The following is a 72,089-nucleotide window of genomic DNA, read 5'->3' as shown; positions in this document are numbered from 1 at the left end:
GCTAGAAAGTTCTTCAGTGGACATCAAGTCCAACCCATCCTCTTTCTCTTTCCACAAAAATTGCTTGAGAAAACTTCTCAGATTCTCTGTTTCAAATCTAAAGCTCTATGCATCTGTAATATTTCCCTATTCTAATAGCTTAGTGTCCTGCCAAAAATTAAATAAAATTAGCAATGGCAAGACCTCTTCTTGATGAAGCTATGCTGACTTTTTGTGATTATCACTTCCTTTTCTAAATATTCACTATTTTCTTAATAATAGATTCTTAATTTTTTTTTTACCAGAAATCACACTCAAACTCATTGGCTTAAAATTTACAAAATCTGTTCTCCTTTTTTAAAGTTAGGGAAATATTTGCTGTTGCTTAATCTTTCTATTCTATTGTTATTCTCCAGTCTTTCCAAGATCTTTCAGTACCGAAGGTATGTTTCATCAGGGCTAAATGAACTGAACTCACTATAAGAAACGACCATTGTACCATTGGTATTTTTTTTATCATCTCTCTATTTATCTTGAGTATCAGTTCTCTATTTTTAATTTTTTCTTTGTTCATTCTACTCTAATGCTTATTTTCCTTGGCAGAGAAAAGGAAGCAACATATGAAAATCTCTGCCTTCTGTTATTAGTTAATATGATTCTATGTTCTCTGAGCTATGATTCTATAATTCCTTTAATACTCATTTCCTCAATTTAATTTTTAACTTTTTATTTTCTTGAGGGTTTTTTCTGTTTGTTTTTTTGCTATCCTTAGCTTTACATGCCAATCTCAATTCATTTGGAGCTTTAACATTCCTAAAATTATTCTTGCAGGCCTATGTCACACTTTTGATTTCATGTTCTATGACCTGCCCTTTCTTCTATTTTCTATACATTTTAACATCGTAGTTGATTTAGGGGATTTCTTTGCAGGCTCATACAATACTCCTTTTTTTGTCTCTTTGTATCAGAATTGTTTTTCTTTGCACCTACCGATTTTCATTCTTGAGATCATTACATTCCCCCAGGTTGACCTCTTTAATTCAGTATTCATTTATGAGATCCTACCTGTCCTTTCACTCAACTCTTCAAAATCTGCTTTCCCAAAATCCGGAGTGTAGGGTACCAAATCAGACTCAGAGATACTTAGAAGCTTAGAAACCATTAAATTCACAGCTCCTCATTTCACAAAGGAGGCAACTGAGTCAAATGGATTAAATGACATGTCTACGTTCACACAGGTAGCAAATTTCTAAGGCGCCATGATTTCATTTCAACTATCCTGATCTTCCTCTCCTATCAAATTCTAAGAACTCCCCCAGTGTTTCCATCATTTCTGTCCTAGGAAACAGTTTGTTTCTATTGGTAAGAATCAAATCCAGAATGGATTTTCTGTATGTTGGTTCTTCACATCTTGAGAGGAAAAATTCTTATTAAGGGGAAAAAAACACACATTACTAGATTTCTGTATTTTACCAAACAGTTTTTTGGTAGAGGTCCCAGATAATTGAGGCTCTCCATTACTATTTTACCTTGCCACTTGGTCAGGCATATAATCAGTTTCTGGAACTACTCAGTCATATCCTCATTCCATTTAGATTGTCTGTAATACTTACCAATGACTATAACACTTGTGTTTCTCCTTCCATTGAGCTTTATACTGATTTTTTCCACAATTTTTACACAAAGCACCTACAGTGCTGAGTCTCTGGGGGTATATAGAATCTCCTGGGGAGAATGCCTTGCTGCCATGGCTGTGTCAGGCTCAGGGCTCTGACCACAGCCAGCAGGGAAGTAGCTGGAGGAGAGGGCAGCCTAGTCACAGCCAATACTTTCCATCTTGAGCCTCCACTTCTCCAGGTTTTGGCCTCAGATCACAACCAGCTCTGTATATCAGCTGTACCTGGACTTAATCTAGTCTATCAATAGGGCAGATAAGAAGCCTTCAGAAGTCAGAGAAGCTCAATCTCTACTACCTGTCCCCCACCAACTGTGCTGAGAGCCAGGGTAAGAGTCCAGCTGATGTGTATCTCAGGGTGAAGGCTGCAACCATGACGGAATGCCTTGATAACAGGGCAGGAAATACAGCTCCCTTCAGCCTCCACACCTTTACTTTCACCTTCAGCTTTTGCTGCCAGCTGGGGAATATCTGACCTCAGGGCTCATTAATACTCCATCAGCCTAAACTAGTCAATCAGCAGAGCAGGAAAGTAGTCCCTTCAGGACAGAATATCCCAAACCCACAGATCCAGCAAATAATTAGAGGAGAAAGATTACAGCCAATGGGGGGGGGGGGAGGGGGGGGGTAAAAGAAAGACAAAATATGAGTAAACAACAGAAAAAGAAAAAAAGAAATTACAATCAACAGCTTCTATCCAGATAGTGAACAAAGAGCAAAGAGGAGAACCAAGGAACACCAAGCAAAACTCAGAGACTCCAGCAAATTGTACTCAGGCTTTGGAAGAACTCAAAACGCAATTCAAAAACAATTAAGAGAGGCTGAAGTCAATTGGGAAAATAATTTTAAAAGAGCAAAATAAGCCATCTGAAAACAGAGGCACATGAGCTAAAATAAGAAAATAATGTTTTGAAAGCCAGAATTGACCAGCTTGAAAATGAGGAAAAGAAATTGAAAGATGATCTACAAAGAAAAACGGATCAGAAGGAGAAGGATGACAAAAAATCCAGGGATGAAATTCAGTCTTTAAAAATTAGAATCCAACAACTAGAAGCAAATGACTTCACAAGGCAGTAAGGGTCTATGAAACAAAATCAAAAGAATGAAAAAATTGAGGAAAATATGAAACACCTCATTGATAAAACTATAGACCTGGAAAAATAGATCCAGGAGGCAATTTTGGAATTATTGGACTACCATAAAATCACGACAAAAGAAAAAGTTTGGACATCATTCTACAGGAAATTATCCAAGAAAATTGTCCTGACATTCTTGAACAAGAGGGAAAGGTAGAAATTAAAAGAATCCACAGATCACCTCCTGCATTTAATCCCCAATTAACAATGCTCAGAAATGTTATAGCCAAATTAAAGAACTACCCGACCAAGGAAAATATACTACAAACTGATAAGAATAAATCATTCAGATATCATGGAACCAACAGTCAGGATAACTCAGGACCTGGCTGCATCCACACTGAAGGACCAGAAGGGGCATGAAATATGATTTTCTGGAAAACAAGGGAAGTGGGTCTATAATAAAGAATCAACTACCCAGTAAAATTGACTATATGTTTGTAGGGGGACATATGGTCATTTAATAAAATAGAAGACTTCCAAGTATTCCTAAAGAAAAGACCTGACGTAAAAAGAAAATTTTATGCCTAAAAACAGAACTCAAGAGAATCACCCAAAGGTAATTAAGAAATGGGGGTGGGGGGAAGCCTTTTTATAAGGAACCTAATAAGTTCAAATGACTGGTATTTCTATAAGAAAAGATGATATTGGTAACTCTTAAAAATTGTTATTATCATCAGGATAGCTAAAAGTATACTTAGAGGGGACAGTGCCAAACTGTATAGGATGAAATGTCAAATGTGTGTGTGTGTGTGTGTGTGTGTGTGTGTGTGTGTGTGTGTGTGTGTAACTAGGAGTAAAAAAAAGATGATAATACTAAGAAAAATTGGAAAAGAAATAAAATGGGGTAATTTTATATTTCATAAAGAAGCACGTGGGGGAAATAGGAGAGATCAATACAATGGAAGGGTGGAATAGGTTAGAGAAAGTCTCCAAGAAAAATTTTTAGTCTTTACAGTGGTCAGGGTCAGAAAGTTTCAAATGGAAGGAAAACCTCCACATTCAAATATTATCATCATCAACACCACCATCAACATCATAAACATTAACATCAACATCATCATCAACATCAAAGTCATTAACATCAAGGTCATCAAAATCAACATCTAACTATACATCTTTTCCTGGCCCAGGAAAGATTTTTTCTGGGTGGCCTAACCTAATAGCATATTATACAGATTTCTCTCTAAATGAGAGAAAAAAGACCTAAACTATAGACTTGAGTGCCACTATTGTAAAAATATCCTGATAGACATGAAAATGACTCTAGATATCAGAATAATAATACATATTTCATGGCATGGTACCTATGGTAATTTCTTTTGCTTCATTATGTATTTTTGATAAAAAGTTATGTTGTTTTGTTTTCCATTTGGATGGGGAATACAAAAGGGAGAAAACATAATTTTTACTGGAAAAATTAAAGAAAGAAACTTCTACTTGGAAAAAAGATTATAAATAAAACTGATTTACTCTTCAAATAAAAATAAATAAAATAAAATGAAATAAAATTTTATTGACCATTGTATTTGAACATAGTTTTTAAATGTTTCAAAGTTATTTTTCATTATGTTATTGTTATGGTTGGTGGTGGTTTTTAAATTGTTCTCTTAGTTCTGCTCCCATAATCTTGCATGACTTTATCATTACAGAGGCTCCTAAGGAAAATCCATAGTAATTTTAAAAGAGATTGACTTAAAATCCTCAGATGAAGACTAAATTAGAGATCCTAAAAATCAAAGGAGAAATCAATAAAAATGAAAGTCAAAGAACTATTGATTTAATAAGTAAGACTAGAAGCTGATACTTTGAAAAAACAAATAAAATAGACAAAGTATTGGTCAGTCTAATTAAAAAAAGGAAAGAAGAAAATCAAATTGACAGTATCCAAGATAAAAGAGAACTCACCTCTAATGAAGAGGAAATTAAGGCAATCATTAAAAACTATTATGTCCAATTATATGGTAACAAATATAGTAATATAGGTGATATGGATGAGTACTTACAAAAATATAAACTGTCTAGACTAACAGAGGAAGAAATAAATTACCTAAACAACTCCATATCAGAAAAAGAAATTGAAAAAGCAATCAAAGACCTAACTAAGAAAAAATCCCCAGGTCCAGATGGATTCACAAATGAATTCTATCAAACATTCAAAGAACAACTAATCCCAATATTATACAAACTATTTGACAGAATAAGTAAAGAAGGAGTTCTACCAAATTCATTTTATGACACAAATATGGTACTGATCCTAAAACCAGGCAGGTCAAAAACAGAGAAAGAAAACTATAGACTAATCTCCTTAATGAATTTAGATGCAAAAATCTTAAAATAGGATACTAGCAAAAAGACTCCACCAAGGTATCACAAGGGTTATTCATTATGATCAGTTAGGATTCATACCAGGAATGCAAGGATGGTTCAATTTAGGAAAACCATCTGCATAATTGACCATATTAATAAGCAAACCAACAAAAATCACATCATTATCTCAATAGATACAGAAAAAGCCTTTGATAAAATACAACACCCATTCCTACTGAAAACACTAGAAAGTATAGGAATAGAAGGGCCTTTCCTAAAAATAATAAACAGTATATGTCTAAAACCATCAGCAAACATCATCTGCAATGGGGATAAACTAGAAGCCTTCCCAATAAGATCAGGAGTGAAACAAGGATGCCCATTATCACCTCTATTGTTTAACATTGTACTAGAAACACTAGCATTAGCAATTAGAGAAGAAAAAGAAATGAGAGGCATTAAAATTGGCAATGAGGAGACTAAGCTATCTCTCTTTGCAGATGATATGATGGTTTACTTAAAGAATCCCAGAAAATCAACCAAAAAGCTAGTTGAAACAATAAAAAATTTTAGCAAAGTTGCAGGATACAAAATAAACCCACATAAGTCATCAGCATTTCTATATATCTCAAACCCATTTCAGCAGCAAGAATTAGAAAGAGAAATTCCATTCAAAATCACCCTAGACAATATAAAATACTTAGGAATCTATTGCTGAGACAAACACGGGAACTACATGAACACAACTACAAAACACTCTCCACACAATTAAAACTAGATCTAACCAATTGGAAAAACATTGATTGATCTGGGATCAGCTAACATAATAAAAAATGACAATCCTAAAATTAATTTACCTATTTAGTGCCATATCCATTGAACTACCAATTTTTTTTTACTGAATTAGAAAAAAGGATAACAAAGTTCATTTGGAAGAACAAAAGATCAAGGATATCTAGGGAAATCAAGAACAAAAATGTAAAGGAAGGAGGACTTGCAGTCCCAGATCTCAAACTATACTATAAAGCAGTGGTTATCAAAGCAATTTGGTACTGGCTAAGAGACAGAAAGGAGGATCAGTGGAATAGGCTTGGGGTAAATGACCTCAGCAAGACAGTCTGTGATAAGCCCAATGTTCCCAGTTTTGGGGACCAAAACTCAGTATTTGATAAAAATTGCTGGGAAAATTGGAGACAGTATGGGAGAGATTAGGTTTAGATCAATATCTCACACCCTACACCAAGATAAACTCAGAATGGGTGAATGACCTGAATATAAAGAAGTAAACTATAAGCAAATTAGGTGAATATAGAATACTATACTTGTCAGATCTTTGGGAAAGGAAAGACTTTAAAATGAAGCAAAGAGCTAGAAAAAATCACAAAATGTAAAATCAATGATTTTGATTACATCTAATTAAAAAGTTTTTGTATAAACAAAACTAATGCATCCAAAATTAGAAGTCAAGCAACAAATTGGGAAACAATCTTCATAACAAAAGCCTCTGACAAAGGTCTACTTACTCAAATTTATAAAGAGCTAAATCAATTGTACAAAAAAACAAGCCATTCTATTGATAAATGGGCAAGGGAAATGAATAGGTAATTTTCAGTTTAAGAAATCAAAACTATTAAAAAGCACATGAAAAGTGTAATAACTCTTATAATCAGAGAGATACAAATCAAAACAACTCTGAGGTATCACCTCACACCTAGCAGATTGGCTAACATGTCAGCAATGGAAAGTAGTGAATGCTAGAGGGGGTGTGGCAAAGTTGAGACATTAATTCATTGCTGGTGGAGTAGTGAATTGATCCAACCATTCTGGAGGGCAATTTGGAACTATGCCCAAAGGTTGCTAAAAGACTGTCTGCCCTTTGATCCAGCTATAGAACTGCTGGGTTTATACCCCAAAGAGATAATAAGGAAAAAGACATAAACAAAATTATTTATAGCTATGCTCCTTGTGATGGCCAAAAATTGGAAAATGAGGGGATGACCTTCAATTGGGGAATGGCTGAACAAATTGTGGTATATGTAGGTGATGGAATACTATTGTGCTAAAAGGAATAATAAAGTGAAGGAATTCCACGGAGACTGGAACAACCTCCAGGAAGTGATGCAGAGCGAGAGGAGCAGAACCAGGAAAACACTGTACACAGAGACTGATACACTGTGGTACAATTGAACGTAATGGACTTCTCCATTAGTGGTAATGAGGTGATCCTGAATTACTTGGAAAAATCTATGAGAAAAACCACTATCCCCATCCAGAGGAAACACTGTGGGAGTAAAAACACCAAAGAAAAACATCTGTTTGAATACATGGGTTGAAGGATGTGGTTGAGGATGTAGACTCTAAATGAACATTCCAGTGCAGACAACATGGAAATAGGTTCTGATCAAGGACACAAGTAATACCCAATGAAATTGCGCGTTGGCTGTGGGAAGGGTACATGGAGGGGAGGGAGGGAAACAATATGATTATTGTAACCAAGGAATAATTTTCTAAATTGTCTAAATAAACTAATTCAAATGGAAAAAAGAGCTTGACTTAACTATCCATAGAAGGAAAAAAATAAGTGGGTAAAAAATGTATCTTGCCAAACAATGATATTCACCTGAACAGACCATCAAGCTGATATATCAACATGTATACTTCAGAGAGATGTTAAGATTAGAGAATTTGGGGCCCAGAAATGAACAGGAAGAGGATAATGGATTATATAAGCTTCATGATTATTATAGTCCTCTAAATCTTTTAAAAGATGTTATCAGAAATGAGTGACTGCGGAAAAATTGGTCCAAACAATTATGTGACTACAGTAAGAGATAAACGACAGCCAAAATACTTTATTGGTACCCAGGCTTTGTGAAGACATAGAATAAGGTCCCCTGAACCTTGGCTGGAAAACCCGTATTGAGGGATTTCTGGGAGGCCAGAGTCAAAAGTTTTGATACTTGACATCTTAAATACCTCTCAGCTCTATATCTATGATTTTAATATATATAATAAGTGATTAATAAATGTTTTAATAGAATAGAAAATCTATGATTTATTTGCATCCAGGTGTTTGATTAAAAATAATCTCCCCAATCATAGCCCTATTCCTACAAGAAAATATGATCTGCTTTATGTGGGGCAGAGAGTGTTTTATGATGGCAAATTGTAAATGTACAGTTTCTAGTATCAGTAGTCTCTAACTACTTTTAAACTGCAAAGAGGCTGACTTGGATTACGATGACACTTTGAGCCCACTACTCAGTCAACATCAGCTTTGCTTCAAAACAAGGTATTCTTTGTAAGTACATTTAAAAAAGATTTTAGCTTCCACTAACATATAACTTTAAAAAATATTTTAAAATACTACTACTTGTACATGAGCTAGGAATAAATTGTTTAGCAAGGGTGGGTATGAGGACATGAATTTAATGTCTGTCTTTAGAGAGTTCTACAATTTCACATTTAAAGTAAGTTTTGTTTCTTCCCTAGGGTCATATTGACTCACAGGGCAAGTAGATATTCAATCCTGTTAGAAAGAAATGGGTTGTTTTCCGTAATGTGAGGGAAACCTGTCTGTTGAGGCCAAAGACCACATTTCTTCTAGATACCTGTATTCCTTTTTATTTTGTCTGGCTGCACCTCATTCCTCCTCACAGCACTGATATATTTCAACCCATGTCTGCAAATAGGTACTATCTTTCCTCACCTTCTTTTGAATTATTTTTGATTACTCTGTTGATCTCCTACATTTAAAAAGATAGTTGAGCGCCAGAAGGGATGACTTTTTATGGTGATAATAATCATAATAACTAACATTTAAATAATTCTCTAAGTTTTATAAAGTACATATATTATATCATTTTATGCTGTCAATAATCCTTTTAGATAAGTGCTACAAGTACTCCTTTTTTATGGATGAAGAAACCGATGCAGAAAGAGGTTAAGTGGGATTCCAAATGGGCACAAACCTAGGAAATATCTGAATTCTTATCATCTTGACTTCCTATTCAAGGTTCTCACCATAAAGCCATACATAATGTTTTTTTCCCTGGCTTGGTAGAGGCAAAAATAGTTTAGGACATGGTAATCAAGGAGGGCTGACAGCAAGATAGGTCAATACACATGCCCCAGGTGTGAAAGGCTAATGTTCTTGTCTCCATTCATATTCAAGAATGGTTAGAAATCAAAGATAATAAAGTAATAAACAAGAATCTATTAATCAGTTCCTATGTGCCAGTTACTGTGTCAAATTCTGGGGATAGAAAAGAAAAAAGAAAAAACACTTCCTGCTCTCAAGAAGGTTATATTCCAATAGAGACTTCATGTAATTAGGTATATACAAGATACACTCCAGAGTAGATGGAAGAAAAGAAGTAACAATATGAGACTCTTGAAACTAGAAGTTCTAAGAGTTCATGATGAAGAAGTACAACCTTCTAGGCATAGGTGTCAGTCTGAGTAAAAGTCCAGATCCAGGAGATGGGACATGAGCTATGAGGCACAGGAAGCAGCCCATTATGACCGGTCTGCAGAGTTGAAGATGAGAACAATTTGTAAGAAGACTATGAAGATTGGGAGAAATCAGATTGTAAAGCAGCTTAAGAGACAAGCCATTAAATTCATTCTTAATCCTGAAGTCAATAGGGAGCCACTGGAATTTACTGAATAGGAGGATGACATAGTTCTGCTTTAGGAAAATTGCTTTGGCAGAACACTATGTGGAAAAATCCTGAGACACCACTTCCTTCAAACCCTCAAGAAGGTGGTCTACTGAAGGTGCTGAAGGTATTAAAATCCTGGGACACTGAAGTCATGAAATGGCTTCGTGGGTTCTGTAATTTCACCTAGAAATCCCTAGATCCTGCCTATAGGCCTCCTGTAGGTTATACTTCAGATGCACACAAGCACATACATACACTCATATATTTGCACACTTGGGCACATTTGCACATTTGTGGGCTTGGGCACACACCACAGAGTTGATTTAGAAATTGAAATATTGACTTCATCAAGATAGCCCTAACCAAGTTCAAGAAGGGCATCTCATTTACAAGGAAAGTTTTTGTCTTATGCAAATGCATGCTTACTGTTAAAGACAGTATTCTCTAGGTGAAGTCATTTTAATAGACTTGAATATTTGTACTGAGCTAGAAATTTCTTCAAACGTCCATATGCTTACTAGTTCTGTTCATATCTTTCTCTATTTCTCAAGAAAAATATCTGTTTATTTAGTGGGGTTCAGACCATCAGTCATTCTACTCTCCATTCATAACAAGATCCTAAAAGAAGAAAACTGACCAAAAAAATAGTTATGGTGCTTTGAAGGAGAGCAAGTTTATTAAAGTAGCCAGACATGGCCCTAGAAATAGAGCAACTCCTGCCTTTGATTAATATTGGCTGTGTGACCCTGGACAAGTGACCTCAACTTTCAGTGTTCCAGGCAACTGGCTAATAGTATTAGTTGCTGAAAAGATGCCAGATTGATCATAAAGTGGCTGATCTTGCACTTAGTGAATACCACACATTTTTGAGAGACCTAATGTTTTATAAACAGGATAATATGTCTACAGGGCAAGAAGCAGGCCGGTTCATCCCTGCAGGCATTTAGTAAGAAGCACACAGATAATGGGGGAAGTCAATTTGGTTAACCACATGTGGTTAGCCACTGGAAATGTGACTTCCAGGATAACTTCTACCTCTACCCAGAAAACTTCTGGGACACTTTTTCCCCCAACAACAATTGTTAAGTGTTCAGGCAATGCCAATTAATTAGCATTAGATATTAGCTTGAAACAAAAAACATACAATGAAAAAGCTAAATGTTTGGAGGGAAGTGCTGTATAGCCAAGATTATTTGGTATTTTGCAAAGCAAGAGAAGTGATTTGGAGATTTTTCCACTGTTTTGAATGAGCAAGTGTTAACTGCGTTAGTCAAATTTTTTTAAATGCTAGAAAAAGATAAAATATAGAGTATATGTATAATATGCTACAAATTTTTTAAAAAGTCTGCAATAACAAAATAATCTATTAAGGAGATGAAGTTAATCAGAATAACCTCACAAAAATTAAAAGTTCAAAAGCATGACTAGCAATTATTTGCAGATATAAGTAGTGTTAGAAGGTTGTTTCACTAACCTTTAACCCCAATTAAGGCAAGTACAAGAAAATCAATTCACTGATACCTCTATCAGGTAAGAATACCTCTTTGATTGAGTTGCAAAATGAATCAATCCATGAAAGGCATAAACTAGGTGTGAACAACATAGTTAATCACATTGGGAGGGATTGTAAAACTATGAAGCCGTGGATTAAATCACATGATGAAATTTATTGGGTTTCGTTGAAAGAATTAGGCACACCTGTGGGTTTATGTATGTGAAAGAAAGCAATGCTTGTATAGTGTCATTCCAGCAACTGCTTTGAGAGTTAAGTTTTGGGAGCACATTGAGGAGACACTTTTGCCAATAACTAGAAAAAAAGATGAAGAGGAGATACCAAAGAGAAGAGCAAGACTGGAAGAGATGTCAGACTCCACATGATGATCAGACCAGTAATAAACAATTTATTCTGACAGGAGATGAAAGAAGGCAGCTACAGAGAACATGTACTCTAGAGAAGAATGACATACATCTCCAGGATTCTATAAAGGATCTATCCATGCATCCTTTAGGCCCCATAGGGTGTTATACATATCTCAGAGGGACTTTATTGAGGAAATCCAGGAAAGAAGAAAAAGACTTCAAATGGGTTCTCTAAGCATGAGCCAAAGTTTTTCAGGACTCCATTTGTACTCCTGGGAGATTGTGTGACAGATTTTGGAGGAAATGGTTTGTGTTTGTTTTTGTTTTTTACCTTTTGTTTTCACTATACCCTCTAAGGAGATACACTTTTTAAAAATGAATTGTCTCTGATTGACTAATTGATAATAACTAGTGCTTTTGAGCAATGATACTACAAACAACTCATCCCACCCCCTCCAACTCCTGAGAGTTACACCGAAAATCCTCAGGGACAAATAGTCATCTGTTGTCTGATGACCTGGTCTGAAAGTTCAGGTTGGAGTGGAGAGGTAGCCCTTGAGGATATATTATACAGGTAAAAACTTAATTTATTCATGATAAGTTTACAGTACTGAGAGTCTACCTTTTTTTTTAAATTCCAGAAATAGCCAAACTTGAAGAGAGTTTTAATCGTGCTTTCCCAAATGCAATATTTTGCTTTTGTTAATTACTGGACTACACACTTTTTATCCCTTCTTGAAAGGACTTCTGTAGATTCTAAATAATCATCTGGTACATTTATTTGAGATAATATTCATGAATGGTGGAGAGAGATGGTTAAAAAAGTGAGATGGATTCTAATTATACTGACACCAGATTGTACCAGCTCATAAGAACTGATAAATTTTTAATGTGAGCATTTACATTTTGGAAATTGGTAAATGCTATGAATCAAGGCTGACTTTGTTTATTTGTTTATTGTCTATACTTAAGGAAACGATGGAGAAAATTTTAATAAAACTTAAAAGTTATCATGCTTTTGTCACTTGTTAAATACTTACCAACAGACTACCATTAAAAACATATCATTTTAAGTGTCTCTTTAAAAATAAAATGTAGTCAGTAAACATTTGCCTTCGTGGAGCTTACAGTCTAATGAGGGAGAAGAAACAAATATGTAACAACAAGGATACATAGGAAATAAGAGAGGGAAGGCACTAGAACTAAGAAAAGTTAAGAAAAGCATCAATTCGAAGATAAGATTTCAGCTGGGTCAGAAGGAAGTCAATAGGAAGAAATAGAAAGGAGAGTATCACATAAATAAAAACAAAAAGGATTTTCTCCAGTCTTTCTTTTAACATACTGGCTTCTATAGTGTCCAAGAACCAGGCAACAAGTCCAAACATCAAAACTCCCCTCACAGGTATGGCAGTTTTGGGTGCTGAAGGAGAAATAGAACTAGATCAAGGGAGAAGGTGATACTGAAGCTAATAAGAGCATTAGAGCTGGATGGAACCCAGGAGATCATTTAAATGTAACTCTCTTAGGTCCAGAAAAGGAGGCACACTTGGCCAAAGTGACACAGCCATAATGGACAAAACCAATATTCATTCATGCCAGGTGTTCTGATACTGCATCTGAAGTTAGGTTGGATTGTGGACCACATCCATGACTACATAATTTACCATGTCAGAACTCTCCCAAATGTATGTGGCTTCCAGTCAGGAGACAGATTAATTTCTTTATGACCAGGAAATCTCTGAGTACCTGAGTTTAGATTTAGGACTCTGGTCACAATTCTTTTTTTTTAAACCCTTACCTTCCATCTTGGAATCAATACTATGTATTGTTTCCAAGACAGAAGAGTGGTAAGGGCTAGGCAATGGGGGTTAAGTGACTTGCCCAGGGTAACACAGCTGGGAAGTGTCTGAGGCCAAATTTGAACCCAGGACCTCCCTTCTCTAGGTCTGTCTCTCAATCCACTGAGCTACCCAGCTTCCCCCATATGGTCACAATTCTAATATGAGCACATTTATCAATTAATCACTAATTCAAAAAGCATTTATTCAGTTATTACACCTTGCAAGTTTTATGATAAGAAAGGGGATACAAAGGAAGGCAAAAACAAGGCCTCTGCCCTCAAGATGCTGATATTCTAATTTAAAAGATAATATATAAATAAATTGGTATTTACAGTAGAGAGTAGATGGAAGCTAATCTCAGAGAGGAAGACACTAGTGTCTGGGCATTGGGAGGGGAACCAGGGATAGTGTCTCCTAGAGAAGATTTCATTGAATATTCTTTTTTTGAAAATTTTATTTAGTCAATTTAGAACATTATTCCTTGGTTACAAGAATCATATTTCTTTCCCTCCCTTCCCTTCCCCCACCCGTTCCCGTAGCTGACATGCAATTCCACTGGGTTTTACATATGTCCTTGATCAGAACCTATTTCCATGTTGTTGATGTTTGCACTAGGAACAACAGATTTAATGAAGCAGTTGTTTTTTTTTGTTTTTTTTTTTCGGTGTTTCTACTCTCGCAGTTTTTCCTCAGAATGTGGATAGTGTTCTTTCTCTTAGATCCCTCCGAGTTGTTCAGGATCACTGCACTGTCACTAATGGAGAAGTCCATTACATTTGCTTGTACCACAGTGTATCAGTCTCTGTACAAAGTTTTCCTGGTTCTGCTCCTTTCACTCTGCATCAATTACTGGAGGTCATTCCAGTCCCCATGGAATTCTTCCACTTTATTATTCCTTTGAGCACAATAGTATTCCATCACCTACATATACCACAATTTGTTCAGCCATTCCCCAATTGAAGGGCATCCCCTCATTTTCCAATTTTTGGCCACCACAAAGAGTGCAGCTGTGAATATTTTTGTACAAGTCTTTTTCCTTATTATCTCTTTGGGGTACAAACTCAGCAGTATATAGTACAAACTATGGCTGGATCAAAGGGCAGACAGTCTTTTATCGCCCTTTGGACATAGTTCCAAATTGTCCTATAGAATGGTTGGATCAATTCACAACTCCACCAGCAATGCATTGATGTCCCAACTTTGCCTCATTCATTCCAACATTCATCACTTTCCTTTGCTGTCATGTTAGTCAATCTGCTAGGTGTGAGGTGATACCTCAGAGTTGTTTTAATTTGTATCTCTCTGATTATAAGAGTTATTACACTTTTCATGTGCTTATTAATAGTTTTGATTTCAATGTCTGAGAATTGCCTATTCATGTCCCTTGCCCATTTATCAATTGGAGAATGGCTTTATTTTTTGTACAATTGATTTAGCTCTTTATAAATTTGAGTAATTAGACCTTTGTCGGAGGTTTTTGTTATGAAGATTTTTTCCTAATTTGTTGTTTCCCTTCTAATTTTGGTTGCATTGGTTTCGTTTGTACACAACCTTTTAATTTAGTGTAATCAAAATTATTGATTTTATATTTAATGATTTTTTTTTGTAACTCTTGCTTGGTCTTAAAATCTTTCCTTTCCCAAAGATCTGACATGAATACTATTCTGGGTTAATCTAATTCACTTACAGTTTCCTTCTTTATATTCAAGTCATTCACCCATTCTGAGTTTATCTTGGTGTAGGGTGTGAGATGTTGATCCAAACATAATCTCTCCCATACTGTCTTTCAATTTTCCCAGCAGTTTTTTTTAATCAAATACTGGATTTTTATTCCAAAAGCTGGGATTTGGGGGCTCATCAAAGGCAGTCTTGTTGAGGTCACTTACCCCAAGTCTATTCCACTGATTCTCCCTTCTGTCTCTTAGCCAGTACCATATTATTTTGATGACCACTGCTTTAAAGTATAGTTTGAGATCTGGGACTGCAAGGCTACCTTCCTTTGCTTTTTTTTTTCATTATTTCCCTGGATATCCTTGATCTTTTGTCTTTCCAAATTAACTTTCTAATGTTTCTTTTTTAATTCAATAAAAATATTTTTTGGTAATTCAATGGGTATGGCACTAAATAAGTAAATTAATTTTGATAGGATTGTCATTTTTATTATGTTAGCTCATCCTACCCATGAGCAGTCAATGTTTTTCCAATTGTTTAGATCTAGTTTTAATTGTGTGGAGAGTGTTTTGTAGTTGTGTTCATATAGTTCCTGTGTTTGTCTCGGCAGATAGATTCCTAAGTATTTTATATTGTCTGGGGTGATTTTAAATGGAATTTCTCTTTCTAATTCTTGCTGCTGAGATGTGTTGGAAATATGTAGAAATGCTGATGACTTAAGTGGGTTTATTTTGTATCCTGCAACTTTGCTAGTTGTTGATTATTTCTACTAGCTTTTTAGTTGAATCTCTAGGATTCTTTAAGTAGACCATCATATCATCCGCAAAGAGTGATAGCTTGGTCTCCTCATTGCCAATTTTAATACCTTCAATTTCTTTTCCTTCTCTAATTGCTACTGCTAGTGTTTCTAGTACAATGTTAAATAATAGAGGTGATAATGGGCATCCTTGTTTCACTTCTGATCTTATTGGTTAGGCTTCTAGTTTATCCCCATTGCAGATGATGTTGGCTGATGGTTTTAGATATATACTATTTATAATTTTTAGGAAAGACCCTTCTATTCCTATGCTTTCTAGTGTTTTAATAGGAATGGGTTTTATATTTTGTCAAAAGCTTTTTCTGTGTCTATTGAGATCATCATGTGTTTTTTGCTGGTTTGCTTATTTATATAGTCAATTATATGGATGATTTTCCTAATATTGAACCATCCTTGGATTCTTGGTCTAAATCCCACCTGATCATAATGAATAACCCTCGAGATCACTTGCTAGAGTCTTCTTGCTATAATAGTTTTTGATGATTACCTTAATTTCCTCTTCATTAGAGATGAGGTCTCCCTTTTCATCTTGGATCCTGGACTTCGATTCCAGTGGGAGGGTTCCTTAGCTCTTTCCTGTTGTTAAATATGGTTTTCAATTCCCTAGAAGCATTTGGTTTTTAATTGGTGAGGAAGGGTTTTCAGAGGTCTGAACTTTTGCTGCCTCTATGCCGCCATCTTGACTCTGCCTCTCAATTTCATTGAATATTGAAAGAATCCAGGGAAACTAAAAAACAAAAGTGAGGAATACGAGCATTCAAGCATGGAGAACATAACCATGCAAAGGCAAAAATGATAGGAAGGGGAATTTGTATCAAGATACAGTAAATCATATCATAGAATCTGAAATTAAGAGCTGGAAGGAATCTTAGAGGCCACTCAATCCAACCCTTTTTGAAATGGAGAAACTGAGATGCAGAGAAGTCACAGAATTTACCCAGGGTCTTACAGGTAGTACATCTAAAGTGAGAATTAATTTTGAGTCCTTTCAACTCTAATTAGGTCCAATGCTCTACTCCTTGTGTCCCTTCAATTTAGATTCATGCCTCAGAATCTTTTACCTACTTGGAAGAATATTACTGAAATGTCCCCTTAGCCTTTTCTTCCGCAAGTCAAATAATTTACCTTATGTTAACTATCTCTCATGAGTCCTTTAAAAAAAAAGCCTACCATCATTCCTTCCTTGTTCCAGGATGTTATCTGACCTTAGCTACTCCTACCTGGCACAATGAAATCTTTAAGGAACTATGCCTCTGTTGTATCCATAGTTAACCACATCTGCAATTCCCATTGCATACCCACCAAACATCTAAAATTACCAACTGACTAGAGAGTTTGAATCCTAGTTTTAAAACCCTGGCCAGCTGCAGGAAATACAGAGGGAAAAAGTTATGCCTTGGCTACTGAGTACAATCTGCACACAGTGTTAACGATACCATGTCAGTCCATAAATTATCATGGCTAAATGCTGAAACATTAACACCACCCAAAACACACTCGTAAGCAAGCCAGCTTGGCAAAATGAGGTCATGGAGAAGCGTAAAGTTATTTCAGGATGGGTCTTGAATACCACTACAGCTCCTTTGACACCACCTGCTCTTGTTCTGAGAACTGTATATTTAAGTCCCCCAACAGCAACTGGGCTTAAGCCCAGTGCTGACTTTACAGTCCAGTCCAAAGTAAATGCTGTCCTGTTGGTAGGTGTTGACCTTTAGATGAGGCATTAAAATCCCCCTGCCAACATTCCCACCTTCTGCTTAATTGGCACAGTGTAAAAGATGTTGCTGAGAAAGCATTCAATGCCCACCATAGCTTGCCGGCATATTATCATAGTAATAGAGGCATGTAATGTATTCCTCTAAAAAATGGTTGGATAATCTAACTCAACATCATAAATCACTCTGGTGATGAGGGTCATAGAGGCAGTAAGTAGACCTCTGAATTCCTGCTCACAATGTTTCTATTCTTTCTCTGGAACTTTTCTTGTCCCATATTAAGTCAAGAACACCTCACTTACCCTATTAACCTGCCTATAGATCTGTCAAGATCATGCCTGTCAGAGGTGGCTAAGACTCCTGCCAGAGTCCTCTGTGAATAGGAAGTTGGAACACACATTTCTTTCAAAACCACATTTATTTCTCATGCTCACTATGCCTAATGCTGCATGTTTTCCCATCCCAACCCGGTGTTATCTAAGCCTACAGTAATAATTCACTCAAGATTTCATAACCACTTAAAATAATATGAAGTCATTTAGACTAATAAAGTTAAAAAAAATTTCTGAACCTCCTTCCCCACTCAGTAAACTTTTGACTTCTAATTATTTCCAGGATCAAATATAAAGTTATTTGTTTGGCATTTAAAATTCTTAACAATTTTGGCACCTTCCTCTCTTCCTTCCATGCACTCTAGAATCCCATCATATTGGACTTCTCACACACAACACTTCTCCTCATGTGTGTCTTTACCCTGTCTGTTGCCCATACCTGACTGCTTTCTTCTTCCCAAACTTTACCTCATATAATCCTTGGTTTCTTTTATTTGTCAGCTGAAGTGCCACTTCCTTCAGGAAGTCTTTCCTGGTTGCTCAAGCTATTAGTGACATCATAAAGTTAACTATTATCTACTCTTTTAAAAAATAAATTTTTATATATTTTTTCTTTACATCCCCTAGATTTCTTCCTGTGTCACTATTCATGACTCCCTCAGAAAATTGGTCCTTATGACAAACATTAAAAGAAAAAAAAGAAAAAATCCTGCAATTTCAATATATCAAAAAAAAAATCTGATATTATAATCAACATTTCAAACACATGAAACTTTCTATAACTTCAAAAGTGAAGGAAAAGTGGTTTCTCATAACTCTTTTGGGGGGCTAAGCTTGTTCTTTATAATTTTCCAACATTCACATTCAATTGTTTTGTGGTCTTTCCTTCCATTTCCACTATTGTAATCATTCTATGTCTGTGTGTGTGTGTATATATATATATATATATATATATATATATATATATATACGTATATAAATATACAAATACACATATGTGTATATATTCCATAACTATGTATTGTACATTAGATATACATGTGTGTAAACATATGTTACATATGTAAATACCTATATTTCTTGTTCTGTATGCTTTATTCCATACCAATTCATATGTTTTTTCATACTTCTCTGCATTTGTATTCATCATGTTTGCCATTTCTTACATCATAGTAATCATCTATTATATTATGTAATATAAGTTATTAAACCATTTTCCAATTGATGGGCATTTACATTATTTCTAGTTCTTTGTTATCTTGAAAAGTACAGGCTGCAGGTACTTTGGTTTATATTTTCTATCTATTATTTATTAATCTTATATGTTTTGATTTATATAAGTTATATCCCCCATTAGACCATAAGGTCCTTGAGAGCAGGAACTGTTTTTGGTTAATTTTTAACTACCCGGCTTTTTAAAGTCCAGTCTGGCACATATTTATGTGCCCAGCAAGTATTGTTAATTGGTTGGTTGGTTGGTTGGTTGGTGATGAATGTCAGACAATTACATTAACTCTCTTTGTTCCTTCATCTTACCTTCTCAGAAACATTTTCTGCTCATTTATATGTTACTTTAAGTTCTTCAAGTCAAAAAAGCATTTGTTGAATACCTAGTATGTATAATACTATTTTCTCAACATTCAGTGCTTTCTGGGATAGATTGAAGGATCTACTAACTACATTAAAGAATCAATGCAGCAAGACACTGTGGCATCTCATGGAGTTAAGGTGATGAAACATGGAAGTCTTGAAATAGTTTGTTGACTTGCATTTACTAAACACTTATCACATGCTTTTAATCATTCTATGAGCCTTTATTGCTTAATATTCCCTTGCTATGTGATACTAAAACTGCCTCTTCCTTATCTGAGTCAAATGTGTACTTGGATATCTTTTTAACTTCCTCTCCCAAGAGAGGTGGTTTTTACTTTCTTTAAAGCCCAATGCTAAGCAAGGTGTCAGGTACTGAATAAATGTTTATTGATTGACTGATTGGTTATATCACAGTAAGTTTTGACAGTTGTGTGGCTTTAGTAGTAGAATACCTTTTATAAAAACCTAGTAGGATCATAAATAAAAAGTTGAAAGGTATCCTTCAAAAATATCTATTCAGTCCATCCCTCTCATTTTAGAAGAGAGCGCTGAGGCTCAAGGATGTTAAGTGACTTCCCCAGGTGGTATAGAAAAAAGTATACTGGCTCTGGAGTCAAAGGACCTGGGTTCAAACCTTGCCTCTGACACTTGCTAGCTATGTAGCCTTAACCAGTTAAGTTTCCTCACCTGTAAAATGAGGCTATTGGATTAGATCTGAAGTTCCTGCCAGATGTACATCTAATGGTCTCGGAGATAACTTCTGAGGTTGATTTTAGCTCTAAATCTATGATCCTAGAAAGTCAAACAGATATACCTAGGTCCTCGATTCCAGATCCAGCATTCATTCCCCTGGCCCAAGATGGTCTCTTCAGGACCCTCTCAGTCTTATTTAGTTCACTCTAGATGTTAGATCTTTTAAGCTATAATCTATAAAACTGCCACTGAGGGCACAATTTGGAGTTTTATACAGTCTTTTCTTGAAAAAAAAAATCGCCATTCACTTAGAGAAGAATTTTTAACAGGGAGGGAAGAGTGCTGAAATTGGAGTCATGGGAGCTGAGTTCAAATCTTCGCTCTGCCTCTTGCTCTCTATGTGACTTTAGGCAAATCACCTAAACTCTTCGAGGTTCAGTTTCCTCATCTGTACAATGGTAACTTGAACCAGATGAATTCTAAATCTATACTCTTAATCTCATGGAATGGTAATAGTCACTTTTTGAGACCAGGGTAACACTTAGGGTTACCAATAGAAGAGAATAAAAAAGTATGCTTTCCCTGAGGAAAAATAATGTTGAAACTGGAAAAAAAATTTCTACTTTCAAAGAACTTGTTAAAGTAGATCCTTTTTTTGGTGGGGAGAATAGTCTATTCCTTTTTGACAAAAGGCAAAATAATTTTACACAATAATAATAAAAGCCCTTGAGTATCTGACATTATAAACATAGATTAGTTTACAATGGAAATAAATGATGGAACTAGAATAGAGCATTCACCCATTTTAACATAGTCATCCCACTATCAGCTACATGTTATTCCTGTCCAAACAAAGATGGTATAACAAGCAAGCAGCCTCTGCTTTGTTCGGTATCTCATACATCAGTTCCTAATATTACTATAATATAAAAAAATAAATGGAAAAATAATTATTCAGCAGCTCTGTCATTGACAGTTGATACTATCTAAAGTACTCACTGCCAAATGGATTTTTTTTCCTTTTTTTCTCTATCCGTTGAGAGACTCCTTATCACTCCCACAAAAAAAAAATATCAGTGATTACTTATAGATTCAATCTCATTATTAATCAGTGCAGGATCTGCTCCACTTATTATCCAATCTAGGTTGTTCCTCCCATGACAATTCAGTGGCCTCCAGCTGTAGAGAGTTCACTAAATTGGTGCCATACTTAGTACAGACTCCTAATCAGCTTTCTCTTTACTGTACCTCAGAACTCCTTTTCTCAAACAATTCACCACCTAGCCTCTCAAACCTGGTTTATTTGTTTGTTTGTTTAACTTTCTAAAAGAACAACTCTCCACTTTTCAATAACCACTCTGCTCATTTTGACTCCACAAAACATACTCTCTGGTGCCCCCCATACCCATTTTTTCATCTACCTTTTACTTATTGTTTTCTCCCTAATAGGGGAAGTCTAGACTATATTGTCCTTGAGAACAGAGAGACCGATTTTGTTTTTCCTTATTTGTATCTCTAGCACTTAGTATAGTGCCTGGAAGATGGTAGGTCTTTAATAAATGTTTATTGAGTTGAATTGAGTAGGTCCTATATATAAGACAAATCTATTTGGGGTCACTAGGTAAGAGGAAGGTTATAAAAGATTATGAAGAGCAACACATATGCTATTTTAACCCTTCAAATACTATAACACCTCTGCTCAGAATTCATTGTTTTTTACTACATTCTTCTTGTTTGGCATAGTCGATTGGCTGAGAAAACTGTAATTACACATCCTGCCTCTCAGACTTATTAACTGAATAGTTGTCATTTAACCTCAAGGTGATCCATGTAACTCTCAAGGCTTTATCACCTATAATAGAAATGTTTTGGAATCTATCCTCATTTGAGAAAGTTCCCTAATTATGAGATTACCATGTTTAGGACAATCACTAAACCTTCAAGTATTTATATATATATATATATATATATATATATATATATATATATATATATATATATGTTCCTGTCAAAGATACCACTAATTTTCATCCTGATTTTATAATGAGAAAAACTGAAAAGAGAGTAAGTAATCCTACCAAAGTATACAATAAGTCAAGATTAGAGCTTGTAGCTGCTGATTTCTATATTTAACTTTTAGGTTTTATATATTCTTGCCTCTTCATGAGCTTCCCTTATAAACTTCATCCAAGAATTTTTTTTTTAAAGAAAGGGATTTGGTTGTCTCTTTCCACTAATAATAGATGGACTTCTCTCATACCACTGCCCTCTTTTTAAGACTAAATTGGTGTTTTCTTTTTCTCCCAAGGTAAATGATCTAAGCTCTTCAATGTCACTACTTTAATACTCTAGGAGAATAAACCTCAACTACATTTACATATTTTTGCCAGTCTTTTTTTCCCCTTTCTTAATATTTTCTTTCCTTGATGCTCTCTTACAAAGAGAAATCAAATCAACTGGAATCATCCAGTCCAGTAATTTTTAAGCTAGACATTAAATGATTGAAAAAAATCATATCCATTAGGAAGTTATTAGGCAGCCAAGAAACATTAATGAGTATTTTTTAATACTTCAAGAATTATTTCATTTCATTCATATGGGTCCACCCTCCTTGTAAAAAAGATTCCTATGTCTCCATGTCTTTGTTGATGGTTTATTAAGCTGCTGGCCCAAAAAACAATTTCCATGTGGTGACTAGCCCTCTGGAGATGAACCTGACTTCTAACCTAGGCTTTTCCTCATACAGCAGACAGAGAATCTATTCCAGGAGTCATACCTGAAGCACTAATGGAACTTGCTACAATTTAAAGTCTTCTAATATCACTTCAGAGAAGTAACTCTTTCCTCCACACCCTCATGAGATAGCTGAGTAGGAATCTAGTGAAAGATTTACAAGTAAATTAAGTGAAAATGTTGAATTCCTGCCTATATGACATGTTTCCCATTTTTTATGGTCTACATGTTGCCAAATAGCAAATTTGAGCTTTTTACTGTATTGGCTCTGTGAGTATATATTTTCCTGAAGGCATTGTGTGGACCCAGCTTAAATGAAAGAGCAAGAGTATCAAATAGCCTACCTCATTAGACAAGGAGCTCTAATTATAAGTATATCAAGAGCAATATATCAATTTCCTCAGAACACTAATGCTTTTGAGTATCAAAGCTCATATAAAATGATACCTTTAAAAATGACACTATAAGAAGTCTTCTTCCCTACAAAATAGCTTATAAATGAACAAGACAGAACAGGACCGTGAAGCAATGCTCTTAATAAATATAATTAGTCTACATTTAGTAAAAGGTGACATTCAAAATGTGGACATCAAATTCAACATAAAGTAGACAGGAAAAGAGAAATAAGGGTCTAGCCCATCTATGAAAAACAGGGGAGATAGTAAACATGACTTCCTACAAAAGATAATTCAGAGTTTAGAGAAAATATACATCCTTCTGATCCATCAGAATGTTATAAGCTGTAGCTACTAAATCATTCTGCTCTCTTGAGGATGAAATATTTTGCTCCCTCCCCTAGGGAAGCATGACTCTCTGGGAGATTGGCTGGTTGGTTTCCTATTTCGTAGCAGAAATCCCTTTGCTCTTAGGCACGTGATCTGCCAAATGATTTCTCCAAGTGATCTTCAGACCCAGTGAGGACAAGAGAGGATATAGCCTACTGAAGTTGGTGAGGAGTTAAGTTAGAGAAAAATTTTATTTTCTGATAGGCTCTAATATTAACTGCTGTAATGGATCACATAATCATAGAACTTGAAGAATCCTTAAACATCACCTAATCCACTACCCATTTTTTAAGTGAGGAAATCAAGGTCCAAGAGGAGCAATTTGGGCAACTTGCCCAAGATCATACAAAGTAGCAAGACATAGACTAGACTTTGAAACTGGGGTTTCTGAGTAAATTTGTGACAGCTGAAACATATTGAGTGAACTACACTGAATGTGTCTTAGGGCAACAGTCAAGATGGCAGAATAAAAATAAATGTTCTGAGCTCATCCAAACCCACCTCAAAACAATTATAAAAGGAAGGGGAAAAAACCCTCAAAACAAAATTTGGAGTGACAGAGCCAACAGAAGACAGAATGAAGCAGAGTTTTAGCCAAAGAAAACATAGGGAGGGGCAACAGGAAAGACCCATCTCACTGGGATAACAGTTGAGAGTAGTGGAATCAGCAGTGTGAGAAGTGACCTGGTACAAGCACATGCTGAGAAACTTGAGGATCAGATTGGTACAAGCACACAGAGGGGAACCCTCAACAGAAGAAACAACCCTGGTACTCACAAAACCAGGGAGAACTGGAAGCTGAGGACCAGAATGCAGCTAAAGTTCCCACATGTGGCACCCAGGGAAACCCAGGGACGGTACTCCCCCCTGCCCCCCCAGAAGTGGAACCAAGTCTCAACACATAGGCAAGAAAATGAAAAAGTCCCACACACACCCAATGAGTAAAAGACAAAGAAAAGGCCTGAATCTGGAAGGTCATTTCAGCAAAAGGGAACCCCTAAAAAAGCTCCTAAAAAAGAACCAAAAAAGAAATAACAGAAGACAGTTAGATAGATCAGTGGATTGAGAGCCAGCCCTAGAGATAGGAAGTCCTGGATTCAAATTTGACCTCAGACATTTCCTAGTGACACTGGGCAAGTCACTTAACCCCCATTTCCTTGCCCTTATCACTCTTCTGTCTTGGTACCAATTCACAATATTGATTCTAAGATAGAAGGAAAAGATTAAAAAAAAACTCAAAAGAAAAATTAGGAAAGAAAATTATAGACGTTAACACTTTAGAGTAGAAATGCACTGAAGAAAACACTCTTTAAAAAAAAGAAATACAAAACCTCAAATAGGAAAATAACTCTCTTTAAAAGGAAATATAAAGACTAAAAGAAAAAAATGCTCCCTAAAAATTGGAATTGGACAAATGGAAGCTAATTGTGCCATAAGAAAGTAGGTAATACTAATAATAAAATTTTAAAAATAGAAGAAAATCTGAAATCTTTCACTGGAAAAACACCTGAGATATAAAAATGATCCAGGAGAGGTAACCAAAGAATCACTGAACTGCCTGAAAGTCAGGACCCCCCAAAAATAGCCTGAATATAATATTGCAAGAAATTATGTGGGAGAACTTCCCCTAATGTTCTCCAAAAAGAGGGGGAAATAAAAATGGAAAGAATCCATTGATTACTGCCTGAAAGAGATCCCAAAATTTAACAATCTCAGGTCTATATTAGCCAAATTCTAGAACTCACAAGTCAAGGAGAAAATACTGCAAAGAGGCAGAAAAAAATAATTTAAATATTGTAAAGCCATGGTCAGGATTTACACAGCTTCTACATTAAGGGACTGAAAGGAATGGAATATGATTTTTCACAGGGCAAAAGCTCTTGAACTACAACCAAGAATTACCTTGCCCCTGAAACTGAGCATAATATTCTCGGGGGATAATTTCACTTTGAATGAAATAAAGGACTTTCAGGAATTCCTGATGAAAAGGACCAGAGCTGAAAAGAAAATTCAGTAATGAAATTCAACACTCCAGAGAAGCATAAAAAGGTAAAAAGGAAAGAAAATCTCAAGGGACTTAATGGAATTATGCTGATCACATTTCTATATGGCAAAGTATTAACTAGGATACTTAAGATATCTATGATGCAAGCAATATTAAGACAAGATACTTAAGGTACTCAAGAGAACAATGGGGTTAAACTAATTGCATTATTACATAGGGTGATAACTAAAATACTTAAGATATCTATGGTACTTAAAGTCCCTAAGGTACTTATTTAGGATACTTAAGATATGGAAGATAATTCATAATGTTATCATTATTATGGCAGTGAATAGGAAAACACATAGACATAGAGCAGGGAGTGAGTTCAATATGATGGGATGATGTCCAAGAAAATAAAAATACCCCCCCAAAAATAAATTAAATCAAGGGACAAGAAAGAGGAATACACTGGGGAAAGAGAAAAGGAGACAAAAATGATGGTAAATTATCTCACATGAGGAAGTGAGTAAGGAGCACCACAGTAGAAGGGAAAATGGGGGTTGCTGGGCAATGTTTGAACCTTTCATCAGAATTGGCACAAAGTGGGAATAACATCCACATGCAGTTAACTATAGAAAACCATCTTGATTTATAGGGAAATAAAAAAGAGAGGGGGTGTAAGGGTGAGATGGGCAAAAGGGAGGGTGAACTCAGGGAGACAGTAGTCAGAAAAAATGTTTATGAATAGAGAAAAGATGAAGATAGAGGGAAACGCACAATTAGTGATTATAACTATGTATGTGAATGGGATGAAAATGGAAGAGGATAGCAGAATAGATTAAAAGTCAGAATCCCACAATATGCTATCTACAAAAACAAAAAACCCCAAACATTTAAAGCAAGGAGGACACACACAGAGTAAAAGTAAAGGGCTAAAACAGAATCTACTATGCCTCAACCAAAATTTAAAAAAGCAGGAGTAACAATCTCAGAGGATTTGTAATGGAATTCTATTGTACCATAAGAAATTACAAACAAGATGATCACAAAAAAAAAAAAACCTGGGAAGACTTATATGAAGTGATGCAAAGTGAAGTGAGAAGAACCAGGAGAATGTTGTGAATGTTATATGTAATAGCAATAAAGTACAATGATCATCTGTGAATGGCTTAACTGTTATAAGCTAGGCAAGGATCCAGGACAAGTCCATAGGATTCATGATAAAAAAAATATATTGCTACAGAAAGAACTGACAAAATCTGAATGCAGATTGAAGCATATCATTCTTCATATTATTTCCTCTGAATTTTTCTCTAGTGTAAGCCATATATGTCTTCTTTCACAATATGATGAACATTGAAATATGCATTACATAATGACAACCTATCATTTTACCTTCTGTTTTGGAGAGAGGGAAAGGATGGGAGGAAGGGAGAAAACATGGATCAAAACATGTCCGAAAAAGATTATTGAGCATTGTGCTAGCATAAACTGGAAAATAAATTAAAAATAAAAAAGATAAGAATATTTCTTAAGCCAGTCTTTGTCCTTGTGGAAAAGTAAAATTATCCACTTAAGATCACTGCCAAAGAAGAGAAGTTCTATTAATACAGAGCTCTAATTATAACCTTCATTTGCAGAGTACTTTGTATTTTTAAATGTTTTATAGATATTCTCTCTTTTTATCTTTTCAACAAAGCTCCGAGTAGGTAGTGTAAGTATTTTTACTTGCAAGGGCAGGGACAAAAATTCAGAGAATGTCCTCAGTCACCCTACTAGCAAGTGATGAAGCTAGGACTCAAATGAGGTTGTTCTTATTCCATGTTCTGTACCCTTTCTGCAACATCACTCTCCAGGTTGCTCTTACAGACTCACAGACTTTATCTACTGTGCCACAGAAACCTCTTTATCCTGACTCCACTCTTGAACTTCACACAAATTTCCATTATATATGATAGTCTGGCTCTTCCCAGAATCTCTGTTTTAAGAGTGAAGTCCAGGCTAGCCATATCTTCAGTCTTCTCCTAAAGTCTGGCTTTCTCTACCATATCTTCATGCTGGGTAACTTCATCTCTTCTCCCCATATTTTTCAGTCTCTTTTCATGTGTTGTTTTTTCATTAGAAATTAGAATTGAAATAAATTAGAATGAAAGATCCTTGGTGGCATGGACTGTCTTTCTGTTTGTATTTATATTTCTAGGAATTAATTAGTTCAGTGCACAAAGTATTTAGTAAATGGCTGTTGACTTGACTTGCAATATCATGGTACCTTCCTAACAAGGTAGAATAGGGAACAATGATAATGAATGCCACATGGTCATTGTTTGGGAAAAGAAAAAAGGTGGCATTATTTTAAAAATTAGAAGGGGAAACATTAAAAACAAAGAATCATATGTACTTCAATAGAAATGATTGCTTATAGTGCTAAAAATGATATTTGAAAATTAAACGCCAAACTTCTCAATTATAGATGAGGAATTTGAGGCCCAAGGAATTGAAATGACTTGCCTAAGATCATATAGCAAGCTATTAGAAGAATCAGAACACTAATAAAGCCTACCAGTCCGTTTTCTTTCCATTGTGCTATCCTGCTTCCCAATCATTACCAAAGAAAAGATAATAAGGGGAGTAATATGCTTCATTAACACATTCAATTTCCTAACACCATTTTCTGTCAGAACTCCTGTCCTGGATCCAATATAAAAGTTTCTTATGAAATAAATCCCATGTTGAAAAGTAAGCTTGCTATTAGGACAGATCCATTGAATTCCAAGGTTAGGTATTTAAGAGGTCCTATCTCTCCGAGTCTTTATTGTGTGATCAAAAATACCATGAGAGACTGCTAAAAATGATTAAAGAGGCTTTATCTTAGATTGATAACTATAGTGGTAAGGGTGAGAAAGGATATTGGTGGAGGGAGGAATAAAAAAAAGAGGAAAGAAGGGAGGGGGGAAATGGATCTGAGGAGATGGTATCACTGTCGCATGCCAGCCCAACATCACTGGTTTTAACATTTGTATTTTAGTCTATCTCCTGCCTAATAACACCATGTAGTGAAATAAAGGACCCATTCTGGAGGTAATTGTTATGTGGTGGAATATAAACAAGCCCCATTCTGCAGTATATTTACCACAGTGCATATTTACGAGTTGGGTTTAATTAAAAGTCAGGAACACTAGAGCTATTTTTTAACTAGATGCCTATTATCTAGTGTCAAATGCTTGGTTTTAATCACGCATTTTATATCATCGTGACCTAGATCACTGCCTGTGACATATGAGATAGTGTGTTGTCTTTCCTGAGAAGATGTAGCAGGGCTTGATGGATGTTTTCTCATTCCTAACCTCATTACTACCAGCTTCCCATCCATCTAATAAAATGCTATGATAGAGAGTGGGAAGGTGCTATAAATCATAATATTCCAGCCGCTTCGAGCAGATTCATTAGAAATGCTGACTATATATCTCACAAACAGAAAGTCAACCAACACACAAAGTAAGCTGCAGTTTCTTCTCATGATCAAGTCACCCCTTCCCCTACTCTCCATTCTTCCAACAGAATAAAAGTTTTGTTTTTGTTATTTTTCATGGAAAATGCAATACTGGATAAACTTCAGGGTAAGGTTATGAATAAGTGAGAGAGGTATATTCACATAATAGAAAAAGGATTAGCCTTGGGGCCAAAAGAATCAGGTTCTAGTCTTGCCTCTGACACATAGTAGCTGAGTGACCAAAGGCAAGTAACTTAAGTGCCCAAGATAATTTTTAAATTACCTTTTTTTTTAATTCTAAATTAGGAAGAAGTTAAGAAATCTACATTGATAGAATTTGCTTATTGGATATTCCCAGTACTAATGAAATCTTTAGTTCAGATAAAAATTGCATATATTAGTGAATTACATATTTATGCAAAAATTACATAAATGTATATGTATAAATATGTATATGTATATCTATAGTCACTAATATCTATATAAGTATGTATGTGTATCCAAAAGATAGTTTTGGAAAAGGAGAGTTTAGGGGTTTCAGAAATTCATTTAATATCAAAACACTAATAGGAACTCAAACGAAATAAAAATACACAACAATGGGACATAACATTCCCAGGTCTACATTTCACTGAAGTGTCCCTCCTACTTAACCTCTTATTTTTAGTTCTTTAACAAGCATGGAACTATCCTTCTTCAGGAATTGTCTTTATTATACTAATGTGTCAAGAAATAATAGGGGAGAAAGCACATCACTTATGCATTTGCAATGCCAGAAAAAATTATTAATTCCTTCACTTTGTGACTTTCACAGTGGGGCATGGCCAAAAATCAGTTCTAGATTTTGTAATGATTTGTAATGGTGGTATGATACTGCTGATGACAAGATAGCTAAAGATATATATATATATATATATATATATATATATATATATATATATATATATATATATATATATATATATATATATATATATATATATATATATATATATATCTGCTGTGTGCAGAGAGAACACTATGCCAGCTCCTAGGACAGATACATAGGTTATAGAAGACAGCCCTTGACTTCAAATTATATGAATCCCTTTCCTGCTCAGTAGGCTCCAGTGGCTCCCTATTACTACCAAGATAAAGTATAATGTCCTTTGTTTGGCATTTAACGTGCTTTACTACATTTCTGGCCTTTTAAAATTCTATTCTCTTCCAGGATGATATGGTGAAACAGTGTATAATCTACTCTGACTGCTCCAGAGAGTGGGTGAAGGACAATAATTTAAAATAAACTGGAACTCTACTGCTGAGAAAACTGCAAAAGAGTATGACAGAAAGTAGGTATAGACCAATATCTCATAGCCTATGCCAAGATAAGATCAAAATGAATATATGATTTAGATATAAAGGGTGATACCATGAGCAAATTAGAGGAACATAGAATAGTTTAACTGTCAGATCTTTGGAGAAGGGAAGAATTTATGACTAAATAAGACAGAACATTACAAGATTTAAAATGGATAATTGTGACTATTGAATTTTAAAGGGTTTGTAAAAACAAAACTAATAACTAAGATTATGAGAAACAAGCTGAGTAAAATTTTTATAGTAAATTTCTTTGATAAATGTCTCTTTTCTCAATTATAGAGAGAAGTCAAAGTTATAAGAATACAAGCCATTGCCCAGTTGACAAATGGTGAAAGGGTATGAACAGGCAGTTTTCAGATAAAGAATTTAAAGCCATCAATAATCATATGAAAAAGTGTTCTAAATCACTCTTGATTAGAGAAATGCAAACTAAAACAACTCTGAAGTACCACTTCATACTTACCAAATTGGCCAATAGGACGGAAAAGGAAAGTGATAAATGTTGGAGGGGATGTGGCAAAGTTGAGACATTAATGCATTGTTTGTAGACTTGTGAAATGATGGATCATTCTGTAAAACCATTTAGAACTATGCCCAAAGGGCTATAAAACTGTGCATACCTTTTGATCTAATAATATCACTATTGGTCTATTTGAAAACATTTTTAAATGGAGGTGGAAGGAGCTACTCATACAAAAATATTTATTGCAGTCTTTTATGTGGTGGCAAAGAATAGTAAATGGAGGGAATACCTATCAATTAGGGAATGGTTGAGCAAATTGTGGTGTATGGTGGTGATGTTGATGGAATACAGGATATCAGAAAGAACTGTAAAGACATAAGTGAACTGATACAGAGTAAAACATGCAGAGCCAGGAAAACATTGTACAAAGTAACTACAATATGGTAAGATGATCAACTATGAAAGATTTGGCTACTTTTGGCAATAAAAGGATCCAGAACATTTCTGAAGGACTTATGGCAAAGAATGCTATCCATCACCAGAGAAAAACTGTTGGAGTAAGAATGTAGATGAAAGCATAATATTTTACACTTTAATTTGTTTGGGGTTTTATTTTGGAGTTTTGATTTTATATGAGTATTCTCCTACTGCTGAGAAAACTGGAAAACAATATGGCAACAATGAAAAATATGGAAATAGGTTTTGCATGATAAAGCTTGTATAATCCAGATAAAATTGCTTCCCATTGCTGGGAAGGGTGAGGGAAGGGAGGTAGGGAGATAATTTGGATGTCATAATTTGAGGAAACTTATGTGGAAAATTTCTATTATATGTAATTGGTAAAATAAAATACCTTTAATAAAAATAAATTGGAACTCTAGTGTAGACACTCTTGAATGCCAGCCTAATAATTCTGAATTTTATTTAATAGACAGTACAGAGCTACTGACGGCCTTTGCATAAAGGAGTGATGTGATCAGAATTGTTTTATTAGGAACACACTTTGACAGTTATGTGAAAGATATACTGTCTTATGTGTATACAGCTGTTTCGCCTATTAGATTAGGAGCTCCTTAAGAAAACAGACTTCTTTTCTTTGTATTTCTGTGTATCTTCAACACTTAGAGTATTGCCTAGTACAAAGTAGGTCCTAAATACATGTATGTTGACTGACTTTCTGACAAAGGAGATAATATATATAATCAAGAAATTTCTCCCCTTATATAAGCCTGAAAAATTACCATGGATTCCTATCCAAGGATTCTTGGTTTCTTTGCACAGAAAAGGAACAAAGTTGATGAGAAATGCTGAATACCCTGATATGTATTTCTTCACAGTCTCTCATATACCAAGGTCAGTTCCAAACACCCAGACATACTTTCATGCCAATGATTTTAGGGAAAATTTTTTAGGAATAATAGCAAAATGAATTTGCCTAAAAGACATTGTTTATATGGAACCAACAGATGTTGACTACTTGAAAAAGAAATACATTCTCCCACCCATTTTTCTTTTTGCCCTTCCACAACTCAGTTAAAGATAATTTAAGATTATGCAACATTAATCTTGCATACTGATTATCCTGAAGAAAGAAGTCCAGTAACCTCAGAAGTACCATTGAAGGAAGGAAGTTATATTCTTTGATTTGAATAGCTAAAAGCTATTAAAAATTATTATTTTTGCTAAGTAGAGGTCTAACACTATATTAGCAACAAATTTCTTTCTCAGTATTTGTGGAATGGCACAGCAGTGATGTCTATTTTATGAATACTTTCTGCATGTATGTGGAAAGGAGAAGAGATAAAGCCAACAGCATTGATGAGATATCTTTAAAAGTGAAATAAAAGCTAAAATGTCACATTTCTATATATTTTTTTCTCTAGGCATTATCGAGTCTTCTGTTTAACTTCTGTTAACTATATATCATAGTTAAATATCTTTCCCCTTCCTGAAAGACATCCCATATAACAAATATTACTATGTTAGAATGGGGCAAAATAAATCAGCAAAATGGTTCTTTATGTTGAAATAGTCTAGGGGGCAGCTGGGTGGCTCAGTGGATTGAGAGCTAGACCTACAGACAGGAGGTCCTAGGTTCAAATCTGACCTCAGATACTTCCCAGCTGTGTGACCCTGGGCAAGTTACTTAACCTCCATTGCCTAACCCTTAACACTCTTCTGCCTTAGAACCAATACACAATACTGATTCTAAGATGGAAGGTAAGGGTTTTAAAAAAAGGAAAAAAAGGGAAAAAAAGAAAAATCTGAGAACATGTACATTATATAATACATGTGAACCTTCCACCTTTACAAAGGGATGGTTTGTGTGTGTCCTCCAACCTCTCTTTAATCAAGTCCTACCTGAACTTTTCAATTTTGTTACATTTACTTCTGATTTTTTGGTGTATTGTTGTTCTTTTAACTTATGTTATTGATTTCTATGTAAATATATATATATATATATATATATATATATATATATATATATTTGCCTCTGCTTAATTTATTCTGTATCAGTTCATATAGATTAGTGATGGTGAATCTATAGCATGGGTGCCAAAGATGGCACTCAGAGCACTCTCTGTGGGAACATGACCACACTCCTACCTGCCAACAACCGCCCACTAACAGAGTTCATTACTAGAAAGGCAGAGAACTCAGTGGCGCTGCTCCCCTGCCCCTCTCTACCATGCCTGGTGAATTTTTTCACATCACTTGCCTCTCTGCCCAGCAACCCAATGGGAGTGCACAGAGAGTAAGGTTATAGGTTCACAGGCAGCAGAGCTGGAGGGTAGCAAAAATCTTAGGGCACTCCCCTCTTCCTCTTTACACTTGCTGAGGACATTCCTCGCTTTACCCACTCCTCTACCCAGCAGCCCAATGAGAGTACTTTCTCTGTCCCCTGTATAGAGTAAAGGGGGAGGCAAACCTGGCACTTGGTATGGGGGAGGGTTGGGGGCAAGACCTAGCACTCCTTCTCTAAAAGGTTTGCCATCATTGATATAGGTCTTTCTAGGGTCTCTGTAATCAACACACACATCATTTTTTATAGCATAGTAATATTCCATTACATTCCTGTATCACAATTTGTTTATTCATTCCCCAGTTAATGGGTATCAACTATGTTTCCAATTCTTAACTATCACAAAGAACTGCTATAAATAATTTGGTGGAGATGGGATTTTTTTTCTTATTGATGGCTTCCATAGGACATAAGCCTAGTTATGGAGTCTCTGGTTCAAATTTTATGGATATTTTAGTTATTTTATATGCATAATTTCAAATTGCTTTCCAAAATGGTTGTATAATTATACAACTCAATCAAAAATGAATAGGAGTATCTAGCATCCCCAACCCCTACACTCTGATTATTTGACATTCTTTGTCATTTTTGCTCATTTTCATGGTGTAGCATGAAACTTCAAAGTTGTTTTTATCTGTATTGTTCTTATTAGTAATTTTGAGCATTTTTCATGTAGTCTTAAACACTTTGCAATTCTTTTTGAGTACTGCTAGTTCATGTCTTTTCACTACTTACCTACTGAAGAATGACTATTATAGATATAGATTGATTTTTTATTGTTTATTTTTGATACCAAATCTAATTGATCAGAGGATTTTATTCCATTTGACCACTTCCTTTTTATGCTGGGGTATTACTTTTATCTGCATAACCGCTTTTCAGTGTCAAGTGATTCAAGTTATTGATTTAATTTTTTAATTGCTTTCATTTCTTATTTCATTATGAATACCTTTCCTCTGCATAGATATGAAATGTACATAATCTGTTTCTCATAATTCCAATAGTATAATCCTTAATATTAAGGTTGAATATCTATTTGGAATGTATTACAGAATATGGTGTAAAGTGTTGGTCTGAGTCTAATTTCTGTCAGTCTGCTTTTCAGTTTTCTTATCTGTTTTAATTAAATAAGAAACGTTTTCCCTAAGTAATTTATGCTTTCCAATTTATCAAACAATGAGTAATTAAGTTCTATTCTTTTTGATTCTCTCTAGTTAAGTCTGTTCCATTGAACTCTCTATTTTTTTTAAAACAAAACTAAATAGTTTTGATGGCTGCTGCTTTATAATATAGTTTTAAAATCTATAGAATTTATTCCTCCTTTATCCCTATTTTTTTCATCTTTGTTTTTCCAAATCAACTTTGCTATTATTTTATCAGGCTCTATAAAGTGTTACATGAGAAACTTAATTGGGCCAGTATTAAAGTATTTATCTATTTGGCAATATTATGATTTTTTATGATATTGACAAAGCCTAGGCATGTGTACTGAATATTTCTGTTTCTATTTGAATTATTCTTATTTCTTTAAGTAATGCTTTATAATGGAATCTAGATAAAACTTTTGTGTACTTTGTTTGGTCTATCCCAAAATATTTTATGCATTTTGTAGTTATAGTAAATGAAATTTTCCTTTCTTACTATTGCTTCTTGTATTTTATTATTATTATTTTATATGGAAATGCTGTTGACAATATTTCTGCATTTATGAGAAATAAATATAGTACTAGATCATCCTTTAGGTCCCATCTAGTTCCAGTCTAAGATTCTATTTTCTACAATTATATGGAGAAAATTGACAGCTTAAAGGAAATCTGCACAAATCTATGAAGTAATAAGCATAAAATAGATTTTAAGTAATCTATACTTGGAATTAGAAATCAAAATTAACAAAATGATTCCAAAAAAAGAAAAATAAGTTAAGGTACCTGGTTAAGATCACTTTAAAAAGAATTATATTGAAATTTTTTAAAAAGCAATTAATACTTATATTCCAATAAATCTATCCTCAATAACCTTTAAGAGCTAAAAATATTATTGATGCCCAAATAAGAGTGGGATAAGTAGACTGACTTCATTAATAAGTACTGTACAACCCCAAAGAGATAATGGACACAAAGACTTGTACAAAAATATTCATAGCTGCGCTCTTTGTGGTGGCCCAAAACTGGAAAATGAGGGGATGCCCATCAATTGGGGAATGGCTGAACAAACTGTGGTATATGTTGGTGATGGAGTACTATTGTGCTAAAAGGAATAATAAAGTGGAGAAGTTCCATGGAGACTGGAACAACCTCCAGGAAGTGATGCAGAGCGAGAGGAGCAGAACCAGGAGAACATTGTACACAGAGACTAATACACTGTGGTATAATCGAACGTAATGGACTTCTCCATTAGTGGCGGTGTAATGTCCCTGAACAACTTACAGGGATCCAGGAGAAAAAAACACCATTCATAAGCAAAGGATAAACTATGGGAGTGGAAACACCGAGAAAAAGCAACTGCCTGAATACAGAGGTTGAGGGGACATGACAGAGGACAGACTCTAAATGAACACTCTAATGCAAATACTATCAACAAAGCAATGGGTTCAAATCAAGAAAACATCTAATGCCCAGTGGACTTACGCGTCGGCTATGGGGGGTGGGGGGGGAGGAAAAGAAAATGATCTATGTCTTTAACGAATAATGCTTGGAAATGATCAAATAAAATATATTAATAAAAAAAAATAAGTACTGTACAAGATATTAAAATAAAATCTTACCCAAAAAGTCTATTGCAATGCATATCCCCAAATTATTTAATAAGACAAATTTGAATTTACATCAGGGATACAATAATGGCTCAACATTAGGAAAATAATTAACATCATAAATCACATGCAAAAATGACAAGCAGAAAACACTTGTAAAGTAAAACATTTATTTTTATTACTAAAATACTCAATATATGTATAACATCACTGCCAACAAAGGATTCCCTAAAAAATGCAGATAGTGACCCAATTATGCCTCCCCATCTTTTATGACTATTCTCCAGTTCCTTCCATAAATTTGCCATAGGATTTTTACCCAACATGTTGGGTGCCTTCCTTTCATTCTTTTGACATTGCGAGGATATGCAGCAGAAAATGTGGGCTGTCTATCACTAATCTATCAATTCTGTCAGATAACCAACCCATCTTCTTCTTAGTTGATGCATTCTTGAGACCATCTCTTATTCTGATCCTTTATCATTTTTCTCATTTTTTATGTATTTCAGTTTACTCAAATACAATAAGCAATACCAATGTGAGAAATCTAAAATCATGTAGAATTTTTGAAAGCTCCTAAGTAAGAGAATGAACATGTTAAATGGCCTTCCAATTATTAAGTGAGGCAAAACAAAAAGTGTTTGCCACCATCATGTTAAAGATCCATAGTAGGATCTGAGTTTTAAGGAATTTCCTCAAGAGTGTGAAGTCTTTTGAAGTTCCTATTTAAAGATGGCACTGAATGAATGGCATAAAGCCCAAATATTCAGTCTTCTGGATGAAATTTGTAATGACTTAAATTTATATATTGACTTTAGCTTAACAAAGGAGCAAGCAGGGAGGTGGTTAAAGAATGCCTACTATTGAGTTCCAGGGGTGGAGCCAAGACTTCTGTTCTACAGCAGAAAAATGTTGAAGCACTTTTTCAGAATAGATGGATCACTCGGTGTTTGGAGACCTCTGCAATATCAGTGTGGAAAACTAAAAAGAACAAAGAGAAAACTGGAATTGGAAAATGTAATAGTACCAGTGAGACACCTCAACCACCTCGAAAGATAAGAGCTGGAATGGATTCAACAGTTGAAATTGAAAAAAACATTTATGAACAAAGTTGAAATTAAAGTGAAGATTCCCAAAGAACTGATACCATGGCTTGTTGATGATGATTACCAGACAAAACAGCTTTTATATCTTCCTGCCAAGAAGAACGTGGACTCAATTCTAGAAGATTGTATGAGTTACAAGAAATCACCTGGAAACACAGATAAGGAGTATGCTATGAATGAAGTGATAGCAGCGATCAAAGAGTACTTCAATGTCATGCTGGGCACCCAGGTACACTACAAATGTGAGAGGCTACCATATGCCAATGTCACAGGTCTTTTGAGCACCACACCTGCTTCAGTTGTTTTTGAGTAATGCTGGCCTAGACTCCCATTGATGAGAAGAGTTTGGCTCGGTTGTTAAACTATTTGCATAATGTCTTAAAATATTTGGTGAAAAATTCTTTAGTGCTTTTTAGCACCAGTGACTATGAGGTTGTCTAAGGAGGTGGATGCTTTTTGTTCTTTTGGGGTGTCTGTTAACCTATCTATCTGTTCTATTAGTCCCTTCCTTGCACATATATTGTACTTTAAATTTGTGTTTATGTAAACATGACTGATGTTTAAATAAGTCTGTTTTGTTTGAAATAGAAAGTACATAGGGAGGTGCTTCAGCCCTTCCTTCTCTTTCAGAGTTGCTGCCAGTGTGTAAGAACAGACATGGAGAGTGATATGCTGAATATAGGATGTTTCAGTCTATTTGACAAAGCTGCTTGAATTCTGGTGGTTTTGTTCCTTTGACACTAAGCACTTTGATGATCCTGGTGAATGCTAAGTGATAAAACACCCTGATTCCTAGTGCCAAAGGTTTAATCATATATTGCCCATGACTCATTCATTTGTGCTCATATTTCTTCTTAGTGCTTGAAGTAAACATTCTCCCCAAACATGTTTCTCCTCCCCACATTGTTGAAGGATGGTGATTTGTGTTGCCAGTTTCCTATTATGATTCTAATGCACATTCAAACAATAGGAAAAACGAAGCGTTAGTATGTTATCTGTGGTTTTCTGGGAAAGTTGGTCTTTCAGGAACTGTTTTACAAGTTTTGGAAATAAATCTTTCTTTATTAAAAATGAGTATCATATTCTATGCCTTCTGGCCCTTTAACGTAAAAGCTTTTAGGTTATGTTTAATCCTCATTATGGCTCCACAGTATCTGAATTGTTTGTTTTGGTTTTTTCTGGCTGCTTATAGTATTTTCTCTTTGGCTTGAGACTTCTGGAAATGTTAAATTTGAGATTTCATTCAGGAGGTGATGATTAGTAGATTCTTTAAATTTATATCTTCTCTTGTTCAAAAACATCAGGGCAGTTTTCTTTGAAAATTTCTTTCAATATGGTGTTCAGGATCTTTTTTTAATCATGGCTTTTAGGCAATTCAATTATTCTCAGATTATTTCATCTGGATCTATTTTCCAAGTCAGTTATTTTTCCAGTAAGAGATTTCAGATTTTCTTATATTTTTCCATTATTTTGAATGTGTTTTATTTTTCTTGCTGTCTTATACATTCATTAGCTTCTATTTGTCCAGTTCTAATTTTTAGGAGCCATTTTCTTCTTTGAGGTTACGTATGTCTGTTTTTACAAAGTTAATTTCCAGTTTGAGTACTATATTTACTGTTTTAGAGAACTGCTTTTCTTCAGCAAGTTTTTGTTCTAAGCTGTTTATTTTTTCTATCATTTTATCTTCTAAATTTTCTTCTAAGTTTCTTATCATTTGTTTTTTGATTCTTTGTTTAGAGCTCTTCCAGAAGTTTATTTTGGGCTTGGCATCCTTTCACATTTTCTTTTGAATCTTCACATTCTTTTGTTTTCATTTTTATATTGATATCCTCTTCTGAGTTTGCCTTTTGGTCATCTTTGTTGCTTAAATATTTTATAACACTGGACTTTTTCTTTGTTTTTAACTCATTTAGGGGGTATTTTTTTCCTTTGAATTTGCCTATATGCTGAATCTTAGCTCTATTTTGGGGGTTAAAAAAGTAACATCTCACACTTTTATTGTGCTGCAGTTGGCTCAGCTGTCTTGGTCCCAGATTCAGCACTCTGTGGATACAGACTGATTGGTGTGCTATGTGGATGTTTGCAGCTATTCATCTCAGATGCCTTTGTGCTTGGGTTGAGGTGGATCCTGCCCAATTCCATCAAAGTGAGATCTTGTTGGACTGGATTCCTCCTACTGTTACTCTCATTGGGTCACACTCAGCCTCTATTATGGCTGGACTACGTAGGAGGGCCCCTTTCTTCCCACTATACCTATTCTGTACTGTTGGTTTTTGTCTTATGCTGCTCAGACTAGACAAAGTCAGCTATACCCTTCAACCTTGCTACTTGTGCTATATGTTTCATGTCAGAATTTCACTGAGGTTTGTTCAGTGTTCTCTTCTCAAACTCCAGCAAGATGAGCCTTCCTTGTTGTCTTACCACATTGTCCTCAGCCACAGCACTGCTTCATCTCTTCTTCTGTTGGTTCTGCCAATCTTAGATTCATTGTCAGTAGTTTTATTCTTCTATGGTGGTAGGCATGTTCTAAGTTTTTCTTATGTTCCTCCTTACCTTTACTTGCTGCCATCTTGACAATCAGTTGACCTCCCACCAATGAAGATACATCAATAGCTTATATAAACATAGCATTCTTTATAGAAATAAAAGATTTAAATGATCAAAGAGAAATTCATTGTTCATTGTTAGGTCATGCTAATATTTTTAAATGACCATTACCTAAATTAATTCATAAGTTTAATGATATCCCAATCAAACTACCAAAGAGTATAGAGCCAACCAAAATAATAGCAGTATACATTTGGAGAAGAAAAAAGAATTAAACAAGAAAGGAAATAATTATTAAAAAAAAAACAACAAGAATATAATGTTACCTTATCTCAAACTAAAGTAATAATCCTAAAATTATCTTAATACTAGTTAAATGAAAATACAAAATTAGATCACTTGGAAAAACTAACAAAAACACAAAAATAAATATGTTATGCATTCAAGTAGCATAAGAACATAAGCTATTTTATAAAAACTTCAGGTAAACCTGAAAGGTAGTTTAGCACAATTTTGATACAGAGCAATATATTATCCTAGATATCATAAATAGCTCCACTCAAAGGCTAGATATCATTATGAAAAAGAAATATTTACATAAAATTTAAAAATCTTTTCTTGAATAAATTAGTGCTTCTAGAATAGGAAGAGAAACTGTCAGATAGTAAATATATTTACATTAAGTGTCTTTGACAAAGATGACTTTTTTTGTGAGATACAAGCTAATGAATACATTTTGGGGGGACTACTATTTATTTCAACTCTATTTGTAATAGAGTCTTGCTTATGCCCTTTGGCCCAATAGTCCCACTACTGAGTACACATTCTAAGGAACTTTTCTAAAATATATAAAGTTCCATTAGATGACATACATTTCATAGCAATACTCTTTGTAGTAGAAAAAAACCCCTCGAAATAAAATACACATATACCAATTGGGAAATGAGTGAACAAAATGTGGTTTCATAACAAAATGGAAAATTAGTGTACTAAGGGAAATAATGACTAAGGAATTGAATGTAATGTGGGCATATGTGTATTTGCTGATCCAGAAGGAAGCACAATGAAGAATCTATACACAAGGATTATATCAAATAAATAATAACAACACTAAAAAGCAGTCAAACTAATGAACAGAAATGACTATTAGGTCTGGTCAAGTGATAAAGAAATATACCTTTTCATCACAAAAGAAAAGGTGGGTATTGTAAACCTTAAAATTTCTCAGACTTATGAATGTTGGAAATTTCCCCATTGGGGAATCTTCTACTTAAAAAATTCCCTAGCAATAGTGAGAATTCTACTTGAATGTGAAAACTCCTTGCCTTGGGAATATCCCTACTCCACCCTACTTAAGACTGCTTTAGGACAGAAAACTCCTTGCTGAACAATGAAAGTGCTTTGACCCATGCTTATGGAAAGGACAGGAAGTTCTTTGAATCATGCCTGTTTTTAAAATTGATACAATGGGATGCTAGGTACCCATATAGGTGGGGCAACTTGTAAACTACTTAAACCTAAAAGGGTGATAACTTATTCAGAAGGCTTTTCTTAATGAAATTTGTTGACACAGCAGCATTTTTTTCTGACTTACTAAAGAGATTAAAACTACTCAGCTGTGAATTCAAAATGGGCGGTCCTTTAGAAACATCTACAGTGATTGGTAGATGTAATGACTTAGGGGAGGTGACAGAGGAAAATTTTGCCCTTAAAAATAAGAGCTTGGATCTCATTCAGGCATCTCGATTTCTGATTCTCATTCTGGAGGATCTCATTCTGAGATACTCATTTCCTTGAGGACTGATGCTTGAGGACTCTTTCCTTGGAGATAGATCTCTTTGAGGAGAAGTGCTCTTGGAGGAAATCTCATTCTGAAAGAGAGCTCCTTGAGGAGCTCCTCTGAGGGGCTCTGTCCCTCTGGGGTAGGAGCTCTGGAGGCTCTTGAGAGAGGCCCTTTGAAACAATCTCTGGCTGGAAGACTCTTTGAGGAAGGACGCTGGCCTGGTGTCACTAGTATCCTTGTTTAGTCAGACCTTGTGGTGAGTGTTAAAAAACTGACTGATTTCTCTTTTAAGACTCAGGTCTAGGCCATATTGGCTTGAGGCCCTTCATACTTATTCCTTTCTTACTCTCTCTCTCTCTCTTTCTTTGATTACTCATTATTTTGTTAATTAAAATCTCTATAAAAGCCAATTGACTTGGGTATTTGAATAATTGGGAATATTTCCATGGCGACCACCTTATATTTGAGTTAAAACCCAAGACACTGTAGTGAAACATATATCTGAGGTCAAATTTACTCACCCTCCCTTATATCTATCACAATTTATATCTTCCACCATTTTAACTCACTACAGTTTAAGACCTCAACCATTTTAAATCTCACAGTATCATAGATATAAGGGTACAGTGGACAGAGCTCCAGGTCTAGAGTCAAGAAGACCCAAGTTCAGATGTTTAGTAGCTCTGTGACCCTAGACAATTCACTTAACTCTGCCTCAGTTTCATTATGTATAAAATGAGACAGAGAAATAAATGGCAAACTACTCCAATATCTTTGCCAAGAAAAGGGTTACAATTCAATGCCACTGGGCAAGTGGATACAACTGAACCATTGGACAACAACCATGGATATAAAGTGGGGTGTACACTGTCAGATGCAGATATGTGTCAATTAACTTCATTTTTTTTGAACAAAGAAAGATTCAAATTGGGGAAATATATGGACAAGAGACTGGTGTAAATTCAAAATTCAAGTAATTTTCTCCAAAAAATGTATGCTAACCCTAACAACTTTGACAATGAAATGAGGAAATAATATGGAAAGTATCTTTACTAGTCATGGGTATGCCAACAATAAGAAGAGTAGACTTTCATCCATAGCTTCCCCAAGCTCAAAAATTACATTGTCTTTATATTGTGTGTACACATACATATACACAAAGTATGTACATGTGTGTATTTGCATAGACACACATATTGTTTCTTAGTGAATAGTAATGTATACTGCTTGAGCAAAGAGTTAATTTCATTTTTGTCATTGTATCCATCATTTTTAGCATAGTAACTGCCATTTAGGAAGTGCTTAATAAATGTTCATTGATCAATTGATTTATCTTTTACTTGGTCATTCTTGAATATTGTTGGAAACACTATGGATTACCTTAATGTACCTTGGCACATATGTTTAAATAGTAGGACTTTATTGTTATTTAATTAACTGATAACACAGGATATACAATGAACTGAAATGCTACAATTCCTGGACTTTTCTGATAAGCTTCTACAGACACAGTCTTTGAAAGTGGCTCATGTACCCCAGACCTTGCTCCTTGGATCCTAAAAACATAAGTAGAGATTTGGTATAACACTCTACTAGGAATCAGGGCATGGGTTATTCAATTTAAAGTAATTTGAAACTATTATGGAACATATATCCCCTTTTATCTGCTGACAGTGTTTATATGAGTTATCGGCTTCTGTGTGTCTGAGAACATTTATATGAAAACTTCTCCTTTAATATTATGACATATTTCATGTGTCATATTTCTATAACAAACAATCTCACTGTTTGTAGTCACATCTTGGGAGATTACAGATATCAAATTTGGTTCCAACAAAAGATGACATAAAGGGTTTCATTGTGAACTCCACATATAAGGCAATCTTGTAATTTTATTGCAGAAATATTCTCAATTGCAATATTGAGACAGATATTGTATCACTACAATATAGGCAACAAGGCCTTTACCAAGTGATTGATTCCTTCTGTGAAATTTAAATCTTTGAAAAAGGACTAATGATACCAGTGTGAAATATATTTTAATAATCCTATATGTTCATCAAATGTCTTAGGTGAAGTTAACAGTGATAAAAAATCATATTTAGTCATCCAGTTAAGTCTGTAAACTAACATATATTCAGAAAACTCCAGTCCTTGGCTGATTTTTCTTACTTCAAGAAAATAGGGCAGTCTCTTTACATAAATGCTAAGCAATAGATTTATTAGCATCTAACTCTTTAATACATTCCAGTTTTAAGTAGGAGGTACTCATAACCCAAGACTGAGGACCTAAAATTATACTGGTCATTATTATTACCACACAGAGGAAATCAAATGGAAATCAAAGACTGAAAAAAAAATAACAAGAACTTTCAAAGCTTTCACCAAGCCCTGCCAATTATTGTTCTGTTAAATCTTTTATTCACACTTTCCTCTTCATTCCTATAATCACCCTAGGTTGTCCTCACATTAAAAAATTATTTATTGTAATAACATTGTAGCTATTTCCTACTTTTTTTCACTTACTCACCTCTAATGTAACCAGATTGTCTAGAACTAGATTAGTCTGCCTTAAAATTATTCATCATGTTACTCTTGAATTTGAAAACTTTTAGTAACTTCCTGTTGTCTACAGGATAAATTGTAAATTTTTTAATCTAGTATTAACATCTTTCATAATTTGGCCTCCCATATCCCTTACTGGGGCCTTTAATTTTACTGTTCTCTAGTTCCTTCCTTATGTTCCAGCTAGGGCAGTTTCTCATTATTCCATGAATATATCTTGTTCATTATAGCTTCTATGGCTTCATCTATGTTAGACCCATGTAAATCCTTCAAGACCCCATGACTCTAAGTACTACTTCTTCCAAGAAACTTTTTCTGTTTTTCCTAACCTTCTTTTCTGAACTTCTATATCACTTAACAATAGCACACAATTTTCATTTAATAAATCATCTTATATTTTTACTACTGCTGTTAACCCCTTTGGCTCTGCAAATCCCACCTTTTGATCTGTGTAAGCAGTACTGGTGACAACATCATTTAGCCCAAACCTACCTTTGCTCACTTTATAAGCTAACTTTTCTGCTTCTGCCAGCACATATCTTGCCCCCTCTTCCCAAACTCTGAAATAAAGATCAATACCACCACTCTCCTTGAAAGGATGTGTTAGTTGCTGATGGCACCTTTTACCATCTTTGTGACGTTCCAAACCATAACAATCTTCCATGGTCACCACTCTCCTATATGTGTTTTTTTTCCCTACTTGAATGAGAATAGGTACCTTGAGGGAGGGGGGTATCTAACTTTCATATTTTTATTCCAAATGTTTAGCATAATTCTTGGCAAATACTAAGCACTTAATGATTTTTCATTCATTCACTAACAGATGTTAATTTTGTCTCCCTAGATAAAGGAGAAATTCCTTGAAGATAAAAATCAACACTTCTTTCTATAACAACAACAAAAAAAAAAACACCAAAATTTAAAAGGAAGTCTTGTGGAACAAATACCATTTAATGGGGCCATAATAAAAAATTGACAATAGAAACACGTCACTGGACTTACTATGATAGAAGAATGATCCAGAGATTTTCAAGGAAAGGGCCTGGAAGACATGCAAAGGTTTACATCCACTGCAAGGGATGGTTGGAGAGGCTTGGAATCTAGAGGGAAGAGGAGATTCCAAGGAAAGGCAGTTGATCTCTATCTTGAGAGAGCAGGGGTGACAGACTAATCAGAGATTTCTCTCCTGAGCCATACAAAATCCCTTATTGAACCTAACCACCTTTTCCTCCCCAAAGACACCAAGAATTGTGGCAGAAACTAAGAAGAATAAAAACAACATAAGAAGATCTCATACAGCTCCTGTGACACCCTGGGTCTGGACATTGGCTCTGCTGTGAAAGACCAGGGGTCACAAAACCCTGAACTTCTTAGAGAACAGGCTGGCAAGCCTGAGTCTCTCAACTTTGGAGGAAGGGAAAAATAAATTTTAGACAGACAGGGACTTCCTTTATCCTCTTTCCTATAGACTCCAACCTGCAGACATCTTGCTTATCTTACTGCTAACCATAATTTGTTAGAATAAAGTTGTCAATTATCCTAAATTGACTTCCATGTCATATTGGAAGAGGGAAAGAGCTGATTTCTCTCTTTTTCCCAAAGGGAAGAAGTTCACCCATCAAATCAGTGTTAGAGGGGAATAAAGGCAGGGTTAGTGGAGAGACATATTTGAAGAAGACTGAAGGGAGAAATCCATCTCATACTCCTTCTACCTTCTGGGAACTTATCATCAACTCTTTCTCCATTATACCCACACCAACTCTCTAATACATTACCAAATCTAACCTAAAATAGATTGCGTGCACATAGAGCTTATTCAACGACTAAGCTTAAAGAGTCAAACCAAAGAGTGGATCATATCCTCATAAATTCAGCTAACTATATGTCAACAAAGATTAAACAAATGAATGAGTTATTCAGATTTGTTTCTAGAAACAGGATATAGAATAAGAACTTATCCTATTGTTTTTTTCTAAAATTTTAATAAGCATTAATCTATAAAAATGATATAAGTTTAGGTCATTTTTACCAGAAAATTAAGGAAAAGTCATCTGTCAGAAGCCCAGTCTTATTATTGATGTAAATATACATAGAAATTCCAGAAATTCTGCATTATAGACTCCAAAATATTAGCAGATACCTGGAAGATACATTCAAATGACAAATATAGTACTCCAGAAGATCATGATCCTTTATAACCTAACAAAAAATAAATCCCTGTACTACAAATACAAGCTTGAAAATATCCTTGAGAAGTCAGCAAAGTATACCAGAGTCAGAGCACTATCACATACAAAATAGTTGCCCACAGTTCTCTGAACATAATATTGGCCAAGAAAAATTTAACTCTAGTCTACTTGTACTGAAAAGCTCTCAGAATATAGTGTCCTGTTAGAAGAAATCCAAATCCAATGAACTCATTCTTAATATGCTTTATATCATTCTATAAAAGATGAACTTACAATCTGATATTTTTATTCCATTAAAAAAGAAATTATTTTATCCACCTGTATCCATCAATAATTAAAGACCAGTATCTTGTTTGTACAAAGTTGTTTGTGTGTTGTCTCTCCCATTAGATTTTGAAATCCTGGAGGACAGGGTTTGGTTTTGTCTTTCTTTGAATTGGCAGCATTTAGTACAGTGCCTGGCATACAAAAGCTGCTTAACAAATGCCTCCTGCCTAAATTCTTTTGAATAATAGGATGACAACCTAATTAAGGATCATTTCTCTCTGTACTGCATCAAATACAATGTGGGAAGAATGAAATGATGATAATGAATGATAATAATAATATTTACTAGCACGTGTTTATGCTTTAGAAGTTGTAAACTACTTTATATATCATATATTCCATTTCATCTCCACAACAGATAGACCCATTTTCAGATAAATAAACTGAGTATCAGATGATTTCATGGAACTAATAGTTGCCAAAGACTAGAATTATAACCAGAACTCTCTTAATTCCAAGTATGACTTTTGCTATTATACCAAAGTATTTCCCTATATTTATACTTATGAATCTCTTACAGATTTCAGCAACTGCTAAATACAGAGCAAGTACTCTGCAGCCATATGTTGGTTGGTTGATTATTAGGATAATATGAAAATGGAAACAATTACACTTATAAAAGTTACTCCCAGAACAGTTAGACCACAGAACAATCTAAAAGGGAAGTGCTTAAACCTTTTTTTTTGTATCATGAACCCATTCAAAAGTCTACTGAAGTCTTTGGAACCCATCTCAGAGAATGTTGTGGATTTTTTAAAATATATAATTAAAATAAATGGTATTGTTACAGATTAGAGTAAGTAAAGATTCGATTTTTTCCATTCCAAATGTACAGCCTACTAATATCTATCTAGTCAAAACCTTCTTGTGTTTCATGGACTCAAGGATATGAATTCCTCTTCTTAAAGGATGGTAAATTATCAGTACCCATATTGTCTATCAGGGCCAGACTGCATTCCCTTTCCTTGCTATGGTCTTGGCATTAGGCTACAGAAGGAGTACGTGACCAAGTTTAGGAATCACTGATTGGATGGATTCTGACTGAGAGAAGGAACATAAATGCTTTCAGTGAAAACTCCATCCAGGCAGGCAAAACTCATTTTGCACATTCAAAAAACAAAATCTCAGAGCTATAAGAGTGCTCATAAGTCTTCTTAAACATCAAAGAGTTCAGCATTTTGATGATTGTAGTGAAAGTAAATCAGGAACATATGTATTGAGTTTCTCTTCAAATATACACGGATTTAAAAATTGGGAAGGAAATCTGGCTTGAATCCAAATGTATTCTGTATCTGCCAAAGACATGAGTGAGTGTAGCTACTTCTAGCAAGAGATAAAGACTAACAATCTTAAGGCACTCCAAGAGATTCATGAAGGGCACGTCTACTATTGTCACTATTTATTAAGTGACCAGGTGACTGACCTCATGGGGGTGATAGTGACAAAAGTACTCTGCAACCTGTAAATGTTCTATAAACTATAGTGTTAAGTCAAAATAAACCATTATGATGATGTTACAGCATTCAAGGTCCTGCAGCCAAACACAGAATATCTCAAAAGTCTTAGGGTACTTTTTAAAGCTTGCTAGCTTTAACTTTTCATAATGTGGCAAAAGTTTTTAAACTCTCTTAAAGTAAACCTTGTCAAGCTTTTTGTTTAAATGTTGGTAGGAAATAAAACTTAAACTCGGGGGTCATTCAAAGATCAAGTTGAAAATAAGCAGTCAATGAGTAGAGTGCCAACTTTAGGAAAGGAAAGGAGAAATTTGTATACTATGTGCCAGGCACCATGCTCAGAAGGAGCTTTAGAATTACTATCTAATTTGATCTTCACAATAACCCTGTCAGGTAGATGCTGTTATTATCCCCATTTTACAATTGAGGAAGCTGAGGCAAACTGATGTTAAGTGACTTCCTGGGATCAGATAGCTAATATATGTCTAAAGTTGATTTAATCACAGATCTTCCTGATTCTAGGACTAACTATTTGTTGCAACACCTAGCTGAAAAGCAAATTTTCCAAATAAGTACTGTGTAAAAGAGGTCTTCAACAAAATGTATGGAGAAAAGAAGGTAGACCAACAATGTAAACGAAGTGAAGGATAACTGAATGGGTAGTTCATGTGTTCCGTGTGTATCTATAGAATGTCGAGTATAGGGGAAACCCTTTAGCATATTACATAAGTATTGCATGAGGGATTTGGAGGGAACATGGAAGAAGGTCACACAGGATAAGGAGGAATAGATGGATTGCTATCTTCATCTTTGAAGAGAGTACTCACATCACTGAGATCAAACATCAGTTGACAACAAATGAAAGGTAATAACAGCAAGAGTATATTCAGTTATTTTCGAATTAGTGCTTGCAGTAATTCCAAAGGTAATGAGAAGAAAAGTCAGAAAGAGGTAAAGGACGTGCATTAAAGCTGTGTGCTTCTTCATGTAGACATAAATTCCTTGCAAATAAAAATGTGTGTTCAATGAAATATTTGCCAACAGAAAAGAGGAAAATGGAATAAAAATGGAATGAATTAATGAAAAAAATACCATTTAGTATTTCCTCTGTACCAAGTACTGGGTTGAGAATATAAATTCAAGAATAGAAAATTTCTGCCTTCAAGAAACTCATTCTAATAAGAGAAGATAATATTTGCAAGAAAATGTTTTCCAGGAAAATGAGTTTTGGTCTTGAGCATCATAAGGTTGGTAAGATAAGTTTAGTCATTTGACATCCCTTTCCCAGAAGTAAGGGATCAAAATGAGGCAATAGCAAGACAAAATGGGTATGTTCCATGGTGCAGTGGAAAAAGAAATGACTTTGAGATCAGAGGGCTAAATCCCACCTCTGATACTATGTGTGTAAGCTTGGTCAAGTTACTTTATCTCATTGGTCCTCAGTTTCCTCACCTATAAAAAGAAGAGATTCCTTCCAGCTTCATATCTCTGATCCTATGATGGCTAGATGAGATGTGAGAGTAAAACAAGAAATAGGAATGGGGGGAAGAGTAAGAAGTTAACTGGATGCAAATTTTATTAATATGAAAATTATACCTCTTCTGCCACCTGGTTTCTTCTAGACTCAATGTTTGGCACTTTTAGGCCTATCATTTTTTCATCTTTGCTCCATTTCCAGTAAACAAACTGATGTGAATGGGCTGATTTGGGTGGTGATAAGCTTTTTTAAAAACCCACATTTAGTCCCACTGGCAAGAAAATGATGAAGTCAATAAAATTTTCCTGTCAGCACCTTACCTGCCCTTCCTAAGCTCTTGTGTTCATTCTCTAACTTAGATGTGCAGCATTCTCAAGCTCGTCCCTGAGTAACCATAGCTACATACCATACTGTAGTCCTCCTTGGGGTTAGTCCCAGACTCCAAAATGACCTATCTTTCTCCCTATCCTCTCATCAAATCTGCTATTCCTTCAAGTGTCCTTTTTTTCAAACTAATTCACACTAAAGAGCTAACTACAAATATCAGCCTACTTCTTTCAAGGCTATTTGTATTTTAAAATAATATTCCTAGGTATATTAAAGGCTGCCTAGTCTAGTAAATAGAAAACTAGCCTTCAAGTAGAAAAATGCAGAGTTTAAGTTCTGTGTCTGACACACATATTTGGTTGACCTTGAGGATTCATTTATTTAATAAGGACCCTTAATAGACCCTAAGTAACTCTCCTAAGCTGTAAACTGTAGAACAAAGACTAATTTCCACTGGTAGATAGCATTTCTTTATTAGGAGTATATTTTATACCAATAAAATCACAGGTTCAGTTCAGAAAAAATAATAAAATCTCATTTTATCCAAATGAATGACTTTCTAATTGTGGAATTTAGGTAATGTTGCTGCCTACAAAGATGGAATAAGAAAAGGGATCAAAAATCTCAGTTTTGATCCTGACAGGATGTCAGGAGCATAGCAGAAAGAGTTCTGGATTTTAATTCGGAATATCTTAGTGGGAATCCTGATTTTGTTACCAAATTATATGTGTGATCTTGATTAATTCATTGATTAATATGGAAAAAATCATTGAATTTAGTGTCAGAGAAACTGAATTCAAAATTAAGTTCTGTCATTGACTATATTTCTGACTTTGGGCAAGTTTCTGCGCTCCTTATCATGAAAATGAGAAGATTGCACTAAATGAAGTCTAATCTCTAGATCCTATCTTCCAACTCCAAATTTAAGATCTGTGAGACTCATTTTCTTTATTTAAAAAGTGAATGGAAAAAAAGTAATGGCGTTGAACTAGATAATCTCTATTTCCTTCCATTTCTAGAACCTATGATCAACCCTAAGTCTGTCTGGAATTCCTGAGGGTTGGATAGGGAAGGAATCAGAAAGGATCATAGGAAAAACATTTCAAGGATGGAGGTCAAGTCAGAGAGTAGGCCATGCTGGTTTGCAGGAAAATTTGACTGTAGAAAATAATATGGAAAGAAACATGTAAAACACCTGGAGGAAAAGAGCAGGAGCTCCAACCATTTTGCCAACTGTTGGTAAGAAGCACGCTTGCACTAGAGAAAGATGTTTTGTTTGCCCAAGGACTCATGGGAGTTGTCTCCTATTTATGCCTGCCTAATGCACAAAGGCCAACAAACACCAGCTTCTATTGGTAAGAGGATATGGGGGATAAGCGAGAACCTGTGGGACTTCCCAATTTCTTCCAAATCACAAAATTGAAGCAATGCCTATATATCTGTAAGGCTGTTTCTGACTTTACCACTGTACAGCTTATATCATTCCCAGGGTCAGAGCTTGATGAGAGGGGTCATTTAATCACTTGAAGGAGCATGGGGTAGATATAGGGGCAATGATTCTGGAATGAGAATCCTGGAAGTTCAAATCTCAACCATGGCTTTTATTTCTGCCTTTTGGACCACCTGCCCCATTGCCCCCACCAAGAATACCAGGTGACTTTTGGCCATTTCTTGCCCCAAATCAGGGTAGTTTCTTTATCTGCATGTAATATTTGTATCACAATAGCATCTACTTCCTAAGATTATGTGAGGATCAAATTAGATAATTATAAAGGGCCTGAAATATACTAAACCCTCTCTAAAAGAGTTGTTGTTATTATTCTTAGTCAGCTCCATATCATTCTAGGACCACTGTTCCCTCTTTCTAGGTTCTCTTTATATGTAATCTTCCCTGTCCTCCATTGGAATGTAAACTCTGTGAAGACAGTGACTGTCTTGCTTGTTTGTGTTTAATTTCTCTGTGCTTAGTTCAATGCCATAGTAAGAGCTAGTGCATTACCTCCCAGATTAAATATAAAATCCTGCACTTGGTTTTTAAAGTCCTTTATCATCTGTCCCCTCATTACCTTTACTGTCTCATTAACCTTTACTCCTTTTCACATGCTCTGAACTCTGACCTTACTGCCTGTTCCTAGCCCACAACACTCCATCAGCAACTGCCCCCCATGTTTGGAATGGTCTCCTTCCTCCCCTCAGTCTCCCTGAAAGACTTCATAAAAACCTCACCTTCTATAGAAAGACTTTCCCACTTTCTCTGGAAAATGTTTAGGGTGGAGGAATGAGTCCTCCCTGCAAGGAGCTTATAATTCTCAGCCAGTGGGAATTCTTTTCATTTTTGAATTGTACTAGTTAGTCATTAAGATCTTAACTTATTTATCAAATTCTGGAATCCTGGGGTTATAAAGCATGTGAAGACTTTCCCCAGAAGAATGGGCAGATGAGAACCATTTGCTCCAACAGCCATGAAGACAGCTGAACCAGGCACTATAGAGTCCTTAGAGCCTAGCCAGACATCAAACTGCATCTCAGGCCATCACCGGCTATCTTGACTTTTGATTTGCCATTGGACTTTGATGACTCTGAAAGAAGAGTGAGGCTGATGACTGTGCAATTTTGTTCAGTTGTTTCAGTCATGTCAACTCTTCTTGGCCCCATTTGGGGTTTTCTTGATAAAGACATTAGAGTGGTTTTCCATTTCCTCTTCCAGCTCATTTTACAAATGAAAAAAAAAACTGAGGCAAACAGAATTAAGTGTCTTTTTCAGGGTCACACAACTAGTACCTGAAGTCAGGTGTGAACTCTTCCTGACTCCAGGCCCAGCACTCTATCCATTGCATCATCTACCTGCAACTCTGCCTCATTTAAATCCAACTCATCCAAAAGTCAAGAATTTGTCCTTGTGATGTCATTGGTCCTCTGAAAAATAAAGAACAAGCAACAGTTCTATTAACCAGTTATATGATTTTGGGCAAATCCTCATCTGAGAATTAGACCAAGGACAAGAGAACCTCTATCTCTGATATACGCGAACTAAAAAAGTTTAACTGAGCAGGACCAAGACAACAACCTACACAAAAACTACAACAATATAAGGGGTAAGAACAGAAAAGAATTAAACTGAGAACTAGGTAATCATAATGACCAAACTTGTCCCTGATGAATAGATGAGAGAATATGATTCTTCCCTTTATTTGTAAAGGTGGAGAGTATAGGTTGAAATATTGCATGTCGGACTCATTTGATATATTAGTTTAGTTTTACTAAACTGCATTTTCCCCTTCTTTCTTTAAAAAAAATTCTGCATAAAGAATGAGGGATGTTATACTCAGAAATTAAAGTGCTATTTATAAAGATGTTTTAAAATAATGATGCTATTTAATTGTTTACATACATCCCTTTAAAATTAGCAAGATAAATTAGTTCCCTTAATTTACACACAGCACCTATTTAGATTTAAAATGATATGATCAATTTAAAAGAAAGGAATGGGAATCATCAGGGAGGTGGGTGTAATAGTTTAAATTTAGAGTTTTTAGCTAAATATGAGAATTATAAAGTAATATTGTGGTCACCAGTTTAAAAATATTATAGCTTAAGTCAAAATAATGTTTAGCAGCTTTATTTACAAAGAGGTGGAAAGAGTAAAAGTGGAAAAATGTAAGAAGAAGGTAGAGCCTACCACCCTAAGTGCTGCTCTGGTGTCCAGCTCAGCCCCAGCAGGGCCTCCCCAAGTCCAATCACCACATGGATTTCCCAGTAATCCTCAGCCAGAGGTCCCAGTGTTGTCTTCAACCAGAGTTCCACCAAAGCAGCCTCCTCCAAAGCCAAGGCAGGAATCTCAGCCTCTCACCCAGTAAGCCAATTCAAGATCAAGGGAAAAGGTGTCCAAGTCAGGGAAGGGATCTCAGCTACTCATTCCAAACACCAGAAAGGAATGAATCTCTGGAATCAATCTCTCCAGAAGTGAGGAAAGGAATGAATGCTAGACAATGCTGGTCTCTTCTTTTATGCTTCTTTTCCCCATCACTTCCTGTCACTCCCCTTCTTCACAAAAACCAATGGTAGTCTTTCAATTTGCCTAGCACTGCCCAAGGAGGGGTACAGTGGCCTTTGGAGATGTGAGCTTACTCTAGTAAATGACTTGTGAGTCATTGGCTATTAGCAAAGGAAGAAAGAACTGATCTGAAATTACAAAGAAAGAAACTAGACGCAGGAAGGCAATTGAAGTTCCTATCAAAGAGATGACATAAAAAGTTAGTGGAACCATCAAGAAGGTAAGAGGTCTATTTAAAGATTTTCCACAAGATTTTTCTCATAAAATTTTTGTCAAGGAAGACCCTACCACAGACTGATGGAACCCCTCTGGTCAATGAACAAGCAATTTGGATTGAGTTATGATCTGCACAGTTGGAGGAACTTCGAAGTTGATAAGATAAGAGATGCATGTTAGTGTTGGAATATTTATTTATTTGTTTATTATGGACTAAGGTAATGGTCCAATAATGAAAGAATCTATATTAAGAACAAGGGCAATTATAGGTGTTAAAGTTATACCATCACCATTTTGTTTGCAATAAGACTGTTAATTTGCTTATCAGCATTCCTAATTTATCATTTGAATCAAAATAAGTCTACATATACTAAGTAGTGTCTTTGTTGAAATAACCAAAAGACCTACCGTACTGGAACAATTTTTATTACTGCTATGTATTTCCATAACTTACTTCTGGTGCTCACTATAGGTTTAGCACTAACCTACTAACATACTAATTTGAATGGAACTCTGCCATGAATCCAGGAATAAGATAGGAGTTGATTTAAAAATTAACTTGAAATAAAACCCAAGTAATAAATATTATCAGAATGCATATAAAGGCTCTATTTAGATGTGAGTACACACAAAATACAGCAGTTCAGTATTATGGGTCCTAGAATAGTTTTCTGAATCCAGCAGGTTCTTTCTTCCTTCTGAATAATAGATCCATTTGGTCATTCTAGCTTTCCCAAGTCATAAGCAACCATACTTAGCTCTCTTATTGCATCATGAAGTATTTTTTTATTTCTTTTTAAACCCTTTCCTTCTGTCTTTCATCCAATACTATGTGTTTGTTCCAAGGCAGAAGAGTGGTAAGGGCTAGCCAATGAGGGTAGTGACTTGCCCAGGGTCACATAGCTGGGAAGTGTCTGAAACCAGATTTGAGCCTAGGACCTCCCATCTCTAGGCCTGACTCTCAATCCACTGAGCTACCCAGCTGCCCCCTTCAAGATGTTTTTAAACATATTAGTTTCTTCTTCTCAGCATCTGGGTTTAGCATAGGATTGCAGTGCACCAGTGTTATAAGAAGGAAAATGTTCAGTTGGAGCAAAAATAGTGTGTGTGTGTGTGTGTGTGTGTGTGTGTGTGTGTGTGTGTGTTTTGTGAATGGGAGGTTAACAGCAGGTTGATAGCCAATGGCACAGAGAAGATCCCACTGTAGATGCAATCCAATCATATAGTTTTTGACCTGAGAGGGATTGGCATTATAGTGCTCCTTGTAAGAGGGGAGCCTGGTCTTGGTTTCCAGAGTGCCATATGAGCGTTATATATATTTGTACTGAAGTTGAAAAAAATAACAAAAACACAATATTATATGTATTACATGTGTGAGTACCTTTCAGCCTGAGGTTATACCAATAATAATAATAATAAATACCCTCTTTGAATCCAAGTTAGTAGCAAAGATCATTCCCGTTGCCAGCTTGTTCAGAATTTTTTTTAAAACTAATATATAATCTCAGTCTAGGGAGGTGTCTAATACATTTCTTTCTCCCCATACTCCTTCCCTTCACCTGAAAAACCTCTGTAGCAAGAGAGGTCTGCCAAGGAAGCCTGAAAAGCAGCTCCTTGCAGTCTGCCTTGTTCATGCCATTGCTGTAGGTAGTTCACTTTTCCGAGCATGAAATTCACATACATCTAAAAAGGGTTTTTAGGGCTTTATAGCATCAAATATAGAGCCCTGTACACATTACTTAAGTGTTATTACAGTTTTGTTAGAAGGGTCCAAGAGTCATTACAATGTCGATTACAGTGCCTAGATATACAGAATGCAAGTCATTATGATATCACTGAAAGTATCTTACATACTTCTATAAATACGGAGTCATTAGGATGCCTATTACTGAAGCTTCATATAAGCACACTAAAATTTAGGTGAACTATTACAATGTCAAAGGCAGTATCTCATACATTTCAATTGACACCCAAAAGAGCTGTTCTAATGTAAATTGCTTTGGCTCACACTTTTTTCCCCTCCTGTTACAATGGATTTTTCTTTTAATGCCATAGACTATTATAAGCCTGACATAAATCAGTCTATCATCACTTCAGTTAGATAGAAGCTGACATCCTCAACTTGTCCCCAGACTCAGCAAAGATTTAACAAGAACTTTAGAACAGTAAGCTCAGTTTAATATTATAGGTTGTCTCAATGGTGCCCAGATGACTCTTGCTTGAGCAGTTAAGGAGCTAAAAGATCCCAGTTATGGTTTTACCAATGGGTAGATTTGAGGAAGAGGAAGGAGATAGAAAAATGCAAGTTTAGAGTTAGGTACTTTAGTACTTTGAAAAGCAATGTTCTTATCAATGTTGTGTCTCCCTATAGTGGTTTAGATTACAAACCATCTATTCCCTCCCAGCCTGTAAACTCTTGCCCATATTTATAAATATTTCACAAGAGGTCCCCATCAAACATTCTGAGGCTTTCCTCTGTATCTCTTCAAATTGCAAGCATTCTATAGAAATGGTTCATTGGTTACTCCTTGCTCTTGCTAAATAACTGGCCGTTTGTTTTGTTTTTTTAATTCATACATCTTTCAAATGACATACCTGATGCCTTTGAAGTATTGATTTAGAATCTGCACATGCCCATTATGACCCTCTCCATTATCCTTTGCATGAGTCTTAATCTAAATTCTTCATTGACATCCATGATGGCTGTTTTGTTGTTGTTTTTCAGCATAACAATGACTCTTCCAAAGAACTTACATTCACTGGAGAACTAGGAACCAATAAGACTGTTCTACCAACCAATGCTAGAGTTAAAAGATTCCAGAGGTAACTTTGAATTCCATAGTTACTATAGAGACACTGAACCTTGGTGTCATTGTAATGTACGATTTTATCTGTAGTATTACCCATAGGTATCTGAGATAGCCTTATAAATTTCAAACTTTTATGTTTTCTGGGCTTTATAGTATAGTGTCACAACCTATAATGATATGATGCATTGTTATAGAAGTTGTCAGACAGTGAAGTCTAAATATTTTTTTAAAGATGTGCAGTTACTAAACTATACTGGAAGAAGAAAAATATCTTTGGAGGGACATAGAGCTATAATTTTTGTACCAAGAACAGAGCAAGTTAATGCATTGAGACATTAAGAGTTATTGAAGTTTAAACTCATTTGATTGGAGTGGAGAAATTAGGGCCATAACCCCTAGTCCCTCACTGCTAGATAAAATGATATGCTTTACCTGTGCCTGCATTCTACTTGCAGAATGCTTTCCAATTGCATTGACCCAGAGTATATTGGCCAGCATTTTCCTTTCCTGAGTTCCTAAAGATATTCCATTCTCAGTTTATATCTCATTTACTCAAAGATAGCTCTGGGCCACCCAGTTAAAAGTCTCAAAGGAAAGGGAGAGAATAAGGTATGAATGATCAAAATAAACCTAAAAGTTAGCAAAGTAGAAAGTCATTTTCCTGCCAATATGAAACAATGATCATTATTATAAATAGAAGTGTGCTTTGCATCATGTAATATTTGATTTTTGGAAGGAACTTGTGATCTTACCAACTTCAATCTCCTGAGGGAATTCGACGTGGTGACAGATAAAGAACAGGTCTCTTAAGTCAGCAAGCTAATTGTTTTTCAGTTGTTTTAGTTATGTCAGACTCTTTGTGATCCTGTTTCAGATTATCTTGGCAAAGATACTGGAGTGATTTGTAATTTCCTTTTCCAGTTCATTTTACAGATGAGGAAACTGAGGCAAACTAAGTCACTAAGACTTGGGTTTAAATAAGATTTCTGGTACAAACTCACTATGTAATCCAGAACAAACCCCTTGACCTCTCAGTGCTCTCAGGTAACTCTCTGGTACTATAGTTTGCAAAATATGGTTATTCTGCATGGATAAAGGGAGTTTTATACTTTGTGAAATCATAGAAACTCATAATTTCATCTTCCCCTTCCTCTCCTAAAAAGAAGTGGAAACTTCAGTGCTGATTGGAATCTTTTCTGTATCTTATACTTTTAAAGAGTTACCTGATGCACTGAGTTTAATTGGGTTGTTTCACAGCTTCTATGGATCAGAAATCAAACTTGAATTATCTGTTACAGACTTCACAGCAAGTCTTCTAACCTCTATGCAACAGTGCTTCATGATTCCTTAAAAGCTTCTGTATGTCACTTTTTATAAATCAACTCACATTTCTTCATTCACTCCTTTTACAATTTCAGTGTTCCCTTGTCTTTATTTCTGAGCAAAAACTTAAAGACAGTATAGCAAGGACTATAATCTACATGAAGCATGGGATTGTTCTTGTATGGCTTGAAGAGAGGCAGAATTGAAATATCTAGACTCTTTTCTCCAAGGGAGATTTTCTTTTCTGCCAGGAGGTAGAAGGGGGAGAGGGGGAGAGGGGCAGATGGGTGGGGAGAGAGAGAGAGAGAGAGAGAGAGAGAGAGAGAGAGAGAGAGAGAGAGAGAGAGAGAGAGAGAGAGAGAGAGAGTAATAGATTAGAATTATATCTATCTGTTCTCTTAAATGTTATTAGACTGTGGGGTGTAGTTTCAGATTGAAGTTAAACTTCTGATTACTGTTGATCCCAATCTTTGTATATCCAAGACGTGACTTCTTCCCACTAAGTACCAATTCCACAATGAAAACACACATATAAAATAGCAAAGGAACCCATGTATCCAAATAAGTAGCAAAACAGAAATCAGAGAAAGTATACATAGAAGAATATATGCCAGGCAATAAAAAGTGAATAGATAATTCTAGATCTCACTCAAGGAAAAGTTCCCCAGAATCTCTAGTGTAGCAAAACAGGAAAAGGGACAGAATGGAGATTGTTAGCTTCACTCATGTCAGCTTCTTCCCAGAGTCTTTTCCTTTAGCAACCTGAAACAAGGTTAGTATTTTTCTTCTTTGTGGAAGCTGAAAGTCAAAAGCAACTGCAGAAATTCAAGGACTGAAGGAGCCTGCAGAAAATAGTGATTCAATTAGCTAAAAGGGAGCAAAACTCTCTGACTCTGTTAATTGCACCCCATTCCTTCCTGCAGGTCTAAGACATTGATCGCCACCATGAGGAAAGAATTCTGTGGTAAAGGGCTTTAAGACTTGGGTTACTCTAATGAGGAAATGTCTTCTGTAAAGCATGACCCTTTGATAATATAATCTGTATCACTGAACAAGCAGCTAGTTGTCTCAAGAAGTTGATAATAACCACAAAAGAGGAATCCTAGACCAAATCCCTGAAGAGTCTGAGTAGAAAAGCCACTTTTAGAGAAAGAAGCCTCTGACACAGCATGACCAGGGGACAAGGCTGTGGCTCAAAGACAATGTTCCAGGAGAGAAAGTAATGTAGCCTTTTCCTCTTAGGTACAGATGTGCTGACTTTCCACTAAAGACAAGATGCATTTTATAGCATACAGGTCACCTTGGGAACACAGATGTTATCATCCTCCTTATGCAACTTCTAAAGAGAGAACTTTTTAGATCACATGAATGCATATGCTTAATTCTGTCTGCCTACTTCCAGGCTCTCTTTTCTCCCAACCATTTGCAACCTACCTACCAAATTAACATTCCTAAAACACAGGCCTAACTACACATTCCTCCTCACTGAAGGAATCTGCATTCATCTCTAAGACAAAGTACAAATTTAAAGCGTTTTGACATTTGACTCAAGCCTACCTTTCTAGATAGATATTGCCATCTTTTATGCACCTTGCACAGTCTGCTACTCTCTACTGACTTTTTCCTGAACTTGACAAGCTGTGTCCCATCTCCATGCCTTTGAGTGAGCTATCTCTCTGGCCTGGGATGAATTCTTACTTCTCCTTTAAAAATGCTTAGCTTCCTTTATTGTTTAGTTCAGATGTCATCAGTTCCAGGATGTTTTCCTTAATGCCCCTAGATGTCAGTAATCTTTTCCTGATAAATTCATATTTACTTGCTTATGTGCTGTATCTATCAGCAATGTAAGCATTTTGAGGGAATGGATCATTTTTAGTTTTTGGTTTTATATTCACAAATGCAGTGATTTCAAAAGTAGGAGCTTAATAAATGCTTACTGACTTGAATTAAATTGCACTATTCCCAGAGTTTTGATCCATTTGTTTTTGTGTTGGGTGGCAATAGCTCTAGTATCACACACAACCATTCTATACTCTTTTCCAAGAGACAAAAAACAGGATTCATTTGACTTCCTTTACTCAAAAACTCCAATTAAAACCAGCTTCACCCCAGGCATCTCACTCAATAGCCATGATACAACAGAAAATTATTAATTAATACCCCAGGGATATGGCCAGAAAATCTAGGATGAGGAAGATGACTATAAACTCTATGCATGCCCGAAGTCTCCCATGAGAAGGGCCTTTGTGTGTGGTGGGAGGTGGGGAGTGGAATTAGTGAGGAGGAAGGTAAAGGAAAAAACTACCAGCTATCAGCTACTATCAACTATAGGCTCCCAGAGTCATAATTAAGACTTTCAGGAGCAGGTTTGAAAACAAATCAAAAATCCCAAATCCAAATCCATTGGTTTGAGACTAACCTAATCCCTTTCTACAATCCTGTCTATGCATCAAACTAAATTTAATTGCTTGTTTCTGTCATCACCATCAAGAGAAGAAAAAAAAAAGCCAGAATTATGGAAATTTAAAATGCCATCATTCTAAGTTTTTCTATTTGTAGATGCTACTAACATCCATGTTCAATGGCAGAGTCAACTTTAATGTAATCTAATTTATTTGAAAAAATAAAGAAACAAACTATTAATCCTAGAAGATATAGTAAAATATGATCTGAACTAACTAAAATTAAAATGTATATAATTTTGCATGTAAAATCTCAGGCTTTAAACATAAGCAGTTTTGTATTCACTCAAATAATTGCCTCTTTACCACGTGGTCAAAAATAAATATTCTTTTCCATGTAGAATGTAATGATCATCTATCTATGCAGAGCCACAAATAGACTGATGCCTCCAGGAACAAAGTCATACCCCACCATGAAACTGTATTGCTTTGCCAATTGCCCATTCAGTGAAATGTAATTTGTAAACATCAAAATAAATGCGACTGTTGTCACATAAGCTGATTCAAAAAGACCACGTATTGCCTGACACTACTTCAAAAACTGATGCGGTAACTGATAGCATGTGAAATGAAGTCTATGTTATTGATCTGAACTGATCTGGGGCCAAAATGACTCATCATTTTGAAACACGATTTGACATAGAGTAATATGTTGTTAGGGAGAAGATTATGTGTCTTCGAAGCCCTCAAAGGGCCTGGGTTCAAGTTATAGTAGGACAAGGACACTGAAAACCATAATAGGTTATCAAAAATAACTCTTCTTAGAAATCATAAAAATAAAAATTAAATGTGACAGTTCACTTTTCCAACAGCAAAGGGAAAGTTCAGCAAAGACTGAGAAATAGCTATGGCTATCTCTCTTGCATGGTGGCATCTACCTAATTGGAGACTTCAACTGAGCATCCAACTGATTAGAGTGATTTCTTTTTATTCAGACCTCCTTAGGTATGAACACCAAAGACTCACTTAATCCTCTAAGCAGTTAAATTTAAGGACATTCACCTGGTCAGGTTTTGTTACTGGCTCCTGGCTGAGTTGGTATTGCATCTAATTCTCCTGATAAGGTCAAATAGTGGTCATAAATGCAAAGGAAACCAAGATAACGATTTATTTACCGCATCTTTCCAAGTTATATCTTCTGCAAAATCTCAATCTCTTACATTCATTACTTTAATTAAACTCCTCTTAAAAAAAAAAAAGACTACATTTTCCCAGGTTGAAGCCATCACAGCTGATCTTAGGAATGATAGTCAGAACAGCAGAGCTACAATGGCTTCTACTCTCTACTAACTGCAAACAGGAATAAAAGCACCTCTTTAGGAGTTTTGTCTTGCCAATCCAAATCCTTTTGTGCTTATAATCAAATATTTTGAGCACCTGCTTTGGATTTTTCCCTATGCTCTTTATTCATCATGAGACAGGAGAAATAAAAAGTTGGTTTCCTACCTTCAGTAGGTTTATACTCTAGCTTTGGGAGGCAATACAAATGACCCTCAAACATTAGAGAACAATGATGTTTGGGGTTGGTTTGTTTTGAAGCTGTCTCCTTATCTTGCCCAGAATGGAAGAGCATTACCTTTGTTAAGATTAAAAATTTAGTTTCTCTGCTAAAAGTATTATATATTTAGAGGTTTATTTAAGATTAAGAAATAAAGAAAATACAAAATAAGAATGCACGTGGCTAGGAGGGCCGAAAAGTCCATTCAATTTCACTCACTACATCTTGGGAGACCAGTGGAAGCCAAGAGAGAAAGTAGAAGGCGGAGTCAGTTTAAATAACCCTCTCTGCTCATGGCCCAGGTGAGGACCTCACCCAGGATTATGGGGAACTCTGGGAGGTACCAAGAACTCATGGGAATTGAAATCTAGGGTTCAAATCTACATTTTTTACACCTTATTACATTAATTAAGCCATAGGGTTAATGAGGACCATTTGGAGTAATTAATTGGGATCTTAGCAGCTAAGGACAGGGTAAAGAATAGTGGGTAAGGTTTCTTTAAGGCCAGACAGAATCTTGGGAAGCCTGCCTATTGGAATTCTGGGTAGCCTGAGTCAGTTGGTTTCCCAACTGCTGATTTGCACAGCAAAGGGTCTCTGGGAGTTTCTTTGTTTGTTTGTCTTCCTAAGGAGAAGGCTGGTGTTTCTGTTCCCTGGAACACTGAAAAACCCAGTGGCAGGTGAAGAAGGAGAACAGGTTAGAGTTTCTGGAATAAGTTTGTGGGGAAAATGTACAGAAAAAGAGAAAAAGAGAGGCAGTTTTTCCTCTGTGTGGCAGCTGAGAGGGCCAGGCCATTTTGAGGCCTGCTTAGGCCACAAAGCCTAGCTAGACCTGGGAGGCTGACAGTTGGCAGAGAGAGTGAATAAGCTAACTGACTTAAAGCTTAAAGAGATCTAAGGAGACAGTAAACCTTCTTATATAAGAAAGAGAGAGGCAATTTTTTCCCCTCTGTGTTTCAGGCCTACCAAAGGCACAGAAGGCTGACTAGGCTGAGAAAGTACTGGGAGTTGGAGGAGTGATCTGAAGGGATACAAGGAGGTAGTGAATAATATATATGGATAATTTTTAGAATAGATTATTTTGCATAGATCCTGGGGATTTAGTTCAGTGATAATAAGTTGTAAGTTAGTCTCAGAGAAGCCTGAGCAAGAAGCAAATTCTTGCGAACTAGAGGGAAGTGGGTAAAAGCTTAGCCCCCTGTTAGATTTAGTAATCCTAATCCTCAACCTTCATTACTTTTCATTACCTTTCCTCAAACCTTTTCCAATATTTAATAAATAGAGGTGTGTGTTTTTTGTTTTTTTTTTTTACATCTATCTCCACCAGTCATCCATTGTGCAGGCCTAAAGAGTTACACTTAACATTCCTATATTAACATTTTGGGCTGTTCTTATTCGCAACATTCTTGGCAATAGATTACAATTAACAACCTCCTTAAGGACCAATCCCACTACTAACTGGCAGAGAAGCTCTGACTTGCTCCATTTCACACCTGTTAACTCCAGTTCACCCCTCTTCTTAGGCATCCTGGAGACCACCCTTTTTGTCAGTTCATTCTACTAGTACCAGGCATAATGGAAATATATGATTGGTTTATGCTCTACCACAGCTCAGAACTCCTATATTCAAGCAATTCACTAATGTAAGCCTCCCTGGTAGCAGAGATTACAGATATGCACCACCAACTTACAGTAGGAGAAACATTACAAACAAAGGCACTGAAGGAAAAATGGTCATGGTTTTATCTTTAGTGGATGGTTAAGCTATAGTCAAGTGAATAAAAAGAAAGTAATTTACAATAGGAGAAACATTAAAAACAAAGGCACTAAGAGAAAAATGGTCATGGTCTATGCAGTGACCTAGTTTGCTTGATAAGAGTAGAGGGTTCTTGTAAGGACATAATGAAAAATTCAACTGCATGGAAAAAGTGAGATAGTCAATAAGTATTTAATAAGTGTCTTCTACATGTTAAGATATGGAGATAGAAAGAAAGGTAGAAAGATTTCTGAGAGTCTTAAAAATAGGAAAATATTAGGTTTCACTTCACCCAACAATTAGAACAAGAATAAATTGCTATAATAAATAGTATGTTGTTCCAACAAGAGTGGAGAATTAACCTGAAACTTTAAACTGAAAACTAATCATAGTAATAATAATAGTGAATGAGACTTTTCCCTTAGGGTGAAGAGGATGGGGCCTCTGAGAAATGGTTTTATGAAAGCAGGGAGAGTTTGTGATTCTCCTATTTTACAAATACTGTGCTGTTATTTAATATGTGTATGGCTACAGTGAGGATAAATAAAGTATACTGCATGCTACCATATGAGCACATGTCCAGGGTGACTTAGCAGCTATGATCAAGTACCAGTACTACCACTGATCCTGACACAAAGGCAAAACAGGGAGCCAGAGAGAGAGTTAAAACTTCCCTGAACAACCAGCTTTCACTTGTGGCTCCAAGAAGCTATACCATGTGCAAGTCATATTTTATTAAAACTGTCTCAGTAGGTTATCCAGGTTGAGAGTAACTGAGAGGCCTCAAACCCATCCTATCAGTGAATAAGGGAAATATCTACCCTAGGAATGCAAAGACTTCCCTTGGCAGAAAGGGTAGATGAGAACAATTTTTCCAAATGGTCATAAAGACCACTAAAGCAGGGCTCTGAAGTGCTTAGAGTTTGGACAGACATCCTGGATCATTACCAGTCACCTTGAGCTTTGTCTTGCTGAGGACTTTGGAAGAGAGGGTGAGGCAGATAACTTTATGTAACTCTGCCTTACTTAAATCCAATTTATGCCTGAATCAAAACATCACCCAGTAAATTTATTTTGTTCTTCTCTCAGTATGAAGAATAACAACCAACTAATTACGTGTGCGCGCGCACACACACACACACACACACACACACACACACACACACATATTTACCAATCTGCTTGTTAGTGGTAAACATTGCTTTAGAAATCCCCAAATGTTTGTGATGGATAGATAGGTGAATATTTTTTAGAAATGCTTGAATCAAATAAAATATTTCTAAAGCACTTAGTCTAATGCCTAGCATATAGTAGGTCATATTAAGTGCTAATTATTCCAGTTATTATTAACTTATTAAAGCAAAAAAGCTATGTGAACAAGAAATGGGAGAAATTTTATACTACTAACAATCATTTTCTTCAAAAAATAAGGACACCTAAAAAAAACAGTCTAGGGAGAGAAACTGGAAAGGCAATTATATTCCTGCTTTTATCTCTCTTATGTGTAAAATGACCATTGTTTTTATTCTGGTCCATACTACTTCTCTGGCTAGTTTTTACAAAGACCAGATCCAGAATCTACTCTGCATTTTCCCTTCTCTTTTCTGAATTTATTGCAACTGTGCTTTGTCCTCTCCAACTGTCAGAAATTAAAATGGAGTGCTTGATATACATGGGTTAATGCTGCCTTATTATCATCCTCATTTCCACTTCACTAAGTTACTATGCCACCCATGTAGGTGCATAGAAAAAAAAATATCAAGAACCAAAGCTAAAATACTCCCTTGCAATCTCCCATCACTCTTCTCCAGAACTTATATATACCTGTTCTGAAGTCCAATGATGGATAATCAAAGAGAACAGGTAGGTACTCAGCCCCAATTGAAAGGAGCCCCTTTCATTTAGTCTATTGTAATTCTAATTCAAGAGCATCAGTGAGTATGATGGGACAGATCTCTCTCTAATTATGGAGATTTCTCAGTGTAGTGTTGGAGGTTATTTTTTGTATTATTTACACTATTCTGTCTGGCAGTAATATTTCTGTCTGCCAATGACAATTACATTGCTCTTGACTGGTACAGATCAGCAGTTTGTGATATCTCTGAAAAGCCAGCGTGCATCACATGTCACCAGAAGACATATTAATGTTTGAGCTGAGCAGTGCATGTGATGTAACAAGATTAGATGCTGCTGATATAAAGGACCATCTCTAAACCCATGAATAACCAAGAAAGAGCTCAGTGACAACTGTCAATTATTTATTGCCCCTGTCTAGTGTATTATTAACAGCTTGGGGAAGGAGTTCAGTCTACCTTCCTTATTCACTCTCTTTCTCCCTTCCTGCTTAGTACTTGGCTCCTTGGGATGCTGAGGTTAGAGCTTGTTCAAGCCCTGTTGCTTCTGGCTATGATTCAATGATCCACAGAATCAGTCAACTGACCCCATCATAGTCTGGTCCCTTTACCACATACAGCTTTAACATCAGCTGGAGAGTTAGGGAGAAAGGAAGTGTTTCTCTCCAGAGATTCCACTCTCTAAATCAATACCCAGCACCTTCTCCTGACTCTTCTCTTTCAAGCTCACACAGTCTGATGATTAAATAAGCCAAATTTAACAGATTAAAAAGAGATTATATTATTAAGGTACATTCATGGATCAATAGGAAATCAGATAATCCTTCCCTTCTCAGTCTTATGGAATACTAGATTGAGGACAGGGAGACTTCTGTGCCTCAGTTTGCCACATGAAGTTAGAAATAATACCCATCATATCCTACATGCTAATGGATATGACATGCTGTGGTAAAACTCGGTATGAGTTAAATCATACTTGATTTAATGATTACCTACTTGATTAATTTCTGATTAATTTCAAAAATCTCAAGCTTGTCTTTTTTGTGGTAGCAAAATATTGGAAATTAAGGGGTTGTCTATCATTTGGGGAATCACTGAACAAGTTGTGATGCACGATAGTGATGAAATACTATTGTGCTCTAAGAAATGATAAGCAGGATGGTTTCAGCAAAATTTGAAAATACTTACATGAACTGATGCAAAGTAAAGTGAGCAGAACCAGTAGAACATTGTATATGGTGACAGCAATATTTCTAAATGAACAACTGTGAACGATCAAGTTATCCTCAGCATTGCAGTGACCACAATAACCCCAGAGACTCATGATGAAAAATTCTACTTGACCTCTAAGAAGGAAGTGATGGAATCTGAATGCAGACTGAAACATACTATATTTCATAGTTATTTTCTCATTCTTTTTTAATCTGAAATCTCTTCCACAAAATTACTAATCTGGAAAAATGTTTTACATGATTGCACATGTAAAATCTTTATCAAATTACTTACCTTCTCAGGAAGGAAGGAGCAGGGAAGGAATGAGGGAGGAAGGGTCAGAAAGGAGAGAATTTAGAAATCAAAACTTTTTAAAAATGAATGTTAAAATTATTTTTACGTGTTAAAGGGGAAAAATAAGACTTTTTAAAATCTGTAGCTCAGCTATTAGTTGGATAATATTAAGATCAACAATAACCCTCTTAATAGAAAAAGTATGTCTACTTTCAGAAGAGATTTTTTCCCTCTTATGTTTTCTAATCTGGTAATTTTGGTTGCTATTAATTTTAAACATAGCCAGTTATTGACGTTATCCTTATCTTTCCCATCAGAATAATATATGTCTGTCATGCACTAGAAGCTATACATGTGTAAGAAGTAAGTTAAGATGGTAATGAACATAAAAGATATGTGTTGACTTTCAAAGTTCTTTATTTTGGAGAACTTCTACCTTCAGGTAGAAACATGCCAACATATATGTGAGAATTGTATGTACATGTGCATATATACATGTATGTGTGCATATACATGTGTTATATATCTCCATTTTAAAGATAAAGGTTTTTCATAACATTTACTTCCAAGAAATTCTACCTTATCTATAATATTAAAAACTCACACTAAGTAAGTCCATTTTCAATCAATGCATATTTATTAAGCACCTACTTTGTGTCCAGTAAGCTCCAGGGAATAGCAGAATTTTTAAAAATATGATTACTCACCATGAAGTCTTGTTGGAGAAGAAAAACAACAACAAAACCCTTTGAGAAGAGTATAAGATTATATAAATACATAAGAGAAAATGTTTAGATTAAATGCTTACTAAGTATAAAGGGCAGTGGTAAGTGCTGGTGATACAAATGGAAAAGCAAGACAATCTCTGCTCTCAAGATTTATGTATTTTAATGGAGGAAAGCACTAATAGGAGGTTTCAGCTGCAAATAAGGTGAAAAGAATTAAGGTTCCATAAGGTACAGTGGCAAAGAAAATGCTAATGATTCTTTACTATATTTACACCAACAAAATAGCAATGCCAGGAATTTTAGTGAAAATGAAACTTTCTTTTTCCAGGTTTTCACTAGCTGTAAAGTGCTAAATTATGAGATGGAAACAACTAATATCATGTGAATTGTATAAAGAAGATATGAAAATGATTATAAGTATTCAAGGAAGTAATAGGAAAGTGATGGACCTTGAAAGGACTCTTGAAGACCAAGTAGCAGAATAATCAATAGAAAGGAACATTGTAGTTGGCAACCAATTACTTTGAAATGTAAACAGCATCAAAAAGATACATACATACACACATATATATGTCTATTATATAGATCGGCATATATATATACATATATATATATATATATATATATATATATATAGAGAGAGAGAGAGAGAGAGAGAGAGAGAGAGAGAGAGAGAGAGAGAGAGAGAGAGACATCTATTTGTTTCTTGGTTTTCTCTTTAAATTTTTAACACTCAGTCAAATTTCACTTTTGCCCTGGATATATGGATCTGGGTAGTTAGATGGCACAGTGGCAAGACCTCTGAGTTTGGAATCAGTAAGACTCATCTTCAAGAGTTCAAATACATCCTCAGATACTTATTAGATGTGTGACTCTGGGCAAGTCACTTGACCCTGTTTGCTTTAGTTCCTCAGCTGTAAAATGAGCTGGAGAAGGAAATGGCGAATCACTCTACTATTTCTGCCAAGAAAATCCCAAAATGAAGTCACAAATAGTCAGACACAACTGAAACTACTGAACCATTTAAAATTTTTTAATTTAATTAATATTTTAATTTGATTGATGAGGAGAAAGAGAAGGTAGACATTGTGTTTTATAGTTAATATCCAGTGACAGGATATTGTCAATATTAGTTGTGAGAGGGGAAAAAAGAAAGCCAGAAAAGATCTACCAAAATTGGGACCATCAATTGTCTAATCATCTTTTCATGTTCAATATTCTAATTACTATTCTCATTTCTGGTTAATGCTGAATGTGTATGTACGTGTGTATTTTGTTTGTGTTTTTATGTGTATTTTTCCATCTAGAACTGTGATTTCATGCCACAGGGAGCCCTTGCTGTTAAAACTACCTCTGCTGATTTCATCTCTCCCCTATAACTTGTAACTTGTATTATGGGAAAGGGAGCAAGGCATGCATTGCATTGCAAATGGAAAGCTTGTCTTGAAGCTAAAGTTGTGTGGAAAACTGAGAGCTTAAAAGACTCACCCAGTATCACAGAGCTAACATGGCTAAGAGGAATAGACATTCGTATATCCGTATATATATATATGCATCCATATACATGCATGCATACATGTATGTACATGTGATATCATGTGGTGTTTATGAAATGTGTGTGTATAGACACATGGAGAGAGAGACAAACAGTGCATATAGCATATATAAATACATAGACAAAGAAGGGTGGAGTATATATTGCAGATAGAAGGCTTGACTTGTAGTTGGAAAGAGCTGATTTTGAATTCTACCTCTGACTCTCCCTAGCTTTATGACTGCAGACAAGTTATTTAATCTCTCTGTGCCTTCAGGCAACTTTCAAAGACTATTAAATCATAAGTGAGTGGAAATCTGCACCAGTGGAGAGTGTTCTCACACCAATGAATTCATAATCCTAGATGCATTGATGTGAGGACTTAAGCATAAATCGGAGGTTGTATTTTAACTATACTTCATTATAATTGGTTTTCTTTGCAACCCCACACATTTTATTTTTTGCATTTCAAAACATAACTCTGAGAAGGAGTCCATTAACCTTCATCGGGTTGCCAAAGTAGGAACCATGTTAAAAAAAAGTGAAGAATCCCTGGTCTATAGACAGACAGCCTTTGTACATATGGAAACATTCATGTGGTCCCCCGAGAATGCAGCTTCATTGTGATTGAAGCATATGGAAGAAAAGCTGGAGAAAATGTAGTGACCTGGAGACAACAGTGAGCTGATCACATTTTCAAGTCACTCAGCAAGGCTCTATGTTCCTCTATTGTACATACACCGAGTGTACATGTAAACTCTTTGTAGCACATGTGAAATATTATCTAAAGAGAACCTGGGACATTGACAGCAACAGCAGTCTAGGTGAGCAAACACCTGTAGGTACTCCAGGTTCCCCATCTACAGCACCTGTTCCCTAGTCTATGCTGTAGAATCGAGTGCAATTTCTTGGCAGCATCTCTTGGCTTTCATTAAGCTCTATGTGGGTTTGTGAGCATTGGAAAGCTCTCCAAAATAAAGCGAGGAAAAAGAGATTGATTCTCTGGTTGAGTTGCCAAGTAGTCCTATTCCACAGCTGATATTTTTACAGGGAAAGGATTAAGTCCTCTGTCCCTCTTTCCAAAAACCTCACAGCTTCTGTTAGCACTCACTTTTGGGGAAAAAAAAGCAATTCGAGGAACAAGAAAATAAATAATAATAGCTGAAATACATATATATGTCTGTAAAGTTTTACAATATTTTACAAGTTTTACGAAGCATTTTAGAGACCACAATAATTTTATCACCACAATAATCTTATCAAGTAGGTACCAGAAGTGTTTTTATCTTCATATTATGGATGAAAAATTGACATTCAATGGGCAGAGTTGACTAGTCCATGATCACAAATGATATAGGATTCAAACTGTGGTTGCCTGGACTCCATCTTCAGTCTCCCTATGCTGCTTCACCGAAAACCAGAGTCTTAAGTCATACCATCTCAGAGACTAGTTAAGAATACTTCCCTTCTAGGCAATCCAAGACTTTGGTTCTCAAAACTATATTCATCCATAATTTCCAGAATTTCTAGAGAAAATCGAGCTTCTTCAGAAATTACAAATTCTCTAAAAAGTAAATCATTTTAGTTTCCATTTGCCTCTACATTAATATGTATAATATGGGTTATTATTAATCTGGGGGAAAGAAGATCTATATTGAATGTATTATCTATATAGGGAAAATAAGGGAAGGGACTACAAAATTTATGCATGTTTGTTTATGTATGTATATCATTGTTCTAATGGCAATTCCAGATAATTTTGAGATTCTGAATTCATAGATTCTTTGAATTGAATCATCTTATTTCATGGATTTAAAAGGGGTGGGGGACAGTTGTTTGGTTCAGTAGATTGAGAGCCATGCTTAGAGACAGGAGGTCCTAGGTTCAAATTGGCTTCAGATACTTCCTACCTG

At 35.5% G+C, this 72,089-nt stretch overlaps 1 pseudogene; it reads left to right on the top strand.

Annotated features, from left to right (window-relative positions):
* Positions 1 to 17,482: 17,482 nt before the first annotated feature.
* Positions 17,483 to 38,208, top strand: LOC100619389 (mortality factor 4-like protein 1; annotated as a pseudogene).
* Positions 38,209 to 72,089: the final 33,881 nt, after the last annotated feature.

Source organism: Monodelphis domestica, chromosome 7 (genome assembly GCF_027887165.1).
Source record: "Monodelphis domestica isolate mMonDom1 chromosome 7, mMonDom1.pri, whole genome shotgun sequence".
In the NCBI taxonomy this organism is placed as follows: domain Eukaryota; kingdom Metazoa; phylum Chordata; class Mammalia; order Didelphimorphia; family Didelphidae; genus Monodelphis; species Monodelphis domestica.
The sequence above is the reverse complement of the archived record's forward strand: the minus strand, read 5'-3'. Positions and strand labels throughout refer to the sequence as shown.